This window comes from Mus caroli, unplaced genomic scaffold (genome assembly GCF_978045245.1).
Source record: "Mus caroli unplaced genomic scaffold, Mus_caroli_1 scaffold_19, whole genome shotgun sequence".
NCBI classification, from domain to species: Eukaryota; Metazoa; Chordata; class Mammalia; order Rodentia; family Muridae; genus Mus; species Mus caroli.
In genome coordinates, this window is record NW_028227274.1 from 64,004,375 (window position 1) to 64,060,064 (window position 55,690).

A 55,690-nucleotide genomic window follows, 5' to 3' on the forward strand; every position below is an offset into this window, starting at 1 on the left:
TCCACACATTCTGTTTTCTGGGAGTCAGCGTGACTTCCTCTCCCGGATGTGTGTTCCGAAACTTCGAGTGTGAGTGGGCGTGCATCTGCCTGGAGCAAGAGCTCCTTCCCGTGGGCACTCACGTCAGAGTCCAGTAAATCTGTAAAGAGTTGTATAACCTTTGCCCTATTTTCATTACCATTCTGCCAATCATTTTACAGGCTGGATTTATCATCATGCTTGAGCAAAACCCAAGTATCGCTGCTGCACGCCATCAGCGTGTTTTTGTTTTTAAACCCAGAGGGACATAGGAGGCCAGAGAGAACCCGAGCCTGATTCTTGTGAGCTGGACGTGTTAATCTGCATAACTAAAGGGAGCCAGGTGGCCAATGGCGCCACATCCACAGCCCTGACCCACTCAACAATAACAAATCGTATATAAACTGGTTTCCATGGTTTATCTGTCCGCTTTGCAGGTGGCTGAGGAGATGCGGTTTGTCTCTTGGCTTGTTAAGGGGTGAGAGGTGTCACATTTACACCCCCCCAACACATTATAGACAAGGGCTTCATAAATATTAGGCTCTTTGTCTGAGAAGGGAAAGCGGATCCTGACAGGTTGAGAAATGATGGCCCTCACTTCGCTAGCTTGCCTGCACGCTCTGTTCCCCTTTGTTTCTCCTGCAAGAAACATTTCTCTCAAGTGCATGCAAGATACTGACGAATTCCTTTCTGATCTGAACTCACTGAAGCCCAAAGAATACGCTCTGAGAAGTAAGTAGGTTTCCCCTGTCCCGCTGGGTAGCTGAGCACAGAGCAGTCTACAGTTATTTGCTAGAAGCGTGCTAGACTAACCCGTGAGAATTCGCAAGGACAGCAAGCAGGAAACAGATGACGAAGCCGTGATGGGGGAGGGTCACCACCGCAGAAAGCTGTAAAACCAGTCTGGAAGTGCCATTGTAATGAAATCAATAGAATTCTACTTTGCAAGACATGTCTGGGTCTATTCTTCTTTTGAGACATTTGATCTGCTTTTGGGAGCACGTTGCTTTTTTTTTTTTTTATTTAGGGTACCCAGCTCATCCATTCTTATGCCTAGAGTAGACTCTAAGGTATGCACTGGAGAATCGCACAGGCTCAGACGAGCAATGAGAGGCGTCTTTGCGTGTGTGCTTTGTCTGGACTTGAGTAGTAGCAAATTGACTTTTGTATGTTTCTCAAATTCATACGCATACTCGGGCTGAAACCAAATTAGTTTTCAACAGGGTATCTCTTTTGAAATGGAAGTCATTGTTGTTGCTGATGGAAATCACCAACAAGAAAAATGTGAAAACTCTGTTAAAAGCCAGATAGGCTAACAGAGCCATTTCCATTTAGAAATGCATGGCCACTTCTGTATTTAAAACCACCTGTATTATAATAGAGAATAAAAATAGAACACTCGGATAATTCAAGATACTACAACATTTGAAGCAAATTCTGTTCTCCACTGGGTCAGATATCCCAGGATTTGATGAAATTGTGGCAAAATATAAACTCAGATATTTCAGTAGGTTATTTAAGTCCTGTCTTTGGAACTGATTGTGTTTCATAACAATACTTGGTAATAATGATAGGGGATGTTGCAACCGAGCCAGGCAAGTAGCCAAGAGACTCCAGAAGGTCTGACAGCAGGCACAGCTTTGTGGTATAGAGACAGCCTCACATAGTCATCAACAGTCACAGACGCATGAACCCTGTCGGCCCTGATCCTCTCTACCCATGCGCTATCCATGTTCTCTGTCTGCAGACATCTGGAAATTTAAAGTCCTTGTTTTTTGTTCTCATGAAAGTAGAAACTTCTCAGGTTAAGGAGACAACTCAGGTGTAAGGTGCTTTACCTCGTAGGCAGGTCGACCTGAGTTCCATCCCCAGCACCCACACAAGAAAGCTGGGTGTGGTTGTCCACCTTTGTAATCCCCACATTAGAGAGGCAGCGACAGGTAGATTCTCGAGGTTTGCTGGACTGACGGTTTACCCTGATCAGTGAGTCCCAGGCCAGTGAGAGACCTGGATGACTCTTAAGGGACAAACCAAAGACCTTTGGTCTTTATATTGATGCTCACGCAGACACAAGAGCATCCCTACTCCCATACACATATGCAAAATCCCCTCCAATAGATGGCTCAAAAAAAAAAATTGAAAACCTCTGTAAATGGATGGATGACTGTCTGTTGACTGCAGTGGATAAATGTCTCTCTGTCGTTGCTGTGACTTGGCCCAGTTGCTTTGACATTTGTCTGAGACTTTTGAGCATGGAATGCGCTATTGATATTGGTGTCCATTAGGATTTTCCTGGTAGACAATAAGGGAAGGGACAATAAGAAGAGTGAAGAGTGACTACTTGGGCGTCAGTACTGGGCATCTTTCGAACCTTGGATAGGCTTTAAATCCCCTCTATGGGCGGGGAGAGATGGAGGAAATAGAGTCATAGAGTTGTAAAAGATTTTATGAAATAAGTTGGAGAAATAAGGTTTGAGCCTATGTCACATGGTCTCAAAACCCTTCCGTTGTCTGTCCACATATATAGTCCTAGATACACAAATACAGCCTTCTCGGTCTGCGCGGTGTTACTTGTGTGTATGCTCCGAGGGCTGACCATTTGGCACTGCATGGTCATTGGTGTGCTTTTCCCTGGGGAAGACCATTTCTTCCGCCTTCAGTTAAGACCGCTTTAGCCTGTCGATGGTATCATCCTCGTTCACCTCATGTTTAGGCGGTCCTGTTGGTGAGAATTCATGGGCACAGCTTCTGACATTACCAGGAGATTCACTCTCATAGCGAACTCCCTGATCCTCTAGCTTTTCCAATCTCCCTACACCTCTTCCACAGCGATCCCTGAGCCTTAGGTTTGGGAATCATATTGTAGATGAATCTGTTGCTTCCAGGCTCCACAACTCTATATTTTGATTGATTGTCTGTATATATGTATATACGTGTGTGTATATGTATATATGTGCATATATATATATATATATATATATATGTGTGTGTGTGTGTATCTTTATCTAAATCTATATTCTTCTATTGCAAAGAGAAGTTCCTTGATGAAGGATGAGAATTATACTTATCTGCAGCTATAAACACAAATATTTAGTATGTATCATGTTGGTTTAGTAAAATGGTGTTGAGGTTTTCTTTCAAAATCCATGACTTCACTAGCATTAAGTGGTTGGCTAGGCTTCTAGTACTAGGTATGATTTCCCTCCTTTTGAGCAGGTCTTACTTCCAATTAGAGAGCTGTTGGTTACTGCCAAGGAATACATCTCGCTGCTGCCCCTGAGGGCTATCCTGCCATGATGGCTGTCGAGGTTCTTGGGCATCAGAGCTGGGCAGGAGTGATGCTTACCTTCCTCCTTTGGAAGCTCATAGGACATCTGGTACCATGAAGGATGAGTACTCTGGGAGAAGGCTCTCGAATCACCAAGCCTTTACCTTTGATCATTGCCTAAAATAAGAAACCACAAAAGAAATAAGAAAGAGGGCAGGAGAGATGGCTCATCTCATTGTCTGCTCTGCCAGAAATCCTGAGTTCAATTCCTAGAAACCACATGGTGGCTGACAACCATCTATAATGGGATCCAATGCTCTCTTCTGGTGTGTAGGTGTATATGCAGATAGAGCGCTCATACAAATAAAATAAATAAATAAATCTTAAAAAAAAAAGGAAAGGAAGAAACAAGAAAAGACAGCAACAAAATGCTGCCACAGACAAGGATGAAGGGTACATCTATCAATACAGATCCAGCCAGAGAAATGGCATCAAGAGGGAGAGACCACTAAAGTATCTAAATTTAGACCAATTAAGCAAATTAAAGCTGTCTGCTGCTAAATGCATGCAGTTCAAGTGTTAAAAAAGGTATACAAGGCTGGAGAGAAAGCTCAACACCAAAAATCTAAGAAAGGTACAAAAATGAAAGAGCCCACATGCAGCTCTCCGGGGCGGCTGGGCAGTGGTGGAGAGGGTGGGATACAAACTGGTTATAGTTATTTGTTTCAAGCAGAGTGATGAGAACACAAGTGTTTTGGTTATTCTTTGTGTTTTTTATTGCATAATCACATTTTAAAACACCTTCTCCAATCCAGTGCCCAGAGATGGGAATGGGCATGAGTTGTGTGTGACTGGATAACATGCCAGGGCCTGAGGGGACAGCGTGGAAGAAGGCTCTTTAAAATTTATGTGTTTTAACGTGTTCGTCCTGCTACTGGACCCCGAGTTACTTGGTGGGAAATTGGGTTCCCTTCCCCTTCCTTTATAACTGAGTGTCTGGAAATAGTAAAATTGAGCTTTGATCAGAAAAAAAAAAAATTTATGTTTTTGAAAATGAAAAGTGGTGTGGTGATTTAGAGAGATTTTGAGTGGAAAGGATGGATTAAAGGGCATATTCTTATTCTTTTTCTTTTTAGCAGCCTCACAAGGCTAGGCAAGTGCTCTACCATTGGGCCGTACACCCAACCTACTCTTACCTATGCTTGGGAAGCTATTTTGCTCAGACTGTGCTAGTATGGTGGCAATCTCCGCTGTGATACCACACCTGCCTTCTGCCTCCGCTGGGTACATCACAATAGGAGGCAGAGTCAGCGTGTTAGAAAATAATTTAGCAGCTGTCACAAGTCAGGAGTTGTTTATTGTTTCGTTGACTGGACCGGAGGGATTGATGGAGCCATTGTTAAGAATACAAATTAAACTTAATGTGCTAACTATAGCCAACACATTTTCAACACCAAAACAAACAATTGAACAAACAAGAGTGAGAAATACTCTAGTGATCAATCTATTACCGGATTCAGCACATAAGTTGCTCAGTTCACAAACAGATGCATGGCAGTTTTGACATACATCTTGTTTCAACTTTATATTTCTTATTGAGGCAAATGAAGCAGCCAGTGACAATTGTACTGGGATTATGCCTGTATGAAGCCATAGGGTGTGGCTATAATAGATCCCTACGCTGATATTTCTATTGGAACTATACCTGCTGGTGAATAGAAACCATACAGTATGGCTACAAGAGACACAAGAAATTCGATGAAGGGTCTATGTGAGAACTAGTTGACTACGTTCTGAATTTGACCTAAGGAGTGTTACAGATTTCATTTCCCTTTGTAATCTGTGGGTGTTACAGAATGAGTTGTGTTTCTCTGAATTCATATATTGAATTCCTACCCCAAGCATTTGGGAGTGGGGCTCTCTAAAGAACAGTTAAGCTGAAACAAAATAAAGAGAGCCCCAGTGCAATGCCAGGTTAGGACACAGGCACGCTGGGAAGAAAGACTGTGATGCTCTGTGGTGTATATCCGGGCCCATCGGAACCAATGAGAGCAGCCTCAGAAGAACCTAGCTCCACTCACATTGCCGTTCTTGACGTAACAATCTCAGAGCTATGAGGAGAAGTATGCCTGTTGGTGAGGGTGCTGTGGGGCACTTGTGTGGCCCTTGTTGGTGAGGGCACCATGCAGCAACTTTTATGGCAGCCCTTGCAAATTAATTCTGTGCTGTGTCCTTCTCATATCGGTATACATTAAAATATGCCTGCTTAGAAGATGTAGGTTGAATTGTGTCATCTCAAACATATGTCTATAGTCCAGGGAGAAAGCTGAATAAAACAGCCTCCTTGCAAGCACCGTGTTTAATAGACCGTGCTTATAACTCCAGGGATGAGAAGCCCAAGAGAGAGATACCAGGCTGCAGCTCACGAGCCAATAAGTGCAGTCTATTTGTTGAGTTCTAGATTAATGAGAGACCTTGTCTTAAACAAGGTGGATAGTGCCTGAGGAATGATACCTGAGGTTGTCTTCTTGCATGTCCGTTCCCCCCCCTGTCCCCTCCCCTTGTGCAGATGCATTCACACACATGTGCACCTGAGCACACATGAACATGCATACATATGCAAAATACCCATGCTTACACTTTGACCTTTAGTGTTTATGCATGTGACAATATGTGTAACTTAGCATCTATGTTGTTATAAACAGACAAATTATGTGACAGTTAAAACAGTAATACAAGGTTAGAGTGGATCCTGATACAATGATCATTGTCCTTAAAAGAGGAAATCTGGATGCAGGCACACACAGGGAAGAACACTATGTTCTGAATGGTAGAGGTGCTGGCAACCAGCTAGCCTGGAAAAACAGACTCCCCCAGAGCCTCTGGTAAGAACTGACCCTGCTCCTGCTTCAGACTTCTGGTCTTCAGGATCAGAGAATGGATTTCTAAGCTTCAAGCTCCTCTGGGTGTGAAGATTGTCAAGACAGCTATAGAACAGGAAGACAGAGGCTAATGCAGATTGCTTTGACCTCCCAGACACACTGCAGAATTAAATCCTGCTGGTTTTATCACCCGGAGTGGAAAAACAGAAGCCCGTATATCTCTGGTGGGGGACACAGGCCCTAAGCTATAGCTAGATGCTTTCAATCATTTCTCAAAGTCCACACCAGCCCCTTTCGGATGCTGTCCACAGCTGAGGCCACACCCAGGACTCCATTTCACTTCTCTAGACGGAGTGGGGGCAAGGCGGCTGATAGCCCGGAGTTCCCGAGCAGTCTGCAGTGCTTTTTATGTCTGACATCTGATTGATCACAGCATCTTCACACATCTCAGACAGCGCTTTTCCTCTAAAAGATTTCTTAACCCTGCACATCCCTGGTCCCTGCCTCAAGTCTCTTTGCTCAGGCTCTGACAGATCACCACTGTCTTAGTCAGGGTTTCTATTCCTGCACAAACATCATGACCAAGAAGCAAGTTGGGGAGGAAAGGGTTTATTTGGCTTACACTTCATGCTGCTGTTCATCACCAGAGAAGTCAGGACTGGAACTCAAGCAGGTCAGGAAACAGGAGCTGATGCAGAGGCCATGGAAGGATGTTCTTTATTGGCTTGCCTCCCCTGGCTTGCTCAGCCTACTTTCTTATAGAACCCAAGACTACCAGCCCAGGGATGGTCCCACCCACAAGGGGCCTTTCCCCCTTGATCACTAATTGAAAAAATGCCTTACAGTTGGATCTCATGGAGGCATTTCCTCAACTGAAGCTCCTTTCTCTGTGATAACTCAGCTGTTTCAAGTTGACACAAAAATAGCCAGTACAACCACTCTCCCATTTTGATTGCAGTCTCTTTGACTCCATCATGTCCTATAGTCTTTGTTTTGTCTTGTCTGTGTGCCTCAACTCTTTCCTAGACACGAAGGCCCATAGGGAACCCTGTTAAGAGGAGGAAGTTCAGAGTGGACACTCGACAGGGCAGTACCCACCTGAGCTAGGATGTGGGTAGCTTTTGAGAGGAAACCTGTTCTAGTCTGCCATCGGCCTGGGCATTTTTGTTGTATTGTTTGAGAGAGACAGAGACAGACAGAGACAGAGACAGACAGTGTGTGTGTGTGTGTGTGTCTGTGTGTGTATGTGTTATGGTGTGGTGCTTAGGATTGAAGCTAGGACCTTCCATATGCTAGGCAAGGGCTTTACCAACCAAGATATGGCCCATCTAATATATGTGATTGTTCAGTGTCTGGATAGTGCCCATTTCCATGGCTGTTTTACCCAGAAGTTTGTCTGGAAGGTTTTTTGCTCAGGACCAACATCTCCACAGAAACTAAGAAAAATCTCCTATTAGAGACAGGGTAATAAAGTGGCTCCCATAGAAAGTTCTAGGTTCTGTGACTATGAAACATTGATTCAGGACTGAGGCAGGAGGATCTTGAGTTTCTTAGGTAAATTTATAGTGAAATCTTGTTAAAAAAATAGCTTGACAGCAGCGTGCTTCCCTAACTTGTACCAGGCGCTGGGCTTGATCCCAGAGCTGTAGGAAAACAAGCTCAGAAACTGCATTTTAATACACATGTCTGCCAATTAGCACACTGCCACAGGAGAAGGAAACGTCTGCCAATTAGCATAGCTCATAGAAACACATGGCTTAATCATTTGGATGTGAAAACCGAGAACAAGCACAGAGACTCGCAGTACTGGGTGCTTAGTCCCAATCCCGTCCCTCCCTCCTTAGGATGCAGCATTTCTGGCTGGACTGTGCTTGTGCTCTAGTGTCCTTGGGTACTTGATGGAAACTCATTAGGGAGGTGGCGAGAAAAGGGCAGTTTGATCCAGTTGAGCCCAGGATCAGAAGGAAAATCAATGCAATATGAAAACCAGAGCAATTTATGGGGAAAGCACCAAGGTGATCAAGAGAGGAAAGGAGAAAATGAGCTTCAATGGAGAATTGGAGGCTGCTGGATACGCCTCGAAGGCTCTGCCCCAAGGGCACAGATCTCAACGGTGTTCCACATCCTGGCGCTTTCCCTGACACCCTTTTGCTTCAGGGTGCAGAGCTTGGGAGATCCTGTGATGGGGAACATGATTTGAAAAATCACTCTAGTCAATTAGTAATAAACACTTGTAGTATTTTGTGACCACGGGAAAACCTCAAAATAAAATTTCAGAGCTAGATGTGGGCGTTTGGACCAACTCTATCAAAGTTTAATTCAATTCAGCCAACCTCCACAAAGCTCCTTTTCTGGGATGTGCACTGACTAAGGCAGGGCACAACCTTATTTTCATGGGAGACAGACAGGGCATCGTGACACACCATTCAGTGTGACACCCAGAGCAGGAGTCTGTGTTGTTTCCTGCGAGAGATGGCTCTCCAGCCCAGACTTGCAGCATGATTCAACTCTTGCCAGTAGACTGGGAGGAGGGACAGCCCAACCTGGGAGGCCGACAAGTTCTAGCCTGGTGAATCTTTAGAATGGAGCAGAGAGGATGCTGTGGTTACGGCGTGGGGTGAGACCAGAAGGCAAGTCAGGGCATGCAGGGCCCCACTGAAGCCCTGCTCAGGAGTCCAGCAGAGATTGTAGTGTCCAGAGAAGTCATCAAACTAGGCTGAGAATTAGAATCACCTGGCAAATAGTCTTGTCCAAGCCTCACTCTTGACCACAGTTGACTTCATCATGCCCCACCCCCTTCCCACAAATACATGAATAAACTGTAACTAAAATCATCGTCATCGTTGTCATCATCATCGTCGTCGTCATCATCATCATCATCTGGAGCTAGTAAAAGGAAAGGGGTGGACACTGGGCCTGTATATCCCAGGGAAGAATGCTTGCCTAGACTGCAAGAAGGCCTGGGTTTCATCCCTAGCACTGGATAAATTGTGTGTGTGTGTGTGTGTGTGTGTGTATACGTATGTGTCTACATGTGATCCCGGCGCTTAAGAGATAGAAAAAGGAGAATTAGAATTTAGGTCATTCTCAGCCTCATAGCCCGTTGGAGGTCAGCCTGGGAATCTATTGAAATCTTGTTTTGTTTAAAGGGAAGAAAGTGAGGAAGGAAAGAAGGAAGTGAGGGAGAGAGAGGGAGAGAGGAAAGGAAGGAGGGAGGGATGGAGATAAGGAGGGAGGAAGTCAAACTGTATCTAAGAAACTGCTGTTAGCATAGTGAGAAGCCCCTGGATACTGTAGGCTGTGCCTGGAGCACATGCTCTCTCTGTCTCTCTGTATGTGTGTGTGTATGAGTGTGCATGTGTGTATGTATATATGTGTGTGTGTGTGTGTGTGTGTATGTATGCATGTGAGTATTTGAATATGTGTGTATGCATGTGTGTATGTGTGTGTATATATGTGTGTGTATACAGTGTCTGCATGTGTGTGGTATATGTGCTCATGCATATGCATACATTCACTTGTCCACCCAGGGGCACAATCATCCTTCATCCTCAAAATGAAGTCAAAAGCTACTTGCAAAATGGAGTCTCTCAGGGAAGGGCACTGCCTGACAAACCACTGCTTTACTCTCCATGTGGAGTAGCTCAGAATGGGGCGTGGATTGACTTCAAGAGACAGACAGGTCATAGTGCAAAGCTAGGAAAGGTGACATATCCAGTGTGGCCATGTTGGGAGGAAGGACAAAGAGGTCCAGTGGCCTGCTCTCCCCTGCCCCCACAGTCCATCTTCAGGGTCCTGATACGAAGTTCAGGTTTAAGTAGAAGGTAAAACGGTGCAACGGCTAAGGGTCTTGGTCAGAATGGCTCTGTTCATCACCATTGTCTCTGCTGTAGTCTCTCCTGCAAGGTGAGTCAAGTTATCTTTGGTGTTTAATCTCTTTCCAGGAGCAAGCTCCCTTCTGGCTCCAGCCTCTTCTGTCTCCCAGAATAAGATTCCTAGGAAAGGTCTAATTTCTTGGGGTTCATTGTCTCAATAGTCTGACAGCTGAAGGGGGGAGTACAAGTGTCTCTTAATATTTTAGAGACAGATCACATGTCAGTACACACACACACACACATACACACACACACATATATGTACTTTTATGCTTATGGGTGTTTTGCCTGCATGTCTGTGCACCACATACATGCATTGCAAGAGGATGTCAGAAGAGGACTCCAAATGCTCTAGAACTGGAGTTACAGACAGTTGCAAGCTGCCATGTAGATGCAGGGAATCGAACCAGGGTCCTCTGGAAGAGCAGCCAGGGCTCTTTACCAAGGAGCCATCTCTCCAGCTCCCCAATTGTTCCATTGCTGTACTTCCATTCAAGGACAGTTAGAATCTTTTGTCTTCACAGTCCTTAAAGTCCTGAGGGAAGAAGCCCGCTTGGGGCCTGGGCTTCACACGTCTCTCACTGTACTCAATAGACAAAGGGAAGGAGCGTGCGCTGGCCACGGCACGGAAAAGAATGACAAGCTCAGTAATCTGTGTGCTGCATGGACCGAATCAGGGGAGCCAGTGGGCTGGCAAGGAATCCAAAGTAAGCGAAGAAGCATGGTCAAAGCAAGGCGAGAGGATTGTAATACAGAGCATGCATTCACATGTATGTGAAAAGTCAAGAACTGTGAAGATATTAAAGACAGGGCTGGAGAGATGGCTCAGCAGTTAAGAGCATTGACTGCTCTTCCAGAGGTCCTGAGTTCAATTCCCAGAAACCACATGGGAATCCATATGGGATCCGATGCCCTCTGATGCCCTCTTCTGGTGTGTCTGAAGATGGCAACAGTGTACTCATGTATATAAAATACATAAGTCTTATATGAAAAAGATATTAAAGACAGTAAGAATACTGCAGCTGATATCTAAACACAACACAGAAGTAAATATTAAGATGGATGGAGATGAAGAAAATTTGGCGGGCTAGTTCAGTTCATAGCCCTCTCAAAATAGAGCAGGGAAGGGTGAATGGCTGGAGAGTGGGGAAAGGAAAGGAAGAACACAGAGACGTGGGCATTAAAATGCCACACTGGGATGATAACAGGACCCAGAAACAGAACTATGTATAGCAAAGGAAAGAAAAGAATGTTTGAGCAAACAATAGCCAGGCTTTCTCCAGGATGAAAGTAGGAAGAGGCTCAGGAAACACCGAACTGGATAGGTGAGAGAAATTTACGCCAGTGTCCAGATAGAGCTGAAATTAAGGACATCAGGAACGATGAGGAGGGGCTGGAGTGGTGGTAGCTCAGTGGTTAGGACATGGGCAGCTCTTTCAAAGAACCAGAATTCTGTTCCCTGCATCTATGCCAAGCAGAATTCCTGCCAGGCAGCTCACAACTGCCTGTAGCTCCAGCTTCAGGGGATCCCAGACACAGAGTTACAAGAAACCCACACACATAGTTACAGGCACAAGCCCCTGTGCTAAGCTTTTTACATGCGCTTTGGGGATTCAAACTCACGTCCCTCATAATTCATTTGTAAGTAGCATAGCCTGGGGAAACTAATTGTTCAAACTTGTGCTTTGGGATTCAGTGTATGACTCGGTGGGGAAGCTTGGAAGCAACGTTCTTACCGGCAACGTGGACAGGCTGGGATCCTACAGCGAGTGCCTTTCCACCCGGAGCCCCAAGGGGAGTTTCCGGGGGCAGTACTGCAAGCTTCATATCCTGCAGGTGAGTGGAGGGAATGTTCGTGTGTTTGCGCTCAAAGGACGAGATTGTAAGATACACATCACAGTACTCATCAATTGTGTTCCCTAACTAAAACCACAAAAAGAAACTATTAAGAGGTCTCACAGGAAGTGACGGATTTTAGTTTATTCTTCTGCTTCTTTATGAGACAAGAAATGATGACTTGGCGCTTGCAATGGAGCCCTAACTTTGAACTGTGAGCTCTTGATCCTCTAGGCTGGTGGTTCTCAGCCTTCCTAGTGCTGCGACCCTTCAATCTGGTTCCTCATGCTGTGGTGACCCCAAAGTATAACATTACTTTCATTGCTACTTCATAACTCTAATTTTGCCACTGTTAGGAATCATCGTGTAAATATCTGACATGCAGGATATCTGACATGCAGGATATCTGACATGCAGGATATCTGATATGCAGGATATCTGACATGCAGGATATCTGATATCTGCCCCCCTGTGAAAGGATTGTTCAATCCTCTCAAAGGGGTCATGATCCCACGGATCCTGAAGAGAGCGCTAGACTCTCCCTTCCAGTTGTTGGGGCTTTAGGCTCACACCACCATGCCCAGCTAAAACTTGCTTTTAAACAGTTGGCAAAAGCTTGCTCAACCTCTTTGGAATGAATGATGCCCTAAGAGGCACTTGCCACAGACCATGTAAGCTGTTCAGATAATCCTCCCTCCACACTGTATGGAAAGACTCCTGGCAGACCTTGAAGTGGGGGAGCCAAAGTCAATGGTGGGTAGCAGTTTGAACTACAATCTTCTATACATGTTCTTGGGGGCTCATTGGTTGGTCTCTCTGCCCATCTCAGTCCCCCTCTGCTGTGGGCTGGGAAGGACTCTGCTGTATTTGGGCTTTCTGGGCTCTCACCATTCATCCCCCGCCAACAAGTTCCAACTTTGAACCCTTTCTACCAAAAGCATAGTCATTGCTTGGAGGAGTGTGGGTCAGCCAGAACCCAGTTGCTGAGCACTAGTCCCAGAATGCATCCATTTCTGCAGCAGTACCTGGAATCTGGGATCTGGTTACCCATAACTCTGGCCCCAGAAACAGAGTTCTCTATGTGAGTTTGAGGCTATCCAAGCAGAAGAACATTAATTTACGGATACTTACTAATACAGCTGACTATCATTTTAGGGCTCATTCTATCTTATTAAAAGAACATAATGTTTTTATTGTTTTTTGAGAATTTCATACATTCATATACTCATACACTATATTTTGATCTTCTTTACCCCCACTACCTCCCTAACTACTCCCAGATCCACCTCCCACCCCACTCTTGCCCAACTTGGTGTCCTTAATTAAAAATAAATTTTTTTTAGTAGCCCACTGATTGCAGTTGACTTGATCTAATCCTTTGCAGTTCAGATAGAAGCCTAGACACCGTGCAGCCTCTCATTAAATACAAAATAGGTTTTACGTGTGTCACACATGGCTGGAATAATATCACGCTGCTGTCTAGTTAGAAACCATGGTCTGAAGTGACAGGAAACAGGATCTCTCTGTTCTCAGTGCTCTACGACCCTTACAGTGGTGAGCCACGCAGGCAGGGATGTTGTCCCCGAGCCTCATTTGTCCCGGTGATGGTCAGGATGACTGTGTAAGGGCCACTTTCAGATGAATGGTTTTGATATCAGAGCAAAAGTTCAGTCCTCTGCAATCATGTTCATTGTGTAATAGGAAGAACTTGCTCAGAAATTTGTGTTTATGATTCAGCTTATCTTTGTTAAGAAGGGCATTCTGGTTATTGACTTGATTTTTTTTTATAAAAAAAAAATAAAATCTTTTCTTTTATATATGTGTCCCGTGACTCATAAATTGCATGTTGATAACTCTTTAAGTGATTTTAGGGGAGCCAGTTTTTATTGCCTTTCACATGGAGGAGAAAGGAATGCACTGTGGTGATTTATCCAGAACTTCTTAAATTGTGACGTTGAACCTGGGTGCAGGTGCAACCAACACAGGTGAATCTGATGTGCAACCTAACACAGGTGAATCTGATGTGCAACCTAACACAGGTGAATCTGATGTGCAACCTAACACAGGTGAATCTGATGTTCCGCATTCGCCTGGAAGGTCCTGTACTGGCAAAACTGTGTCTGGAGAAGTCAGAAACCTATTTGTCTTCCAGCACATTTCCTTCTCTCTCTCTCCCCAACTGCCTGCTATACGCTAGGGTAGTGACAGCCTTCCTTAGAAATAATCATGCCTGTGGTGGTTCATGACTGTAATTCCAGCACTGGGGAGACTGAGGCAGGAGGATTAGAAAACCACGACTTTCCTGTATTACAGGAGACTCTGCCTCTGAAAGCAAAACAAGGAGCTGGGGAGATGACTCAGTGGGTACAGTGGCTACTTTGGAGGTATGATGAACCCTGGGTAGAGTCCCCAGCACCCATGTAAAGACTGAGTAAGGTCTATAACCCCAGCTCCTGGGTGGTATGTACATGTGTGTGTGATAGCTGTGTCAGAGACAGGCAGGTCCCATGAGGTCACTGGCCAGCTGCTCTCGCCAAAATCAATGATCTCCAGGTTCCATGAGCTCAAAATAACCAAGGTGAAGAGTGACGGGGGAAAGATGATCTGTGTGGGCATCTGGTCTCCACACTCACACACACATACAGGAATAAGCACACACTCATGAATAAATACACACATACAGAAATAAATATACACACACAGACACAAATACAGATACACACACCACATATATACACACAAACACACACACAAGAGTAAAAACACAGCTATTGGATGGATCACAGGGCCCCCAATGGAGGAGCTAGAGAAAGTACCCAAGGAGCTAAAGGGATCTGCAACCCTATAGGTGGAACAACATTATGAACTAACCAGTACCCCAGAGCTCTTGACTCTAGCTGCATATGTATCAAAAGATGGCCTAGTCGGCCATCACTGGAAAGAGAGGCTCATTGAACTTGCAAACTTTATATGCCCCAGTACAGGGGAACACCAGGGCCAAAAAGTGGGAGTGGGTGGGTAGGGGAGTGGGGAGGGTGTATTGGGGACTTTTTGGATAACATTGGAAATGTAAATGAGGAAAATACCTAATTAAAAAAAAAAAGGAAAAAAAAAGAGTAAAAACACACACATGAATAAACACACATGAATAAATACAGGCACGCACACACACAACACATACACACAGAACACATGAATAAATATAGACAAGAATAAATACACAAACACACACAAATAAATACCCAGACACACACCACACATATACACATCAATAAATATGCACACATGAATAAATATACACACACAAGAATAAGAATAGGCACACATACACCATGCACACATACACACAAATATACACATGAATAAATATACAAACACACAAGAATAAATACACACACATACACAAACACACTCACATGAATAATAAATACACATACACATACATACCACACACACAAATAAGTACATACACATGAATAAATACATGAGTAAGCATGTATGTATACTGCAAACACTAACATTAAAGAGTGCTGTGGCATTGTGTCTCTCAGGATGGAACAGACTATAGTGTGGGCGTGTGTATCCCTGATTCTTGTGCTGAAGAGGACGTGACCATGATGTCTCAGCTGGGTAAGAAAAAAAAAAAAAACACCAAACAAACAGTCAAATTGTGTCAGCATGAAGTTTGAAAATTCCAACTGCTCAGAATCAACAAAGCTGCGCCTTCAGGACCTTCAGGACCTCCAGGACCTTCAGGACCATCGGGACCATACCAACTCTTCATCTTGGTTTATCAGCTTAACTGAGAATAACGGAGGGGAGGGAAGTTGGGAACAGAGGGTGGGGGACCATGGTGAAGAAGACAGGAGGGGAAGAGAAGGAAAGACAATAGCCAGGAGGGGAAGAGAAGGAAAGACAATAGCCAGGAGGTAATTGCTGGATCTCCATGTATAAAGATGTAAAGTTGAATGGTCTCCCCACAGCTGCCTCACTAGACCTGGAGACCGGAGTGGGCAGTGTCTCTTTTTCATACGGTGAGCTTTCTGCTCTGCCCATGTGTCTGCCGACTGTTGGGTCAGGAAGGCCATTTGGAACTTGGGTTGTGTGAGGCCAATCTGTTGTAGTGGATTAGCACCAAGGGCCCAGCATTTGGTTTTGGTTGTCATTTCGCAGCTGTGTGATCCCGAGCAAATCACTTAATCTCCCCTGAGTTTCAGTCTCCTGTCTCTGCGGCCATGGACTGACAGGCTTTGAAGTTCAGGGGCTCCCACTTTCTATTGTGTTACAGTCGTGCTTGACCTTCGGCGTGCAGAGGAATACATTTTAGCCATGGAAACTGGTTTGATCTTCTATAAGTATTTTTTAAAATTCTAAGCAAGAGCTTTAAAGCCTAAGATTTGTCTTTTTTTTATCACTAGTGATTTATATTAATTCTGGTCATCTAAAAAAGAACTAACAGCTCCTGACTGAGGGTTCTCTCCTTCAGAGCTATTCTTGATAACTTTAAATTGTCCTCTAAGTTTATAGTGACTTTCACAGCTTTGGGTACATTATCTGTCTAGCCTAGTGTTTCATGTACTGTTTAAAGACAAACAAACACAATCCTACCCCACCCCCCAAAAAAACACAAACAAACAAACACCAGGTATGTTGTGACATGCCTGCAACCCAAGCATACCAGAAGAGAGGGGAGAAGGCCAGCCTGGGCTATAGAGCAAGTTAGGGGATAACCTAAGCTGCATAGCAAAACAGTTTGGGATCCAAAACAACAACAAAAATGGCTCATCAGCCTAGTGCTTTCTCAGCATCTGTGAAACCCTGGTTCAATTTTGTTTTGTTTTGTTTTGTTGTTGTTTTGTTTTGTTTTTATAGGTAAGTGATAGCTAGCATAAAAACAAAAACAGGTGTTTATCTACAGTACAATTAGCATTTCAAGTCAGTAACCAAGACGCCAAATTTGACAAGTTGTCTTGCTTAAGAGATTGATCAGTTAGTATGATTTCTCTGGCTAACACTAAGCTGGACTAGCCAGAGCTGACCAAATGGAGTGAAACGTTGGACTGGCCGTCACTGCTGGTGATAAAAAGATACTTAGAGATACATTCTTAGAGACACACAAAGGTGCTTTCTGGGAAACCAGCCCAGCAGGCCCAGGCTAGGTTGAGTTGAGCTGATGTGGGGCACTGCTGGGGAAAACTAGTATCGAATGGCACAGCCTTTCTCCAGCTTTAGCACAGAGGCAGGGGTTGAGATCAGAGCATCTTTGCCCAGGGGGAACATTTTCCCATCTGGAAAGGATTTGCCAGCTATTTCTTGAAGCTTTTTGATGGAATTGCTCCTCCAGATGTGGGGCAAGCAGTTCAGTAATGCCAGGTGGCTGCTGTTGGCACAGGTGCTGCTCATCGGAGCAGGACAGCAGGCCAAGCCACCGCAGGATGATCAAAGCATTGCTGAGAGAGGGAGGGAGGGAGAGAGGGAGAGAGACAGAGACAGAGAGTCAGAGAGAGACAGAGACAGAGGCAGAAAGACAGAAAGACAGAAAGACAGAGACACAGAAAGAGACAGAGAGACAGAGACACACAGTGTGAGAGACAGAGAGAGACACCCTGGGTAGGTAGGATGGACATCCTGAAGCCAGAGCCTGGAGGACTTGCTGCACGGTGGTTTCCATGGGATGTTGGAACATTTCAACTAACAGACGTTGCAGGACGTGATGGTTAATCTTCATCGTCAGCTTGACTGGCTAAGAGACACACCTCTGAGTCTCTGTGAGGGTGTTTCCAGAGGTTACCGGAGGAGGAAAGACTCGTCCTAAATGTGTGTGACTCTGGCCCAAGGGCACAGACTGGATTAAAGTGGGGAAAGGAGAGAGTAGGATGCCAGCACTCTCTTCTCTTGGTCCATAGAGATGTAATTGAGCAGTCCCAGGCTTCTCCTTTCACAGGCATGAGCAGCTTGTGCCCCTAGGACTTCCCTGACACGAGGAACTGTATCAAGCCCCGAACCCAAGTCAGTCCTTCCTGCCTTCAGTTACTTCTTGTCAGGTGTTTGGTCACGGTAATGAGAAAAGCTATGAATGTGTGTGGCTTCCTGAGGGTAAAAACGATGTCATCCCAGGCTGTGCAGACTCTGGATCAGGGGTTCTCAACCTTCCTTGTGCTGTGACCCTTTTAATACAGTTCTTCATGTTGTGACCACCAGCCATAAAATTATCTTTGCTGATGGGGGCTAGAGAGATGGCTCAGCAGTGAGGAGCATTGAGTACTCTTCCAGAGGACTTGGGTTCAGTTGTAAGCACCTACAAAGCGGCTCACAATTGTCTGTAACTCCAACGTCAGGCACCTTCACACAGGCATAACACGAGTGTGAGGCAGGCAAAACACCAATGCATATAAAATAAATTAAGAAAATTATCTTGGGGTTGGAGAAATGACTCAGCGGTGAAGAGCACTGACTGCCCTTCCAGAGGTCCTAAATTCAATTCCCAACAACCACATGGTGGCTCACAACCATATGTAATGGGATCCCATGCCCTCTTCTGGTGTGTCTGAACACAGTGACAGTATACTCATATGCATAAAATAAATAAATCTTTAAAAAATTATTTTCATTGCTACTTCATAACTGTAATTTTGCTACTGTTATGAATTGTAATGTAAATATCTGTGTTTTCTGACGGTCTTAGGTGACTCCTGGAGAGGGTCATTTGACACCACCCATCAAACAGGTTATAACCCACATGTTGCAAACTACTGCTCTAGATCAAACCTGGATTCGAAAATTATAAAACTCAGTCCAAATATCTTGTATTCGTTTCTCAAGGTGTCTATGACTGGACTGTGGTATTTTAGATGACTCTAAACAAGAAACATTAATTTTCTCACAGTTCTGGACAGTAGACATCTGAAATCAAGGTGCTGATGAGGTTGATTGCTTCTGGAACCATCTAGAAGAGTCTAGCATATACCTCTCCTTGTGTCTGTGGGCTGCCAGTGGTTCTTGATGCTCATCGGCTTATAGACATACCTTGCCTCCTTGGCTTGTAGACAAACCATCTTTCTTTGACCTGTACACACATCATGCCTCCTTGGATTGTAGACACACCATGTCTCCTTGTCCTACAAAGATTTCACTCTTCCTTGGTAAGTAGACACACCACTTCTCCTTAACTTCCTCCTTGGCATGTGGACACACTACTTCTCTATAGATTGTAGACATAACACTTCTCCTTGGCTTGTAGATACACCATTTTTCCTTAGCTTGTAGATTCACCATTCGTCATTGGCTTGTAGTCATTACTTTCCTTGGCATGTGGGATTCTTCCCGATGGCTCTCTCTCATCCATTAGTCATAACGGGTTTGGACCCACTCTAACCTTTTATGACCTCACTGTAGGCTGATTACTTCTGAAAAGATGGTATTTCCTAATAAAGTTATATTCACGGGTGTCAGGATTTGAATCTCATCTTTGGTGAGGAGTCGGAAGATGACCCAATATTGACTTTCTGGTTTGGCTTGATTATCCGAAATCCCTTAAATATGGTAGAGAGTGGGCAAGATGGTGGCTCACTGCCACTTAATCCAGGACGCTGGACTCAACTGATGTATTTGACAGATCCAACTGAACCCTGTGTGGTCCCCAGAGCTGAAAAAGAAAAAGTCAGTTTTAATATTCTGTGTAACACTGAGTCAACACATTTTATCTGCCAGCAACAAAAGGGGGCTGCACATTTCGCTCTCAGGGTCTCACTCTAAGTCTGTCCTTCAGAAACAGTATAACATTTTATGATGCTCACACTATCTGTTTGGCAGGAGTCAAAGACATTGAGATTTGAGCTGCCTGGCATCAAGGTTCACCAGTCTTTGCTGTTAGTGTAAATTGTCCTCTTTAATGGTTGGTTGGTTTAGAACAGCCTGGCCAGTTAAAATAACCAAGTTGACTAATAGCTCCTGGTTAGCTCTCTCACAACTCCTCTGTGCTGAATGAGAAGGTGGAGTTATCTAGTAGCCACTCCTTGAAATAGCCATAGGTTTCTTTCTGATTAGAACTCAAAAGGAATGTGTGTGTGTGTGTGTGTGTGTGTGATAATATTTTATTGAAACATTTTTCTCTTGCTGCTTCTTAACTATCCATGCTAATGTCATCTGTGACGTTATGAGGGTGGAAGCCATTCACACTCTATCCCCCAGGGTCTTCTTCATAATTCCTGAAAGTTCTTTGGCTAAAGACTTGGTGTAGCATTTGCACTGTCGACAGTCTCATCAAGAGTGTTGTTTCCAAGGATATTACTATTGTCTGGTCCTTTCTGTCCCCATGGCTTCTTGTGGGGTTTTGATGATCAGGGCAGAGGCAGAAGGTACAACCTGTCTGGGCCTGTTTGCTCTGAAAGGTCAGTTTCACCACCATCCTCATATTTTTCCGGTCACTGGTTGCTATGGCAATGTCATCAGCATCTTTCTTTCTTCCTTCCTTTCTCCCTTCCTTTCTCCCTTCCTTTCTCCCTTTCTTTCTTTCTTTCTTTCTTTCTTTCTTTCTTTCTTTCTTTCTTTCTTTCTTTCTTTCTTTCTTTCTTTCTTCTTTCTTTTTTCTTTCTTTCTTTCTTTCTTTCTTTTCTCTCTTTCTCTTTCTTCTTTTCTTTTGTTTTCTTTTCTTTTTCCTTCCTTTCTCTTTTCTCTTCTCTTCTTTTCTTTTCTTTTTTCTGCTGCTGCTGCTAGGAATTGATCTTGGGTCCCCTAGAAAAACATCCAGTATTCTCTACATCAGCCACTTTCCAGCCCTGCCTAAGCTATATTCTTAACCACTATGTTCAATCTGATGAATTTATCTGAGACAAATTCTTCTGTGTGTAAGATAAGGTAAACACTTCTTAGAGGTTGGTAAAAGTTACAGATAGTGACAGAACCACACCTCATGTCTAGCAGGTACTTAATGAACCTAAGAACCTTAAGGACCTTAAGAAACCTGTGGCATTTGTGGCTGTTAATAATTGGTATTATCTTTATATGAAACCATATGTCCTCAATGTTTGCCAAGGTCTGGAAAGTGCCCGGGTCCTGGTTCTGAGTGTGGTACTTGGAAATTGCAGAGTATAGATCCCACATCACTTCCAGACCTCCTGTTCAGAAGCCTTCAGGGAGGGGACCAGATAGTTCTCTCTTCACAGGCCCCTGAGGCTCACTACCATTTGAGACGGAACACTAGTCTCCCTGGTAAGACCTTTACATATTGATTCTTCCAGGGCTTCATCAGCTGCATCCTAAACTGCTGTGTCTGAGCCTTGGTTTTAGGTGGTGCCATCCCAGAATAGTCGGCTTCCATCATTTTGCTCCATCTCCTATTGCATATTTTTGTCTCTCTTGTAGAGATTTGCTCACAAATAGACTTGAGTCAGTACCAGCACCATTTTAGATTTAGCATCCCCAGGGCTGTGTGTCAGAAGGGATGCGAGAGATCAACAGACTATGGGTCCAGAAGTCTCTGGTCCATTTCTACCTGGGTCAAGTGCCTAGGTCTGTGGCTTTCAGCATCCTTTTATGTTTTAAGCATTTATTATTATTATTATTATTATTATTATTAGTGTATGCACGTGCACACACACACACACACACACACATATGCAGGTGCCTGAGGAGACCAAATAATGGTGTCAGATTTCCTGGAGCTGGACTTACAGGCGGTTGTCAACTGTCTGGTGCAAACACTGGGAACTGAACTCCGGTCTTCTGAAAGAGTAGCATTCAATTTTAATCCCAGACACACGTCTCTGCCTTCTTTAGCATCTTTGTTTTCCACTTTTTTTCCTTCCACTATTCATGAAGCAGACAAATTCGATGTTTGGTATTCATGCTAGCTCTGTTCCAAGACCCCCAAGGAGACTGAAATCCACAGCCGCTCAAGTCTTTATCTAAAATTGTATATAAAGTGTTTGCATAATATTACAGAGTCCTCCTGTGTTCTCCCAATCATTTCTAGCTTATGTATAATACCTAATGTAAGGGCTGTGTGCATAGTCACTCTATAGTCATATCGTTTAAAAAAATAATGGTGGGAAGTCTATACACGTTCAGTATAGATACAGTTGTAAAATATTGCCAGACTTAGAGAGCCCATGTGTGTTAAAACGCCAGCATTGTATGGGGATGATAGGGCTACACTTGGAAAAGACTCGAGCAGTAACATGGCCCCTCTCTCTTGGCAGGTACTCTCAAGTTCAGAAACACGTCATTCTTGGAACCTTCCCTCTCCCTCTTTACAAAAGACTCTTCCTCATCTTGTGAAGTTGTGGCCAGATGTGCAGCTGGGGCCATGAGTCCAGATGCGTTTGCTTCCGTGTGCCTGTAAGTACAGGCGTCTCGGTATCCAGCTGGGCGATACGTCAGAATCATCACCGTCTCCCCCAACTACGTTTTGTGATGAATTTCATTCCTTGGATGATGAGTGGCCAGTGCTGTCTGGCTTCAAAGTTCAGTGATCTGAATGTTTGTGTCGCCCCAATATTCCTACATTGAAACTTAACCTGGATGAGATGGGATCAGGGTGGGGCCTTGAGTAGGTAACCTGGCCATGATACTAAAGGTACCCAGGGTGCAAGTGTGTGTGCGTGTATGTGTGTGTGTGTGTGTGTGTGTGTCTGTGCATGTTTCCTCAGCCCTTCCTTCTACCATGCGAGGTCAACCAGAAGGTGCCAACAACTAGAAAACTGGTTCTTCCTAAACCCAAATTCTGCTGGTGACTTGATTTTGGGGAACTCTCCAGAATGATAAAAAATCAAGTTCTATTGTTCATAAGCAACCAGCCCATAGCATTTTGAAGGAGGTCACCATTAATCAATGAAATGTGGAAGTACCCAGGGAAGGCACACTGTGGCCAACATGAATGGGATCCAGGGCCACCAGCAAGTGGGTCCATCTCCAGTCGTCCCTGAGCTGGTTCTTTTCTCTGGTTGGAAGCAGGGCCTCTCCCCTGCCTACTGCACCGATGTTGCTCCCTTTGCCTTTTGGAATTGTCATCACTTCTTGGTACAAGTTAAATGGACGTGTAATTCTAGGTCTTGATAACTGAGGCCTTTCCTTTATAGTACTCTAGCAGAAATATCCATACATGCTTCGGTATCTCCTCGCCACTGTCAAAAGCCATTATTGGGAATACCACCCCAATCTGATAGGTGAATACATTTGTTTAAATTACATCTTTAAACAAAACAAAACAAAACAAAACAAAATGGGTAAGGAACATTTCTTTCCTTCTGAGTTTATCTGTTACTTGTATTTTTCTTTTGTAAAAATTCTATGACCTTGTCTGTGTGTGTGTGTGTACGTGTACATGTGTGTGTGCACTCGAGTGTGCTCAAGCGCGTATATGTGCATGTGCACATGTGCATGTGTGTGCACGTGCATATGTTGAGGTTTTCTCATCACCTTTATATGGGCTATTCACCCTTAGACATACTGCTACAAATATTTTTTCTCAGCACTTTGGCTTTTGTATTTGTTTGTTTGTTTATAGTAATTTTCACTCTCTCTTAGCCAAATTCGAAGAAGCGATGCTTACGATATATTTTTTTAAACTGATAGCGAGTGAAATTCATTAATCTTTTCCTTTGTGACTTTCCATCTGTTACTTTGAATTTGGCATTTTTTAAGATGTATTTTTAAATTTGTGAGTGCCTGTATGAGATTGTGTGTGCGGGTCAGGAGAGGGTGTTAGATTAGATCACCTGGAACTGGAGTTACAGGAGGTTCAGAGCCACACATGGTGCGTGCTGGGAAAACAGAACCTGGGTCCCCCCTTCATAAGAACAGTAAACACTCTTATTCTTGAAGGATCTCCTCAGCCCCATTCCCAAGTTACTGAGTATTTCCCATGTACATTTTAGGTGTTTTTCTTATTGTTGTGATGTGTTTTCCTTTTTAATTATTTATTTACTTATTTTATGTATATGAGTACACTGTAGCTGTCTTCAGACACACCAGATGAGGGCATCAGATCCCATTACAGATGGTTGTGAGCCACCATGTGGTAGCTGTGAATTGAACTTAGGGACTTTGGAAGAGCAGTCAGTGCTCTTAACCACTGAGCCATCTCTCCAGTCCCAGGCTTGTCTTTTTGAGACAGGGTATTTCTATGAATGTTGGCTATCCTTGAACTCAAGAGCCTCCTGATTCAGTCTCCAGCATGCTGTGGTTACAGGGACCCACGCATGTCCCTGGTTTTATTTGTCACGGGGTTGTTTTCTCTGTATTTTTCATGTTATGTGAAGGCCTGGCCAGGTATCTTCTTTCTGCAGGTTCATCACCTTGCTAGGCCTCGTCCTTCCTGTGGCTGGAACTGTTTACATGGTGGCCAGGGACTGGGGCTTGGACCTCAGGACATCATCTGTACATGGGACTCCTCCTACCAGTTGTGAGAGTCTGCCTTTGCGAAACATGGAGAGCAACAGGCAAAGAAGCAGGGCCAGTTGCCAAGTTCAGCTCCCTCCTCCAGGAGCCCCAAGCAGAGGAAGAAGTAAGCGTTTGAAACTAAGACCTCCCCAGAGATGTGACCTAGAGAGGTGTGGGGTTGGAAAATAATTCCTCCAGTTTGGATTCTAACGAGTGCCCAACAGCTTCTAAATGTCAGCAGAGGCCAGAGCGCCACGGTCTACAGTTCGGTCTTTGTTTACCATCAGGGTGCCGAGGCAAGGCGGAGGCACTAACAATGATGCTTTATATTAGGAACAATTACCTAGTGTGTTTTTGTGCTGACCAGAGCCTGGGTCAGTAGAGAGTTAAGGGATCCACTGTATTTACTGTCCTAGGAATAAATTCTATGCTCATGGCTATTTTTAGCATTATAGATACATGTACAACTCTGAAGCCAGGGGTGGGGGTGAATGTGCAAGAAAGGCCAACCCTTGTATCTGGGTTGAAAATAGGTAACCCAACCCAATGTATCAAAATGATGATCCTGGTGGGGCCCGCTGGGCTATGCTTTGGTGAAAAATTAAGAATATTAGTTTCAAGGGCCAGGGTGGCACACTCCTTGATCCTAAAATTTCAGAGGCAGAGGCAGAAAACATTTTCTGTGGTTTTGAAGCCAGCCAGGGCTACATAGTGTGACTCTGTTCAGAAAAAAGAGAAAAGAAAAGAAGAGAAAAGAAGAGGAAAGGAAAGGAAAGGAAAGGAAAGGAAAGGAAAGGAAAGGAAAGGAAAGGAAAGGAAAGGAAAGGAAAGGAAAGGGAAGGAAAGGAAAGAAGGAAAAATATTAGCTTCATTTCCACCTGTCTACATTGAAGGGAAAAGCATGCATTGATATTATCATCTATTTATCTATATCTATTATCTACTGTCTATCTACTTACCTACCTACCTACCTATCATCTGCACACCATTCAAAAATTGCCTGTTCATGCAAATGCCTATCATTTGCATGGAGTAATAAATTATTCCCCTCAGGTCTTTAAATATGTCTTTTCTTACTCTAAAGGGGAATTTAAAAAAATATCTCAAGGAGTTGGCAGGGTAAATATGAATTTGTAATTAAGTAGCTTCAAGGGGTATGTCCCAAGTGGAAAACATAGCAATGATTTTTCTCTGCCCTTATTTGAATTTTACCCAAAATCAGCATTGACGGTAACTTAAAACGCCAACATCAGAAACAGAGTAAAAGACAGAGATACTCTGAGGAGCGCTCAGCAGGCTTAGAGTTCTGGGATGCAGGGGTATCTGGGTCAGCCCCTGCTGCCCTTCAGTATCTACGCAGCCCTCTCTGTAGGTTATATTACATCCCCATCACATTCTGAGAACAGCAATGCTGGGCTTGTCCAGGGTCCAGAAACCTCCAGTGGCCTCTTGTGATGTGTTTGTAGATCTCTCTCTGCACCTGGCTGCCCTGTAGACAGGTTCAAGTTCATCATGAGCTGGGAGTCAAATGAACCTCAACTTCCACATATGTAAAATAAGAGATAACACAGGATCAGCTGATGGCATTCCATGCAGTAATATGTGCTTGTCTCTTAACTTTACCCGTTTCCTCAGTCTCTCTGTTCAAGTGGGAAGTGAGGAGAGGTAGGGCTGTTCCAAGATCTTTTTGGTGGAGGACCCAACATGACTAAGCAAGTAGCAGGCTGAGCTATGCTCCAGAGGCTTCTGTCTGACTGTGGTGAAGTGACAGGCATAACATCCCATTGCTTTCAGCAGTGCCAGGCTGGACCGTAGAGGCCGAGGCGTGGGACCCATGTCACACTTAAAGTAGATATGCGTATAAGGTGTCAGGCATCCGTGTGGACCTTTAGGCTCCTCCACCAAGCTGAGATTTCTTCTGATCTGTATGCATTTCATTGGCTGTTACTATTTCCTGGGGTCTCAAAATGGCTGGTCTGTGTTTAGCTGCCACTGCAATTTTTCCTTTTGTATTTAATAGGATCAGAGACAAAGTATGTCCCTGAATGTTAGGAAGTACAAATCAAGACATATTCATTGATTTTTTTTTTCCCTCTTCACTTTGATGTTCGGCTGGAAATCAAAGCCACGTAAGACCAATGTATCTTTTAGAAGGCTGGAGTCCAACTGGGCATTTGGAGTCTTGATTCTTTATAACTCTTGTTCTCAATAACTCTTGTATGTTTTAGTGTAGCTTCCTGTCAAGTAAGCTTGTCTTGCTATTTTAAGGGACAATACAGGGGAGTGAAGGTGTGAGAGAGAGTGTAGAGATATCAGAACAAAGTGTGAGTCCTTAGGATTGCACGGGGGTGCTGCTTTCAAGTGAAACGCCAGTTCTCTGGATCCACCAGTCTCATAGATGTTTTGCTTTTTCTTGATCTCTATGATGCAGACCTAGGGTCAGGGATTGGCCTCCCTGGTGCCTAGACTTGGGCGATACAAGGCATTATGGTGGACCAACGTCAGGTCAACACTGGTAGGGGAAGTCAAGGTTCAAAGGTCAGGTATGAGAGCCCAGGAATAGACCTAGAGGGGACTGTAGAAGCCTGAGAAGAGCAGTCCAGGTTTTGATTGAGCATCTGAAGTTTCTGCATGAGTTTTAGGGTTCACTTTAGGATAGTGTGTTGATGGGTCTGGCTTTCATGAGGGTTGGTAATAGCTTCACTCTTGCTCAGGGTTTCTAGGAGCTGTGGATGGAGTTCTGCAGTGCTTTTCTTGGCAGAAGAACATGCCGGCCATCTGCAGCCCAGAACTTCCAGGAGGCACCTGCCGGACACTAAATGGAATCCGAGTCCTGAGTCTCCTCTGGGTTATCTCTGGACACACCAGTCAGATGACCGCTTGGCTATCTTTGGGTATGGGTAGTTGATGGACTTCCTCTCCAGCATCCATGGGGAAAGAGATCTCCTTCTAAGTGGGCTAGTGGTGGGCATTAGAACGGGAGCCTGACAGCTGTCTCATGAACAGTCAGCCTTCCTTCTGTTCTAGAGACATGCTGAGGTTTGCCATGGGGTGTGACCTCATATGCCAAGGTTCCCAGGGGTGCAATCAGGGGCTCTTTTCGCTACTACTCCCCTAGGTAGAAATATGGTACCCAGTGATTGCCCATTGTGTGCTCCCTCCATCAACTAAGGAAGACAGAAAGCAACCTTCCTCCCTGAAGAGTAGGCAAGTAGAACCAGACTCTGGGCATGCACAGTAAATCACCCTTTCTGGATCATTGCTCATTGCCGGGCCCTGAAATCTCTCATCCATGATTCAATGTCTGCTACTCAGTAACCAAGGTCATCTCTCAGTGGAACAAAGCAGGCAAATCAGAACTAGACGCCAGGCACTGAGGGCAGTTACAAGGAATCTCTGAGGTGATGGGCACCTGGCCCTACTCTGTCAGAGTCCCAGAGGGCTGTGAGCATCATAAGAGTACAAAGAAACACAGTCTGAGTGACAGGAGCCTCGGGTACCACCCTTATCCCCGCTGTAAGTTAACCCCTGACGTTGGCCTTACAACTGTCCCAGTGCAAACAGACATTGAAAGTTTGGCGCTTGCTTCTTCTCAAGGTTAAGTCAGGTGGTTTCCTTCAGCTCAACTAAAAGACATTGCTTTCCCACACATCTGTTACAGATAATGTGCTCGAATGGAAAGCCAAAGTGCCCAACAACCCACTGTACCTCTACTCCCGGAGTGGCCCGTTCTATCTCGGGGTGGATACATTTTTCCTGATCAGGTGATGAAGTTGAAATGTCGTCTCTGCTGTAGTTGTGATAAAAGATGTGTGGGTGTAGAGGGGGGAGGGTTGTCAGTCTCACCTTCCTGAGAAAAGGCCACTGGCTTCCGTTATTTCTAGATCTTAACCACAAAGGTCACAGCCCCTTTGGGGTGGGGGTTGCATAACAGATGTCCTGCCTATCAGGTATTTATTTACATTACGATTCATAACAGTAGCAACATTACAGTTGTGAGGAAGCAACAGAATGATTTTATGGTTGGGGGTCACCATAACATGAGGAGCTGTGTTAAAGGGTCTCATGAGGCATTAGGAAGGGTGAGAACCATTGATCTAGAGAGTGCCGTTGTCACGGGTACTCTGTGTAGTATCTTCAGTCTTGTAGATGACTTAGGATGGGGCTGAGAAATGGGCCTTTTAGAAAGGTTGGTTTTTAAAAGCATTTTCATTACACTTTTAATTAATCAATTAATTAATTAATATATTTATGTATGTATGTTTGTATGTATGTATGTATGTATGTATGTATGTATGTTTGTATGTATTGTGTGTGTGTGTGTTATGTTGGGGGTATGTGTGTCATGACATGTGTGCCAGTCAGAGGGCAGCTTGCAGGAGTGAGTTTTCTTTTTACTGTGTGGGTTCCGGGGTTTGAACTCAGGCCAGCAGGTTTGGCAGCAAGCACTTCCTTCTGCTGAACCATCTCGACAGCCCACACAAGTTGCTTTTATTTAATAAAAATTTTCATTTCAGTAATTCTCAAGCTCTAGAAAGTGGTGCAGGTTCATACTAAAACTTCCAATTCTTACTCCAGCAAAATGTGAAGAAAAACAAAAACAAAAACAAAATAGTGTGAGGTTCACAGTTATACTCCCTTAAATTATTGACCTAACATTTCCTAATCTCTTTTTTTAACTTCATACATTCTTAAAACTATTAAGAGTTTGATAAACGGCACAAGGAGCCACTAGTAATGGTGGCACTGGGTGGCACAGGCCAGCGCTGTAAATACTGAATGTCCAGGGATACCGCAAGCAGAACAAGATGCCGTCTGCCTATCTGTGCTGGCCCATGCTGAGTTGTTACTGGAAGGTTGTTGGTGACGAGGACTCGCAGGCCCCTCTGCAAATGCAAGGAGTCAGCCTTTCTGGGGTTAAGACCAGCAGTCTGGGTTGTCAAGAGCCCTCCAGGGGTGACCATTCCAGTCTGTGAGCTACAGGATAAGCCCAGATGGCAGGAGCTGAGGATGGCAGAGGCGGTATACAGACCCTGACACTGGGTCAGAGATGGAGGAAGACATTTCTGTTTGCTTTGTCTCAGTCTATGGCTGCCTTTTAACCCTCTAGTTTTTATTTTATTTTATTACTTTAGATGGTTCCCATATTCTTTCATTTCAATTTTACATTGTCTATGCCATTTGTGTCTGTGGTATGTGTGTGTGTCACTGGGAGAAGAATCACGCAACAGTGTTTGCTCTGCAACTATAATAATCTGAGTTAGAATCTCCTTTACCCATATTAGAAGCCAGACAGGGGCTGAATACACTGGCCTGTATGTGTGTACTTCAAAACACACACACACACACACACACACACACACACATGCACACGCACACGCACACACACACACACACACAAACACAGCATACAGTACACACAAAACATATATACACCACACATACCATACATATACAAACCACATACATGCATACATACATACATATACCACCCACACATATATACAACATACACAGCATACACTACACACAACACACACATATACCACACACATTTTATTTATTTATTTATTTATTTATTTATAATTTTTATGTGTATGGGTGATTTTTTTTCCTTTGGCTTACATGTATGTCTGTGCACCACACATGTGCCTGGTGCCAAGGGAAGCCAGAAGAGGGTGTCAGGTTCCCTGGAACTGGAGTTACAGACAATTGTGAGCTGGCCTGTGGGTACTGAAAATTGAACTCAGGTTTTCTGGGAGAGCAGCCAGTGCTCTTAACCACTGAGCCATCTCTCTAGCCCTACACTAAAACTTATCTAAAATTTTTTATGCTTATGGGTGTTTTGCCTACATGTATATTTATGGACCATGTGTGTACCTTGTGCCTGAGAAGGCCCGAAGAGAGGACATCAGGCCCCCGGAACTGGAGTTATAGACAGTACGTTGCCATGTGGGTGCTGGGAATTAGATCTGAGTCCCCTGGAAGAACAGTTAGTTCTTTTAACTGCTGAGCCACCTCTCCACCTCCCATCTCCTGAATTTACTATCGAATAATAGATTATCAGCCTTATCTTTGCAGATAATAAATTCAGGGTCCAGAGACAAAATAATAATATATCCACCTATGTACAATTAAGGTCAGAATCAGAATTTATGAACACAAGTTGGGTATCCCTAGAAATCTGAAGCCCAAAACTACTTCAAAGTCTACAGCTTTTTAAGTGCTTAACAAAATACTGTGAGTGGGAAATATTATAGGTAAGAGAGCCCAGACGAAATACAGGTGTGCCAAAGAATACCATCTACAGTTATCTTCAGGCTATGTACACAGCAGTGTGTGAAGCACATAAACTCCTTCCTAGTCCTGAGTCTCACTCCAAACACCCCACTGGAAGTATGCAAGCATTCCCAAATACTAAAGCACACTGGGGTACACCCATTTTGGGTGAGGGGTACTCAGCCTGCAGTGCGTTTCATGGGATTCATATCTTAACCGTCTGATCACTGATACTTACACAGAACACGCAGGGTCCCAATTATCTTTTCCTACCTCCTGGGCTGGCTTCACACTAAATACAATGGTATTTAGCTTTCCCTTCCTCAGTCCATTCAGGACTCTGGGTCTCACAGCCTGTTTCCTCTCTTCACCATGCCCCTTCCTTGTGGGATCAGCAGTGCATTCCCACACAGGGAGCAAGACCCAGGCTCTGCTTAGCAAAGGCCGGCAGTGGTGCCAGCCACTCGGAGAAGAAAGGATGGCCCAGATTCATCCTTTCTTGCAATGAAGAGGAGGTCAGAACCAGAGCTGGCTGCCCCACTTCCTGCTTCCTGTGCCCTCATTTAGACGTCTTTATGCATTTGGTTCCTATTATAAGGAATTCAACTCGCTGCTTTTCAAAGGAAGTCTAAGGCATTCCCCCAACCCACCAGGATCCCTTCCAAGTAGGGCCCAACACAGACATCCTTGCTGTGCAACAGGAAACACGTTTACCATTCAGAGGAGCTCCCATAAGGATCAGGGGCCAAATGCCAAAGGGTCAAGGGATTCACAGACCTGCTCACCACCAAGCCATGAGAATGTGTCAGACAAGAATTCTGGGATCTTCCTGTAATCCCAGCACTTGAGAGGTGGAAGCAGGAAGGACAAGAGTTCAAGGTTATCTCCAGCTACATTAGGGGTTTGAGGAAGCTATGTGAGACCATGTCTCAAAATCAAAGAAACAAAACTGGAATTCTGTGTCCTCCCACCCCCACCCCTCACCCCACCCCCTGCCCCTTGCAAGACAGGGTCTGTTTGTATGGCCTTGGCTGTCCTAGAAAACTCTCTGGGGACCAGGCTGGCCTCTAACTCACAGAGATCCACCTGCCTCTGCTTCCCAAGTGCTGGGAAGATGTACATGTTCCCCCACCACCTACTTTGGAATTTTGTGCTCGTGGGCAGCCCGGTTAGTAATCTGAGTCTCACTATCTCTGCTTGGAGAAATGGGAATATTAATGTGTCCTTTTTCTCCTGGTAGGGTTCAAACATCCATCTGTTTGGTCATTTCCTCAACAAACGTTTATTGAGAAGTAGCTGGGGATGGTTGGAGAACTGGAAGCAATCTCATTAGGGAAAGCATTGTGAAAAGAGCGTGGCACTATAGCCATGGAAGTCTTTCACAATATTGCTTTACTCCACCAAAAGGGCTGTGGGCATGGCTCTGTGTGGAAAAGTGTTTGGTGTGCAAGCATGGGGAGTTGAGTTTAAATCCTAGCATGCATGATCCATCCAGGCACGACCCCATGTGCCTATAACTCCAGCTTTGTGGGGCAGAGAAGGGAGCTCACGAGTCAGCCAGTCTACCCAAATAGCGAGCTTCTAGTTTAGTGAGGGACTCTTCTCAAGGCAATAAGGAGGGTAGTGACAGAGGAAGACACTGGTGCCCTTCTCCTCACTTCTCCATGAGTGGCAATGGGCAGATGTGCTTGCATACTAACATGCATGAACCATATAACCAGAGAGATAGACAGAGAGAGAGAGAGAGACAGAGAGAGACAGAGAGAGAGAGACAGAGAGATACCCCCCCCCACACACACACGTGTGCGCACACAGAAGAGAGAACACAGCACAGTAACTATTGGTATTGTTAGCCAAATATTCCTGATTCTCCATCCTCCAAGCCAGTGGCTCTCAACCTCCGCAATGCTGTGATCCTTTAATACACACAGTTCCTCATGGTGTGGTGATTCCCCAATTATAAAATTATTTTGTTACTACTTCATAACTGTGATTTTTCTAGTGTTATGAACCATAACGTAAATATCTGATATGCAACCACCGTGAAAGGGTCATTCCACTCTTCTAAATGGGCCGAGAGCCACCGGTTGGGAACAGCTACTTTGGGTGCTTCGTCTTCTGCGTGGACCACACTGTTGATTGTTGTTGCTCCAATCAACAAGTTATACCTCATATGCCACTATGTCTATATTGAAACTCTCTGATGTCAGCAGCTTTCACGTGTCACTTTAGGCTAGAACATCATTGACTTGTTGGGTTGAGACCCTCCAAAGCTGTCTTGTTCACCGCTATTCGTGAGCATTCGTTGTCCCATTAGCTCATAGTGAAGAAGACACTGAGTCTTGGCCAACAGGTTATGAATATGTTACACAAGAAAAACAGAACCAACGTGAAATAAAACTAAGAGCCCACAGTCCAAAGTCCGCTGCTTTACGATTTAGTGGTACCTTGTCTGAAGCATCTCTTAGCCCATCCTGAGGGAGACAGCTGCAGCAACTCACCAATGAGCTACATTATTGCTAACTCCTGTGGTTACTTTTCTCTCCTTCTCAGTGGTTGGCTAAGTGCAAGGTCATTTCTAAAGATGCACCAGAACACCAGCACAGGGATAACCCCTAAAGTCATCCTCAGATACTTTCTGAAACGTTTTACAAGGTAGGTTTATTTATGTAATTTTTCAGATCATTATTGGCTTGAAATGGGTATTTCTCAGTGTTTAAAAGCAGGTTTTTTTTCCTTAAGAAATAAACTGAAGGAAACGGTTTTCTTTCCTTAAGTATGTTCAGATCTGGCTGGCTTAAAACAGTTTAAGTTCTGTGATAGCAACGGTCATGAAAACTGGCATCTTTCACCAGCAAACTCATTCTCAGATGGCTGGAAGTGGTGTTTCATAGAAGTCCTATCCATTTCTCTGGGATTGATAGTCTGTGGGGGAATTGATGTAGCTGCAAGTGATCCTGGAAGACAGAGTGTGATGATGAAAATAACACACAGTGAGGAACGGTGCAGGTGAGGCTCTGGTCAGGTCCATGCTTCTTTACTAAGCAATGTGCAGGTGGTTGAAGTGGAAGGCTTCTGACGTCGGTTTAGACTACAGAGTAGTGATGGCAGTGATGCAATGAGATAGCAGGAATGGCAGTGATGTAATCAGAGAGCTGGAATGGCAGTGATGTAATGAGGTAGCTGGAATTAAAGGGAAAGGACACTTTAGCTTTGCTTTCCAGTCCTTTCATTTTCACACTTTCTTAGGCATAGTTGTACAATTCCTATTATAAGTCCATCTTGCTATACCACGCTGTATATTCAGGGTTTCCTAGAGAAACAGAACCAATAGTGGTGTGTGTATGTGTGTGTGTGTATACACATCTACATATATATGTACATGTACCTATACATATGTCCATACATATGTATATATGCATATATACATGTACATATACATATATACACACATACATATGTGTATATATACATATGTACATAAATGTGTATATAGCCATTGTCTTAGTCAGGGTTTCTATTCCTGCACAAACATCCTGACCAAGAAGCAAGTTGGGGAGGAAAGGGTTTATTCAGCTTACACTTCCATGCTGCTGTTCATCACCAAAGGAAGTCAGGACTGGAACTCAAACAGGTCAGGGAGCAGGAGCTGATGCAGAGGCCATGGAGGGATGTTCTTTACTGGCTTGCCTCCCCTGGCTTGCTCAGCCTACTCTCTTATAGAACCCAAGACTACCAGCCCAGAGATGGCACCACCCACAAGGAGCCTTTCCCCCTTGATCACTAATTGAGAAAATGCCTTACAGTTGGATCTCATGGAGGCATTTCCTCAACTGAAGCTCCTTTCTCTGTGATAACTCCAGCTGTGTCAAGTTGACACAAACATAGCCAGTACAGCCATATATAATTGAATGAACATATATCACATGTTGCACATCAAAATAATTTATTAAATTAGCTGTCATTGAAATAGTAACAACAGTTGTCCCATTCCTGAGAGGTGGAGAGAATGAGAACCAGGTAGTTGTCCATCCCCAAGGCTGTGTCTCAGCAGTCTCAAATGGTGCAGAGAACCTGAGAGCCACTGGTCCTTAGTCTGTGACAGAAACCTAAAAATGTTGGTTCTGCTCTCAGCGAAGGACTCAGCAGCAGCAGCAGCAACAGTAGGGTGAATCAACCTAGCAGCAAAAGGGAAGACCAAGCAGGCAAAAGATAAACAATGGTGTCTCCTTTGTGTCTGGACTGCTACAAAAAGAAGCCACCTACATTTGAGGCAACTCTTTTCATACCACCTAAGGCTGTCAGGACAATTCCTGCGTGGAGGAGGTTCCCTTATTCAAGGGATTCTAATTTGTGGTGAGTTGGTATTAAAACCAAACATCCCATTGTCATGAAATGGTTAAAATGATCCTCAGGACTGGGAAAATGGAGTGGGCAGGAACCGATACCATAATTCTACTGCTGGCTTTGTGTCCCAGTTTAACCACGCACCACCTAGGTGGCCATCTTAGCCTTCCTGTATTTAGGTTTTCTTACCTATACAATGAAGTGAGGGGCAGGGGATGTAGCTTAGTTGGCAGAGCGCTTGCCTCACAAGCTTGAAGGCCTGGGTTCTGTCTCCAGCACCACAGAAATCTGGTGTGATAGTTTATGCCTCTAGTCCTGGCACTCGGGGGGAGAAGGAGACAAGGGGACTGGAAAGTTCAAGGCCGTCTACAGCTACATAGAGAGCTTGAGATTAGCCTGGGCTACCTGAGACCCTGTCTCAAAAACAAAACAAAACAAAACAAGTGCATGTATATGTGTCTGAGTGTGTGTGTCTGAGTGTGTGTGTGTGTGCGTGCGTGTGTGTGCGTGTGTGTGCGTGTGTGTGTGTTTGCATGTGTGTGCGTGTGTGTGTGTTTGTGTGTGTGTGTTTGTGTGTGTGTGTGTTTGCGTGTGTGTGAGTGTGTGTGTGTATTTGTGTGTGTGTGTGTTTGCGTGTGCGTACATGCAGGTAACTAGTGCCACACTGTGGGAGTCTTGGGAGATGAGAAGATGCCCATGGAGAGCTTGGGAGGGTGCATAATGGCAGTACCCTCATAAAGTGCAAGCATCGTCACTGTTCTTGCTGTTACTTAAGCCTTTTCTGCTTTTCCGGCTGGAAGTTAGGGACGAGGAGGAGCTAAAAGCAGACCAGCACTGCTTCATTTCAATGTGGTTTTGTGGTTTCTTCTGAGCTTTATCAGTGCCGTCCTCTTCCAGACACAGGGGGAAATTTAGGCTTTCCTCGCCTTTGGGGTATGGGGCTCTGGTGAAGCAATATCTGTCTTGCCGGAGGTGTGTTGAAATGGAGGGCTCCTCACACAGGCCAGAGGTTCAAAACTTAGCTGGGGGCTAAGGGAAGCAGAAGTGTGGACGGTTAACCTGAAAAGCCTGTTTTGGAATAGGAAATGGGAGAAAGGTTTTTTTTCAGACAGAGGGAGCCAGGGTGTGTGTGTGGCGGGGAAGGGGAGCACAAGGGCACTGGTGGGGGACACTGGGTCGGGGTAGGTGGGTGATGATGATTGTGCCATGCAGGCAAGATAAAGTGTGGAGCCCAGTCTGGTTGCTGGCAATGGGACCAGGGGCAGGGAACTCAAAGGCAGCTGGATTTCTCAGCCTGAGCAACACGCCAGAGACAGTAGCATTGTTGAGATGGATAACTCTGGAAGAGTGTGGATTTGAGTCAGAGTGAGGAGGAGAAGCAGTCCGACCTGAGCCAAAACTCTATTGAAAACCGGAGGTGGATGGTGCCAACCACATTCTGGCCTTGTCCTTTCCAAAATCCCCAGGGACAGAACTGTCATGCCCATGACCGTTGGGATGTTCACAGTCAAGAACTCATTGTTCCTGTTCAGTTAGAGGAAAAGTAACTGCTGGGCTTAGTAGGACACACTTGTAACCTCAGGTCTTGGGAGGTCGAGGCTGGGGGGATTTGGGGGGGGGGGGGGAAATCAGGAGTTCAAGGTTAGCCTTGACTACCTCATGATTTCTGAGGCCAGCCTGGACTACATAAATTAAAACAAAGCAAAACAAAGCAAAGCAAAACAAAATGGACAGGGGCTAAGATGGCTTCACTATTGACTCATCACAGGCCACTATGTATCGGGCATGGTTCTAACCTCTGCAGAATCAGCACTGCACTAACCCAATACAATCCTTCCAGTGGGAGGTTGCGTCCTAGTGAATACAGATACACAATAAACAAACAAACAAACAACACTAAAGGGCAGTATGCAGATAAACACAGAATAGATCAGTGATCTGAGAGCCACAACACGAGAATTTAGGGACAGAAGTAGGGTGGGTCAGCATCCTGAAGGGGAACCAGGGGATGTGACTTTTGTCCAGGGCCTTGAAAGAGGTGAAAGGATGTTAAAACACACACACACACACACACACACACACACACACACGTAAAGGACAATCTATTCAGGGGTAATGGAAGTGCAAAAGCCCCTAGATAGAGTGTGGTTGGAGTGGCTGTGGAAACTCAAGCACCCCAAAGCTCTTTGCTGACAGGTGGGATGTGGGGGTAGGGGGAGGAGCAGAGAGAGCAGTGGGGATGAGGTCAGAGAGGACACAGGTGGAGGACTAGACTCCAGGGGCAGCCAAGCAGTCTGAGGTTATTCTAGGACAGAAACCTTTAGAGAGTCCCAGCAGGGGAGGCAGGGTGTCAGGTGTGCGATCTGTAAGCATCACTCTGTCTGCCAGGCAGCAAGCGCACTGGAATGGAGCAGGAATGGGCAGTCAGGAGGTCAGCTGGAAGCTGCTGCTTTATAAGAAAACACAAGCCTGGAGTAGGGGCACATGCCCATAATCCCAGTGCTCAGGAGCTAGAGGCAGTCTCTCTGAGTTCGAGGTCAGTCTGATCTACAGAGTTCTAGGACAGCCAAGGCTACATAGTAGGACCTTGTCTGGAAAGAAAGAGGAGGAGGAAGAGGAAGAAGAGGAGGAAGAGGAGAAGGAAAAAGAAGAGAAGGAGGAGGGGAAGGAAGAGAAGGAGGGGAGGAAGAGGAAGAGAAGGAGGAGGGGGAGAAGAGAAGGAGGAGAAGGAAGAAGAGGAAGAGAAGGAGGAGGGGAGAACAGAAGGAGGAGAAGGAAGAAGAAGAGAAGGAAGAGAGGGAGGAAGAGGAAGAGAAGGAGGAGGGGGAGGAAGAGGAAGAAAGTCCACTCACCCACTTCCTAGGTATAAACTAGATTAGCTGTTGCTGAATGGAAAATTAAGGGGGTGCCCCAGGGTCCCAGCTGTGTGATCTCTCCAACTAGGAGCCATACTTAAAAAGTTCATAGCTGGGGAGCAGAGGAGGTGGCTTAGTTGACTTAGGCACTACCCTATTTTGCATGTGACTTGATTTAATATCATGGCACCGGCATATTCTCTATTGGCAGGACCCACACTACTGGTGTTAAAGGTGGCCTACGGGGGCATGGTCTATATGGACGATTGTGTATTTAAATTGGCCCCACTAATAGAGGGAGGATGTTTCCAAGATTTTGCTTTCTTAGGTTAGAAGGAAATCTGTCTATGTTTTGTGAACTTGCATGGGCAGGTTGTGATAGGCCAGTCTGACTGGGGAGGTTTGGACGGACAGGTTTATGGGGACCTTACGGAGACTGGCACCAAGGCAAAAGCAGGTGAGCAGATCTGGGACACAGGTACCTGCTTTTCCTCAGTGACACAGCTCAAGAACTCCATTCCTATTCCTTGAACACTTACTGGGTGCTCTGTGTGAAGGACGCTGCCACGCAGGGCAGGTAGGACAACAGACCTTTCCCCCAGGTGTGGACCAGAGGCTCAGTGTTAGCCCTCCCCCGTGCTGGGCTGGGGGTGGGCACCTTTAACTGGGGCTATTCTAAGTCCTGCCAGCTTCCATCTGTCCTGTTCTACCTAGCCCTGGGCTCTTAGCCACGTGTTTGGAGGTGCTGTTGGACCATGGGCTCCGCCTTTCTTGAATAAAAACCACCCTAACTTTCTAAATGTATGTATATATGTATGTATGTATGTATGTATGTATATGTATGTATTTGGTTTTGTGGTAGGGATCTTACCCTAGTGTTTTCTTCATACTAAAATCACCTTCTACCACTGAGACACACAGTAGCTCAAAACATCTTTTTTAAAAAGGTCTCCTGGGATTGGAGATGTGGTCAGCGTTGCCTAAGTGACCGAATCCCCAGGTACCCAAGTGAAATGCCTGGTGGGTATGGCAGCCCATCTGTAATCCTAGCCTGAGAAGATGGAGACAGGGGATTCTCAGAGCAAGCTGGCCACCTAGACCAACCACATCAGCAAGCTCTGGGTCTGGGTTTGTCTTAATGACTAGTGTGGAAGAGTGGTTAAAGATGATTCCCCTACAACCTTGGGCCCCCACGTGCTCAATCACACAAGTGCACATGTACCTGCAGTCCACACTGCAGGCACCAGACACAGTGGTCAACAGAGAGATGCTCTATGTGTGGAGTGCATGCTGGTCTCTGAAGAGGTAGTCAGAAAGGAAGATAGCCTGCAAGTAAACCTCATGCTGGTTCATATGATCATATTCTGCGTATATCGGGCTAAATAAGTAATATTAAATTTAGTATATTGTAGTTAATTTTTCTTTACTTTTCAAAGTGTAGCAACTGGGAAATGCCTGGTGAGTGGCAGACAGTCAGAGCTGGCTTATTATATATTCTGTTGCATCCCACTGATCTGGACCATGCTTTTTTGTTTGTTTGTTTGTTTGTTTGTTTTTTACATTTGTTTGTTTACAGCAGGGTCTCATGTAGTCCAGACTGGCCTCTCTCTCACAGAGTAGTTGAGGATGGTCTTAAACTTCTGATCCTCTGGCTGTTACCTCCTGAGTTGTGGGATTACAGGCATGCATACAATATGTCCACTGTATGCCAAGCTAGGGATCAAACCCCAGGGCTTTGTGCCTGCTAGCAAAGGACTCTGCCAGTTGAACCGTGTACCCAGTCCTGGACCCTGTGCCTTAATCCTTGATTTATAGCCATGTCAAGTCCTGCTTAGAAGGATGAAGACTGTGTGGCAAAGGAAGAATGGAAGAGGAGGAAAGGAGGGAGGAAAGAAGTTTCTGTCTCATGTGGCACATGGGAAGAACAGGCACTGTACCCATCTTATGGATGAGTGACTGGGAACGAGTCACCCCGACTTCTCCGAGCTATGATTTGAGATTGGGGCAAGACTACCTGACCTGATTGTCTCAAGTCTTAGGAATTCCTAAAAAGCTTTTGTTTCAGTGGTACCATAAAGAGCTTTCTAAGCCAACATCAGTACCTTTGCCTCTGTCACAGCCCATGCTGGGTAGGTAACTCAGCAAGGCTGTGGGCCCTTGGCATGTGCCCAGCAACATCACAGGTTCCTTCAAGCATCCCTCTGACCTTCTGCATGTCCACTGAGGCGAGTGCGTGGTCTCCGTGGTGTTATCTTCTCTCTTGTGTCTCTCTGCCAGGTTGCAGCTCCTTCACATGTACTCTGTGTGCTTGCTGGTTGGTTTCTTCTCTTTTGTTCCCTGGGGACCTGTCTGGGAAGTGGCCCAGTTCCACTGGGATAACTGCCGGGAGGTTTGGTGGACGAATCTGCTGTTGCTGAATAACTTCCTGTCTGTCCAGAATGCCGTGAGTTCCCAAGGGCTCTTACGCAAGGGCGTATGGGTAAACACAATGTGTCTTAGTCACATGGTCTGGCCGGTTTCCCAAGGCTCAACCCTAAGTCCCATCTCCATGAGTTTTGAAGGTATGACACCAGCTGATGTAGGGGTCCTTATCAAGCAAGAAAGGCCACAGTGGCACTAATGAGGGGTGGACTGTCTAGGTATCAGGGCAGTTTCCCTGTTCCACCATTGTTCATGAACCAGGCCAGAAAGGACAACACATTTTGTTTGCTTTCACACAGGAAGTCTACGCTGTCACAGATGCTATCACAGGTGAGGGAGATATCTCCCCTCACCGTGGTGAACTCTTAGTTAATTTCAAGCCAGGTGCCATGGAACTGGTTCACAGCTACAAGCTCTTATGACTACACAATCCCCCAAACCTTCACAATCATTCCAGTTTGCTTTCTATTAATGTGATAAAACACCACAACCACAGACTACCCGAGAAGGAAAGAGTTTATTTGGCTTAGACTTCCTGGGTCACAGGTCACCATTGTGAGAAGTCAGGGCAGGATGTCAATGCAACCAAAGTGGAGTCTATGGAGGCTTCATTGCTACCATAGATTGCTCGGCCACCTGCCTAGGGGTGGCACCACCCACAGTGGGGCTGGGCCCTCCCGCATCAGTCATTAATTAAGAAAATGTCTCCACAGACCTGTCTACAGGCCAATATGGTGGAGGCAATTTCTCATCTTAAGCCCCCTCTTCCAAGAAAGTGCTGGCTTGTATCAAGATGACACAACAATAATTAAAAATAAATAAAATAACATAAAAATCTAACCAGGATAATAATAAACTTAGAGCGAAAGGGAATGAGGTAGCCATACTTCAACCATGTCCTTAATTCCTCCTATGGGCTGAAATGTGTGGCCAGTCCCTAATTCTTGCCGGTAACTGCTCATTTATGAGGTGGCCAAAGTCCAGAAGCTTTTCGGGGGGGGGGCAACCACTTGCAGATGAGGGCATGTCTGTGTCAGGGTCCAGGAGACAGGGAGGGTCACTTTCCTGGATGCAGACTATCTTGGGGCATTATAGAAATCAGGGACAGACTGGGCAGTGGTGGCGCATGCCTTTAATCCCAGCACTTGGGAGGCAGAGGCAGGTAGATTTCTGAGTTAGAGGCCAGCCTGGTCTACAGAGTGAGTTCCAGGATAGCCAGGGTTACACAGAGAAACCCTGTCTCAAAAAACCAAAAAAAAAAAAAAAAAAAAAAAATCAGGGACAAGGACAGGAGCCAGTTGCCCCTTTGAGTGGGAGCCCACCTTAGATTTTTTGGAAGCTTAGGTGTCATGGCTCTCAAGCCTGACCATTCATACTTTCTCCATGGCAAAAGTGTTTAACGGTGGACAAAACTTCCCTCTCTATTGGGGAAGTTTGGGCTCTCTTGGGCCCCGGGGACCTGAGTGACAGAAAATTTGTCCCTAGGTATTGCCTTATATGGGATAAAACATGTCGATATCAGCTGGCCCTGCTTCCCACAAGAGTGGAGAGTGGGTGGGCTCCCGTGGGCTCCCCCCCACCCCCGTGGCTTTGGCCAAGTGTCCATGTAGGTTCTGGTGGGAACCCTGGGCATGAGCCACGTGCTTACTCTCAAAAGAACACATCCCCCCCAACCCCGCCTCAAGTTGGGAGTGGGAACCAGGCAAGGGAAAGAACCCTCTTGGAATTCCCCTCTTGGAATTCCAGACAAACCTAAGGACAGCCACCTCCTACATTCCTAAATCGTGACCCCAGTCAGTTCCCATGGCTTGTCCTAGGAGACGAGCTAATTTTTTTTTTTTTTTTAACAAACAAGAGAGAAATAGGTCTGAATTCTCCCCGGGACCTGTCAGGCTTGGTTCAAAGACTGATTTGAGGAATGAAGGCTATCTTGTTTCAGTTTCCTCTTGCTATGGAAGCCGCCCCACCCACCCACTCAACTTGCCCTCACAGGCGCAGCCCAGCCGCAGACACTCAACAGCCCTGTACCTGGAGGGGAGGAGTCACAGTTACTCCCCTTTTCCCCCCCAGTGCAATGGCTGGACTTGGTACCTCGCCAGCGACTTCCAGTTCCACCTGATGACACCGCTGATCTTCTTCGTCCATGGAAAGTGGGTCTGAGACTTTTCTTTTCCCTCAGGGGTCCTTTGGCCTGGAACTCCCAGCTACACTCCAGTTTTGTAGGAAGCAGCTTTTTAGAAGTTAGCAAATTAACTTTCCAGAAATGGAGACGCCACTCCCCTCTCTCCTGCCCTCCTTCCCGTGTCCTCTTCCAGCCGCACCGTAAATCAGTGCATTTCACCAGATTTATCACCAGGGTGTGTAACACCCATGCTCAGCATTTTCCATCCCAGCCGTTCACATAAACAGGTCCACATATTGTCATGATGCACACACCTGACAGTTTCCGGGATTTATATTCCATTTTTTTTTTATGGTTGGGTATCTAGACGGTGCCCAATTTTTTCACGGTTATAAATGGCCCTGTGATGACTGCCTTTGAACACTACCTTTCCTTGTAGCTGTTTCCACAGGGTACATATTTCCACAGGGACATATTTCTACGTGGAATTACCAGGTCAAAGGGCGGCAGTGATTCCTTAGAGCTTGTTACCTGCCGGGAGATTGCTCCTTGGAAAGCAGGGTGTAATTTACAGTGCCCCCAGCAATGTATCAATGTACCTGCTGCCCCACGGCTTGTATTTATCGCCTTAATTTTGTTAGCTTTAGAAACACTTTACAGTCTCAATAATTCACAGGGAGATTTATAGTGTGCTATTATTTTTTTTAGAAAGGCATTTATTGTTCTTTCTCGTTAAAATATGTGTTCCATTTAGGGAACATTAGAATTAAGAAAAAGGAAAATATTCACGCTAGTCCATCACTCATGGCAAACTCGGTACAATGTTAAGGCTCTGGAGCTGCCTTTGTGATCCTTTTTTTTTTTTCTTGCCTAGTGTTTTAAAGATGAAAGCATGCTTGCCTCTCCACATCTTTTAAAAATAGTATTTAAACCCACATTTTACTATATTATTTTACTAACTGTGAACAAAATTGTAATGTCTGCCTCACATCCGATTTCCTGAATGAAGTATAATTGACAGGTGCCTTCTCCCATTGCAATATACTTAGATTATTTCCAGTCTTATGCTTTCATAAATAACTCCCCACGAATACTTTTGTGACAACCACTGGTTGCCAACTTCTGGGTTTCTTCAGAATGCACATTCTAGGGGGAAATTAGTGGGTCAAAGGGCACACATGTCTTACAGCCCTTGAACGCAATGGGAAACTACTTTAAAAACAAACAAAAAAACCCCAAACACAAGAGTGTCCCACATTTCTGAGCCATGGCAGATCTTCACAGCCCTGATTCTGCCTGGTTCTCCTCTGAGTCTCCAGATCAGAGTGCCTGACTTAGAGACTGTGTTCTCAGACCTTTTCCTTGTCACAGAATCCCACAGTACGAGAGCTGGGATTTCTTTATGTGCCACCTCAGAGTGTACAGGAATTAGTGTGTGTAAACACCAATGGAACAGAAGATACTGGAGAAATACCTCTTTTTCCTACACTCCTCAGAGAGTTCTGAGGCATATTACATAAAGCTATAGAACGTTCTGGAAGAATTGAGTGCTGGCCACCTCAACAGCTGATCTTGTATTGGCTCTCCCTTCCTTCCCCTCTCCCACACTGTCACATAAGCCTCCCACAGTTAGACATTTCTCTCAGGTTTGGCTTATGCTAGCAAGGAGAGCTGGGTTCTCCTCCCGTCTCTATTGTCCCTCCCCTTCCCTGGAGTGGGTAGCTATGTCCAATCTGCGTCCCATCCTTCCTTAAACAAATCATTTCTCTCCTTAGTCAACCACCACTGATGTCCTTATAGTATTCTATAGAGGGCAGGCGATGTTCCCAGGAACGGTATTCCTGGGAACCATGGTGTAAGCTTTGGGGGGAGAGCAGACAAGGGCACTGCTAGTATCCCCGTTTAGAAGAGGAACTCGACTTTTAAGTTCCTGTCCACAGTCTCACTGTTGGTCATTGGTCAAGGTCAGGCAGTCCAGGAACTCCTAGCCCACCCAGTTTTTCCTGCTGGGTTGAAGTCCTCACTTCCTCTCTTGAAAGCAAGGCCCTGGGATTGTGGCGGCTCATTTGTACTGTGATGGAGACAACTGAAAGGCGGTCCTTCTCTGCCCTCTCTTCTGCAGAAGTAAACGTGTCCTCGTCCTCCTCGGGGGCCTGCTGTTCCTGGCGTCTTCCACGGCCACCACTCTGCTCACCTTGGCTTATAAACTTCCAGTGGCATCTCCAGCAGCAGCCAGGTAACAGGGTTCCAGCTTGGTCCTCTCTGTCCCTTGCCTGCCTTCGTCAGGGTCAGGATATCTAAGGGGGGATTGCAGAATGACGTCAGGCTGCTTGCCCTGTGCCTATCAAATTATGGAAAAACTGGGTTAGACACCTTTGATCTGGACGGAAGTTCCAAATTTCCCAGCCTTTCATTTTGCAGAGGATTCAGTTGGGGAGAACAAAAACGCATCTGCTCAATAAAATGTTTCTCGGAGGACGGGAGCGCCCCCATGTGGCTGAAGTAGTGTAGATACCAGATACCTTGCGGGAAGGAGAACCTGAACCCATAAGAAAGTTCCGGTTACTTCAAGGTCACACAGCACCTAAGAGGTGGCATAGGTGTTATTTGAACCTAGGATCTAAGTCTCTACACTCTTTTTACCTCCACAATAAGCTACTTACAATTCTGCCACAGAACTCAGTGTGCTAACACAGGAGCTAGACTCTTCTCAAGTCAGGAGTCAGCACTGCAGAGGTGAAACTCGGGTAAGCCAGTTGATCACCCAGTCTCGTCCAAAAGCCACTGGACTCCAACCACTTATTCGCTGACTGCAGACCAGCCACACGGTCTCTCCCAAGCCATTGCTGCTGTTGTTCTCCGGGTATAGAAGGATCTTCCCTTAGCATCTAAGATCCCACAGGGTTGCCTCCTACACTTCTCTCAGATGTTGGTGGAAATATGACATTTTCCAAAGCAGCCTCCACTGACCTCTAACAAAGTCAGCCCGAGGGGCTCAGCGAAGATAGCTCAGCCAGTTCTTGCAAATGCAAGCACAGGGACCCCATGTGTGTACTCCAAAACTCCCATTAAAAAAAAAAATGGAGCATTGTGGTGGGTACTTGGAATCTCAGTGCTGTGGCGGTGGAGACAGTAGATCCTGGAGCTTGCTGGCCAGCCAGCCTCACCTACTTGGTGATTTCTAGGCCAATAAAAGACCAACTCTTAAATAAACAAATAACAGCAGCAGCAGCAGCAGCAGCAACAACAACAACATGGCTCAACATGGCTCAGAGAGTAAGGTGCTTGCTATAAACCTGAGGACCTAAGTTTAATCCTGGGACTTACCCACACGATGTGAGGAGAGAAGAGATTCCTGCAAGCTTGTTGACTGACCCCCATATCTGCATTGTGGTGAATACATATGAACACACACACACACACACACACACACACGCACATGCACTCGCGCACGCACACCATGGCCCAGAATGAGACTTATGTAGTTGGTTTGTATTTGTGAGTGAATTCACTGCAAGCCTCATGCCTTGGAGAGCATCAAGCCCTTTTCCATGTCCTGTCATCTGCTTTGATGGGTGTTCTGATGACAGGAGGCAGCTTTCTTATGCTTAGTCTCATGGTTCTTAGCCCTAGCTGCTCATTAAGGCTCATTAAGGTCCCTTGGGGAGAATTTATTTATTGGGACTTTTTTTGGATACATACACACATGTATATGCATATGTATATATGTGCATGTATATATGTGCATATATATGTATATGTATGTATAGGAGACAGTGTTCATCCTGTAGCTCAGGTTGGCCTCAAATGCACTGAGCAATGCAGGCTGGCCTTGAACTCACAATCCTTTCGGCTCAATTTCCCAACTGCTGGCATTAGAGGCATGTGTCTCTACTGCAGCTTTCAGGTCCAAGAGAGGCTTCTCGTCCTGACCTAAGTTGTGCTAATTGAATTAGATTTTCTGGTGCTAGTGCTCAAGGAAATGACTTTTATAAGAGCTCCTAGCCAGAGCTGAAGAACCACTGACTAATCTTCCAGCAAGTTCACCACCTCTGATAATCTCTGTGTGGGCATTGTGGAGCCTCAGCTGAGTCAATCTTCCAGCCTCAGTGGGAAACAGTGAAAAGTTCCCAGCAGGCATTCTCAAGCTACTCTCTTTTTGGAGCGCCAGGGAGCTTTGACGATTCTCAACCCTGGGTCCCATGTCCAGATTCTGATTTGGTGGGCCTGGGAGCCACCTGGACATTTGTGTGTAGGCAGTACTTCTCAAACTTGAAGGACACTGGTCACTTGGAGGGTCTTATCCTCCAAGTGGATCCACCATCCAATGGAGGCATGCCCACTGCTGACCTCCTCCTCTTCAGTGTTCCCAGAGAAGGCAGGAGTTTGACTCCCTAACACATTCTCAGGTCTGTTGCTATTGATGTCAGAGGACATAGTTGGGAATGACAGCATTTAATAGTGTTGTCTTCCTCCTCCTCTTCCTCCTCATTACCTTCTCCTCCTCGCCTTCCTCCTCCTTTTTATTGAGACAGGGTCTCTTTATGCAGCCTGTCCTGGAACTAATTATATAGACCAGGCTGGCTCAGAATTCACAAAGATCCACCTGTCCGTGCTTCCCAAGTGCTGGGATTAAAAGTGTATACCACCATTCCCTGGCTTTCCAGTGTCTCTGGCTTGTTTGGAACTCCTCTTTTCTCACAGTCTCTTCTACATTCCTAGAGGTAGTGGGTCAGCCACCATGAATGAGTATTTAAAACAAATGAAGTCATCCTATGTCCTTGAGATCTGGGTACGGAGCCCAAGGGAATTTAGAATTTAAACAAACCAGCTGTGACCCAGGGGCCTGGGGTCTAGGGTCTAGCCAGTCATTGTGTGTGGATCATTATTGGGAAATCTAATCCATTTGTGGATTACCCCAGAGGAATTCCCTTTTTCTTCATCCAGTCAAAGCCGAGCCTTTGCCTTGCTTTCTTCTTCTTGTTTTTCAGTGAAAATGGGACTGCGCTCTATTTCTCAGAGTATTACACCAAGCCCTACTGCCGCTGTGGCCCGTTCCTTGTGGGCCTCTTCCTGAGCATGTTCATGCATTCAGACCGCCCTACAGACATTCTCAAAACGACGGTATGTTGTCCCCTTGTCGCCCTGCAAGGGCACGTGGCTGGCGGGGATCGCTGTGGCCTCTCTGGCTTGGGTCTTCCACGCCAAATGCAGGCGGAGCCAGGCTGCTGGATTGGTTACTGTGCTGCCATATGTTGTGTGTCCACACTAAAGCTCGAGGAGGACGCTTTTCCTAGCCTTAGTCCCATCCTCATTTCTCAAGTGCATGAAGACTCCACTTGAACTATTGGGACACAGCTGTTGCCTCCCAGGCCTCTACTGGCCTGACCTTCAAAGGCCTTGGCTTTGCCATAGACATTTCATAGTAGAGGCCTTCCTCTGAGGGAAATCTTACATCACTCATAGTAATATCCAGGAATAGGATTTTCTGGGTGAGGCGGTATATATCTGTAACCCCAGCACTCCGGAGGACAGAAAGATTGCTGGCTCCAGCCTGGGGAGACAAAATGAGAATCTATCTATCTATCTATCTATCTATCTATCTATATATATATTTAAAAGATTTATTTATTATTATATCTAAGTATACTGTAGCTGTCTCCAGGCACACCAGAAGAGGGCATCAGATCTCATTACAGGTGGTTGTGAGCCACCATGTAGTTGCTGGGATTTGAACTCATGGCCTTCAGAAGAGCAGTGCTCTTAATCGCTGAGCCATCTCTCTGAGAATATATATATATATATATATATATATATATATATATATATATATATTTAAAAATTACCCTAACAAACAAGCAAGCAAACAAAAAGATTCATCAGGACAAGTGGCTATATGAAAGAGCATATCTATTCCACATTGGCGTTTTAGTGTTCTGGACATGTATTATCTGGCTGTAGATTTTAACCCAGCACCATCAAAGAGATTCCTGAACACAGCCCAGGTCACACGAGGCTCCAGGGAGAACGGGGTGTTAACAAAGGGCAGAAGGTAAGATGAAGAAGAAACATTGAGAAGCCACATCAAGGGCCAGTGTCGCGGTCGGGGATGTGGAGCTAGGGACACAGACAGACAGAGCTAGAGAAGCAACTCAGTTGGGAAAATAAGGATTCTGGTTCCTACTGGAGGAGGCCGAGCATGCAGTGGCTGGAAGAGATGAGACAGGAAGGGCCCCGTGAGCAGACAGGCAGGCCAGGAATGGGGGACAGCATAGGCTCAGATGTGTTTCTAGACCCGTTGACACCAGAGAATCAGCAGAGGGCAAAGGGCTTAGGCTGACTTGCTGGCAAGTCCCTGTCAGTTCTCTTTCTTTCCACGCAGCCCAAACTAGGGCAAGATTATTGAGCTCCAAGTAGATCCCATAGTCAAGATGGTAGACAGCCTCTTACCTCAGCATAGCCGTCATGGTCGATAGCCTCTTACCTCAGCATAGCCGTCATGGTCGCTCAACAACCTGAGCACAGAGAAACAGGAAGATAAGTCTGGGTTGAAGGGATGCAGGGATGAAGGGATGCAGGGATGAAGGGATGCAGGGATGAAGGGATGCAGGGATGAAGGGATGCAGGGATGAAGGGATGCAGGGATGAAGGGATGCAGGGATGCAGGGATGAAGGGATGCAGGGATGAAGGGATGCAGGGATGAAGGGATGCAGGGATGAAGGGATGCAGGGATGAAGGGATGCAGCCTAAGATCCAAGACTTAACCCAAGCCAAGACTTAACTCACATGTGTTCTTGGAGCTGGACGTTGCTCTCTCTTCCCACTCCTCAAGGTGCCTCTTCCCTTATACTGAGGCATCTTCTTTGATTAAAGGACAGAGTGGGGCATCAGGAGTGGAGGGACTGTTGGGAAAGAAAGCTTCCTTCTGACTGATTATAGATTTGTGAGAAATTGCAAAAACAAAACAAGTGTGAGATGTGCTTTTGCCAGGCTTTGCCTCAAGGACAGAGTGGGGCATCAGGAGTGGAGGGACTGTTGGGAAAGAAAGCTTCCTTCTGACTGATTATAGATTTGTGAGAAATTGCAAAAACAAAACAAAACAAGTGTGAGATGTGCTTTTGCCAGGCTTTGCCTCAGGTACCGTGCCAAGGGAACTATGACACATTATCGTCCCCGGGGAACTGACATCACTCAACCCATGGACCTTAGACTGCCAGTTTCCCCTGTGTGTTTTTGTATGCATGTGTGTTGCTCTGAGAGTTGCTATCCTGGGTAGAAATTTGTACATGTCATCACAATCAAGGAGCAGGGCTCTTCCATCACCACAAGCCCTTAAATGCTTGACCCACAATCCTCCCTGTTTTCCTATGAGGCTTATTAAAAATGAAATGTGCAAGAGTAGCGGAGTGACTGTTGGGAATGGGAAGGTGTCCAGAGGGAGGGGAGATGAGATATGTGTGCATTAGTAGGGAACAAATATGATCTAAGCATGTTAGTTCACACATCCAAGTGTCAGAATGGCCTAACGTCCATTGAACATGCACAGTCACTCAGTAAGTAGGCTATCATTTTGCAAAAGGACACTTTGAGTTTTGAGGTAGGGTCTCTACCTCTCTCTCCGTAGCTCAGCTGGCCTTGAACTCTCAGTTCTGCCTCAGTCTCTGGAGGAACAGGATTACAGGCCTCATCTCATCCCGTTATACCACACACCCTTCACCCGAATTGTTGCTAAGCCCTGCCTGCCACTAAGCTGGTCCTTTGGTCAAATCTGTAGTGACTGAGGTTTACACATAGTGATCTGAAGTGACAGAAAGGGTACCAGGGAGCATGTGCCAAAAGGACTCAGTGACTCATGAGTTGTGAACTACCTCTTGTTCCCCTCAGGTGCAGGCCACGCTGGGCTGGACTTTGTCTCTGCTGACCCTGTTTGCAGTTGTTGCCCTGGCTTATGTGCTGGACGATACCTCTCCAACCTCTTCCGTAGCTGCTGCCATCTACCAGGCCCTCCATCGTACCCTGTGGGCAGCAGCTGTGGGATGGGTCATCTTTGCCTGTCAGGAAGGCTATGGAGGTAGGAGGGGGCCACTGGCTTTGTTCTTGGGCCCACACCCTGTTCCAGAGGGTGACAAAGTTAAAATACAAGGTGTGTACCCAGAGGTAGGGATGAGTAATTGATACCAACCCAGAAAGAGCAGTCTGTCTCTATTCTTGGCGGGGAAATCACTCTTATATATTACTTTTAATTTTTTTATTAGGTATTTTCCTCATTTACATTTCCAATGCTATCCAAAAAGTCCCCCATACCCACTCCCCCTACTTTTAATTTTTATGTTGGTTTATGCACTAAGGTAGTAGATCCTGAAAGACAAGGTTTGGACCTTGTCTTAGTCAGGGTTTCTATGCCTGCACAAACATCATGACCAAGAAGCAAGTTGGGGAGGAAAGGGTTTATTCAACTTACACTTCCACATTGCTGTTCATCATCAAAGGAAGTCAGGACTGGAAGTCAAGCAGGTCAGGAAGCAGGAGCTGATACAGAGGCCATGGAGAGATGTTACTTACTGGCTTACTTCCCCTGGCTTGCTCAGCCTGCTCTCTTATAGAACCCAAGACTATCAGCCCAGGGATGGCACCACCCACAAGGGACCCTCCCACCCTTGATCACTAATTGAGAAAATGCCTTTACAGCTGGATCTCATGAAGGCATTTCTTCAAGGGAGGCTCCTTTCTCTGTGATAACTCCAGCCTGTGTCAAGTTGACACACAAAACCAGCCAGTACAGGCCTCTCCAGGAAAGGTAGTTTAGAGGCTAGACAAGAACTCTGAAAAATAGTGAGAAAATGATATAATGTCGTCGTAACTGAGAACAGGGTTCCTGGTCACAGCCACCTCAGGCCTTGGTGTCCATCTGAGGGGAAGGTCCTAGTCACTAAGACCCCTTCCATAACCAGGGAGAATATCTTTTGTGCTGCTGGCTTTTGATGTGCAGAGGGGCAGGCAGATGAAGGGCACATATAGAAAGAAAGGAATTTTCTCCTGATTACAGATCTGTTCCAGACTTCTGACAGTTTCCTTTCTTTCTCTATTTGGTCTGAATGAGGTAAAGAGGTATCGCCAAACACCACTCAGGCACCAAACAGAAAAATCTATTTCCAAACTTCCTTGGATCCTTAAAGCCCTGGAACAGAGCCCAGGAGGAAGTAAGACAGCTGTGTACTCTAGGGGCCTCCCTGGATGAGTTTAGAGTTCGGATGGGGATGAAAACACTCAGCCTCAGCCAAGGTGGTCCTGGCCACCTCTGCCGACAGATCACGTGTATTCCAAGTTTCCTGGAAGCAGTCACCAAAGGGCCACCAGGTACTAGCAGTGGTCCAGGGCTGGGCTGAGGGTCTCCAGGTTCATTGACATAATTGCATAGGTGTGTTCATGCATTTGTTTTGTGTCAGACAATGTTCTATATATTTAGCATATCCAGCAATAAATAGATAAGAAGGAATTCTCTTCTTGCAAGGCCTTGTAATAGGGTGGTGGCCAGAAAGAGGCTAGGAAATAGCTGTCAGAGACAGAATAGGTGCTGGAGAGATGACTCAGTGCTTAAGGGTTTGTCAACGCTGCCTACGTGCCTAAGTTTGGTCCTAGCACCCATGTTGGGCAGCTCACAACCATCTCCAGCTCTAGCTTCAGGAGGTCCAGCACTTTCTTTTGGCCTCCAAGGGACACATGCACATGGGTATACACACACACACACACACACACACACACACACACACACTTTTTTTTTTTTTTTTTGGTTTTTTCGAGACAGGGTTTCTCTTTATAGCTCTGGCTGTCCTGGAGCTCACTTTGTAGACCAGGCTGGCCTCGAACTCAGAAATCCGCCTGTCTCTGCCTCCCGAGTGCTGGGATTAAAGGCGTGCGCCACCACGCCCGGCTACACACACACTTTTAAAAAGAGAATCCCTGCCCCGTGTCAGGTAGCATCAGGGAACCAGAGGCAGGCCTGTGACTGTGTGACTCTGCACTTCTTCCTGTCAGGTCCTGTGAAACGCATGCTTTCTTGGGGCATCTGGAGTCTCCCGGCCAGCATAAGCTATGCTTGCTACCTCGTACACCCCATTGTCATCATTCTCTATAATGGACTGCAGGAGACCCTTATTCACTACACGGACACCAACATGGTAAGCAGGGGCCTGGCCCTTGGTCTTATCCTGGCTCCACCACTTGCTCTTCTTGAGCACAGCTGACTTTGTTAGAAGCTGGCTGGCTTTGCATTGCTCTTTTCTAAAGCTGTTCTTCTCTCTGGTTTAGCTGAAGGGGAGTGGGGGGCAGGCTTTAGTCTAGGGCAAACTCTTTTAATGTTTGGGATCTTTTTTTTTTTTCTGCTCTGCTTCATGGTGTTAGGGTAACATATGCCCAGATCCAAACATGGGGGGGGGGTGTGAGGATCATGGAATATGCTGTCCACTGTGCCCTCTGTCCCCAGCTCTATCTTTTCTTCGGACACTGTGTGCTGACCTTCCTCAGTGGGCTGGCCCTGACCCTGTTCATCGAGCGACCATGGCAGGAACTGAAGTGGGGCCTGTGGGGATTAGAGCCTGCTAGGCCATGAGCATTCCAACTGAAACCTGAGAGAACCGTGCATGGGCCCTCTACTGGTGACAAACAGAGGCAGTGAACACTGTGGTTCTTGGAATGTGAATCTGATTTTGTGAACATTTACTGTGTACAATGTAGACAGATAACCTGTGTTCTCTAGAGAAAGCAATTCTATAATGAATATTTCAGTACTTGTACAATAATCTCTTTCTCTTGGCTTGGATTTGATTTTCTGTATCAGTAACTGACCATAGTGTTAAAGTATTAAAATGGAGACCATGCCCAAAGCATAAAAGGCACGCAGTCATGGTCTTTCTCCTACATGACCTTAGCTTTGCATGATTTGAAAAAAAAAAATGTTTAAAAAGATTTATTTATTATATATGATATAAACTACTTTAAATAGATTTGTATATTAAAGAAAACCAAAACAAACTCAACCAACCCATGGCAGCCAAAATTTTATATAACTAGGGACTCTCCAATGGGAAGAGGCCAAATAAACAGCTGTGGAGCTGTAACCAATCACGTTGGCTTGGCATTTATGCCTCCCTAATGAGTTAGTTCCCACCTGAAGTGCCTGGGCCACACAGGGGTTGGAGCTGCCCAGCAACAACTGGTGTTTGCTCAGATACACTGTAACCCTCCAAGATGCCTCAGCTGACACTTTAACATTAAGCTGTTACCTAATGTAGTACAGGTATCATAATTTAAGTCTTGAAGCTCATGAGGTTTATAACGCCGTTATTCTCATGAAAGTCACGTGACATAGCTTTCTATAACATGCTATAGTAGTCCCCGTACCTCCACGTGTTGCCTTTTTAGAGAGAATGATTTCCAGGGTCATTGAGGTCACTGAGGTAAGAGGCCCCAGCTGAATGACCAGTGTTCTGGTAAAAGGAGACACACACAGGGGCGATGAAATGCAGACACTGAATGAAGATGACCAACCATCTTCCATCTCAGGAAGGACCAAACACTTCGGGAAGCTGTGAGAAGCCTGTTTTAGAGCTCTAGAGAAGTGTGGTCCTACACACACACACACATACACACACACACACACACTTACACACCCACTCACACCCACTCATACACCCACCCTCACACACACACACATACACACTCACACCCTCACACACACCCACACACACTCTCTCTCTCACACATACACACACACTTTCACACACACTCACACACACTCATACACACACCCACACACCCTCACACACACACCCTCACACACACACTCTATCTCTCTCTCATACACACACACACACACACACACACACACACACACCCCATACGACATCTGGCTGCCAGCAGTGTTAGACAGACAGACATTTCTGTTGTTTTAAGCCACTTAGTTGTAGTATTTTGTTAGAGCATCCCTAGGAAGCTAGAGTGCTCCTCTTACTCTACATGGGGTACATCTCAGGAGTCCCCCCATGGATGGATGGCGGAAGCTGCAGACTATCAACCCCTGTGTGTCCTGATTTTCTGTATTCATTTATGCTTATGATAAAGTGTAACTTGTAAATTAGGCAAAGGAAGAAATAAACAACTACTAATAGTAAATAACTCACATTAGAATGGTTATAATATACTGTGTAACTTTGTAAGCAATATACTGCAATAAATGTTTTGCAACTGTGGCCCCTCCTCTCTTAAAAAAGCCTTTTGTACCGTCTTTTTGGCTGTATGAATTGCCAGCATCGCTATTCTTGAGCTTTGGGGTTGTTATTAACTATACTCGGGATACATAAACTCTGTGGCACTGAGATGTCCTGTCTATCTGTGACAGTCAGACCAAGGGGTGATCGGCCTTTGGGGAGGGTATGGGTGGAGACTTCATCATAAACTCATCTCGGGGAGGGAGTGAAAACAGGCATTGTTTTTGAAAGTTTCTTCTTAACATTGTATAACAGTGTATAACTGTGTAACTGTTTGGGAGACAAAAAAACACCAGGGAAAGGCAGACTTGGCAAACAAATAAACAACAAAACAAGACAAAACAAAACCCCAAGAGCGATGGAGTTACAAAGTGCACAGCTGTACATATTCTCTTTGTAAACATGGAAGGAAAACCATTGCCAGGCAGGCAGGCTAAACACACGAGATCCTCCAATAAGGCGTATAAGAATTCATCCTGGCCTTTTTCAAGCAGCGTGGGAACGAAGCACAACTTCCGAGGCCTGATCCCTCCCCTGGGCAGAATCCCGGCCTGCACTAGGGAAAAGTCAAACTTCACCTGAGCATTTCAGGCTCCCATTGTGATACAACCGCCAAACTGGCATTTAGGCTAACTGTGACCTTCAGCAAGTTCTTCCAGCGCCCCCTGGTGGGTTCGCAGGCATCTGAACCCTCAAACATTTCTTTTTCTAAATAGAGTTATTTTACAGTTTGTGGGGGTTGAGGTAGGGGCCCTTTCATGTCCCTTCCACTCCTATCAACTTTATGATCTCGTCTTTGTTTCTTTGTTTTTATTACAAACATATATATAGACCCCCCCCCCAAGACTATTTAGTGTTGCTCATATGAGTATGTTTTTAGGGCTGGCCACTTGGGATTGGATAATCTATCAGGGGGCTCGTTCCCTGAGAACACAGATTCTTCCTTTCTCGGCAGTCCTCAATTGCCTCTAGTCCTTCATATAGGAGTGGGGCTTTGTGAGATCTTCCCATTCATGACGGAAGGTGGTGTCACTGTGGTGGTCTTGGTTAGGTGTCCCGTATTGTCGAGATTTAGTGGGTGCCACTTCCCTGTTGTATAAAGACAATGCTGTCTTGCAGCAGAGAAACCTGAGACCTCA

At 45.5% G+C, this 55,690-nt stretch overlaps 1 protein-coding gene across 1 annotated transcript; it reads left to right on the forward strand.

The window, feature by feature from the left end:
• The first annotated feature begins 602 nt into the window (after window positions 1-602).
• LOC110285182 (O-acyltransferase like protein) lies at window positions 603-52,953 on the forward strand. The gene is made up of 15 exons (XM_021151162.2): window positions 603-750; window positions 11,740-11,879; window positions 15,431-15,509; window positions 22,079-22,217; window positions 24,167-24,384; window positions 26,975-27,154; window positions 27,922-28,024; window positions 33,093-33,194; window positions 40,019-40,184; window positions 42,233-42,312; window positions 44,407-44,520; window positions 47,276-47,408; window positions 50,170-50,356; window positions 52,321-52,463; window positions 52,769-52,953. Exons 1-15 carry the CDS (start codon window positions 603-605, stop codon window positions 52,892-52,894), a joined length of 2,058 nt encoding a protein of 685 aa, XP_021006821.1. The 3' UTR covers window positions 52,895-52,953.
• The last annotated feature ends 2,737 nt before the right edge of the window (window positions 52,954-55,690 follow it).

Coding starts and splice junctions, on each gene's coding strand:
- LOC110285182 (XM_021151162.2), top strand. CDS start 603: ATGATGGCCCTCACTTCGCTAGCTTGCCTGCACGCTCTGTTCCCCTTT. Junction 15,510..22,078: donor GACCATGATGTCTCAGCTGG/GTAAGAAAAAAA, acceptor CTCTCTTGGCAG/GTACTCTCAAGTTCAGAAAC. Junction 33,195..40,018: donor TTTCTGAAACGTTTTACAAG/GTAGGTTTATTT, acceptor TCTCTCTGCCAG/GTTGCAGCTCCTTCACATGT.